Genomic DNA, 72,089 nt, shown 5'->3' with positions numbered 1-72,089 from the left:
ACAGTGGCCAATATGATATGATGGGATGCCCTCAGAGGCTGATGATGTTATAAAACATGTACCTATGCACGGCATGACATTCATACGCATATGCATGATGCTAATAGTAATTTATAATTTACAGAGTTATCGAGACTTACAGGTTGAGTCAATTACTCTATATTTCTTCCATGTCTGTTATGTACTTATTTATGTGCCTTACATACTCGGTACATTTTTTGTACTGACGTCCCTTTTGCCTGGGGACGCTGTGTTTCATGCCCGCAGGTCCCGATAGATAGGTCAAGAGCCCTCCAAGTAAGCTATCAGCTCAGCGGAAGATGTTGGTGCGCTCCATTTGCTTCGGAGTTGCTTGTTTGGTTAGTATAATTTTAGACGTGTATTGTTTGGTATGGCGGGACTCTGTCCCGACCTTTATGACATTTATGTACTCTTAGAGGCTTGTAGACATATGTCAGGTACGTGAAAGATTGTACGTCCTTGTCGGCCTATGTTTCGAGTTTATAAATGATTATGTTGGCCTATTAGGCCCATATGTCATGTGTATATGATGATATAATAAGAAAGAAACGTTGCGTTGGTACTCGGTTTAGTAAGGTACCAGCTGCCCGTCGCGGCCCATCGGTTTGGGTCGTGACAGCCGACCTCTCCCCCATGACGTCTACGGCCCTCATATTATGAGGCATCAAATCCCATCACTAGTCAAAGGCTCCTCATCCTCATCGATAAGATGGTGTAACGAAGAAGCCGAGGTTTCTATGGTCAGAGCCTCCGTGGCCAAAGAAAGGACAACCACTGGAGGGACTGAGGCACAAATAGAAGTAGCCATAGTCGAAGAAGGGGCAGGAGCCGAGGACGCAATAGCTTTCCTCTTTTGGAGCGCGTGGGCGGGAGCCTTTGACCTCCTCAAAGAACCCCTAGCCGAAGCTAAGAAAAACACAAAGAAAGGGGAAGGTCAGCAAAAGTAAACCAAAAGAAAGAAGTACTAAGACACCGGTAATGAAGGAAACTTACCAGTCGAGGGGAGAGCAGGCCCAAACCTCTTGAAGAAACCAGACCACTCACGGATCCCTACGGTGTGAGGGAGGAGCCGACCAACCCAGTCAGAAATATCTTTAACCAAAGGAGGAGGCGAGGTCTTGGCTGCATTAGAAAAAGACAAAAAGTCAAAGACCACGATCAAGCACAAAAAAAAAGACAACTACATACGAGGAAATCATGCACTTACGAGTACAATTCCACATCTTAGGAAAATCGTCGATGTTGGCCACCACGTTCTCGGTTCAGACGAAGAAGAAGTTGAACCAAAATTGTCGGTTGGCTTTGTCATCCATCTTCACCACCAAACATTTGCCTTATCGGTGGCGAAGATTCAACATCGTCCCCATATAACAGTTGGGGGTGAATAGATGTATTAAATGCCGAAGAGTCAGTTCGACCTCGGCTAGCTTGACAAATTTTGTAAGCATCCGTATAAGCTTATAAATGTACGGCGCAAGCTGAGATGGAAAATGCCGTAATAGCGACATAATTCCTCCGCCAATAGAAGGAGATGGGGAGAATAGTCGACTTAAAAGGGATAGGCGTAGAAGGCACAATACCCAGGACGGTGGACCTGCACCGTATCCCACCCAGCCGGGATTAATTCGACATCGTCGGGAAGGCCGTACTTGTCCCTAAGCTCTCCAGTTTCTTTCTACGTCATCACTGACCGAAAGGTCCCAGGGTCGGCATCATGTGATTTGGAGAAGTCAAACCTAGAATCAGGTTGCGAGGAACTATCTCTCCACCAACGGGAAACTTTCATCATCGACGGTGACAGGAAACACCGTCGCCAGAGGGATCACATCACTCCCCTCACTAGACTCAGAAGTCATGTTAGACGTGTTTTGATGAAAGAGAGAGAAGTATCGAACGACGAAAAACTGAGAATGAATAAAAGTCGCTAGGACAGAAAGAAGAGGTTTAGAGCAAGGAAAACTTCAAAACCATACCCTAATATTCCTATTTATAAGGATCGTGGCTCTAGAACCGAAATAGGTTCATCATTACCTGGCACCGGAACCGAAGGGGCAGGTTCAATCAGGGGTCACACGCGAAACGAAGCAACACATCGAGAATATGCGTCATGATGACGCATGACATCATGACGTCACCCTAATCCGAGGATAGCATAACTCCAACAAACCGACCGGGAAAATCGAAGTGTTTGAAATAAGCGGCCAACGTAGGGCCGTGTTGCCAGTTCGCCGTAATCGCCACGACCTGCATAGCTCGCTCGATCGTCTCAACCGCAATGATTATTTCGACCACAAAGAACAAAATCCACTCATCGAGTCCGCCTGAAGCCGGCCTCACTAAGCGGAGGGACTAACTGTATGTGTCAAATTTGTCTTTGAAATATTTAAGCCAAGAGAATAATAAGGGAAGAGTTCCATAGTCATCAGTTGTCGAGGTGCCCCAAAAAGCAACAAAGTCTGTAATCGAAGAGTCAACGAAAGCCGTAGTCGAGGTGTCAATAACGGTCGAGGTCGAGATCGAGTATCGTTGAGAGAGCTATAACAGCTAGTTTTCAAGATAGGATATTAAAAAGAATATTCTAGTGGATATTCTCTGCACTTGTATTATTAGGGTTTCTTAGGAATATGTCCCATATAAAGAGAAAAGGAAAAAATGATAGGTGCATGTAATACTCATTTTTGTAAAGAACACACTTTGACAAAAAAGATTCGGCTCTCACTTGCTAAGATACAAACATCACATCTTCACTGAGATTCTTGTCCACACTTTTCCATCAGATCCGAGAATAAGTCGAATATTCAAAGATTTGTCTATCACTCACTGTCGGGAGAAAAAACCACTTATTCCATCCTTTATTGGGTGAATCATTTCTCCTATTTACTTGAATGTCATTATTGTTGTTCATTATTATTGAATGCCACATTATTGCTTTTGATTTCTAGGATATTTATTGCATGTTATTGACGTTACTCGGCTAGACCTACACAACATTTATTGTCTCTTTAAAAACTCCATCTAGGAATATTATTGCTAGCTTAGATTAACCCTTATTCACATAAATTTAATTATATATATATATATATATATATATATATATATATATATTAGTCAAATAATTTGGCGCCGTCCGCAGGGATTTCTTAACTAAGTTNTATATATATATATATATATATTTTAGGTCAAATATTTCTGATTAAGGAAGGAGAAATTACATCCACAACTCAAATAACTAAACATACTACGACTTGAGAAGTTTAAAATATCAAATATGGACACTACAACAATTGGCCAACTTTTGACGGCAACAATCGCAGAAATCAGTCAAATATTTAGGATTTTTGATGGAATTTTGAAAAGAATAATTCCAGAGGAAATATTTTACATACATACTCCCTCCGTTTCATATTAGATGAGGTAGTTTGACTCGGCATAGAGTTTAACAAAAAAGAAGACTTTAGAAACTTGTGGTCTTAAAAGCTTAAGGGCAAAAGGTTTGTGGGGCCATGACATTTGTGTGGCTATAAAAGCTTCTCATTGAGGGTAATGGGTAAAATGAAAAGTTTAAAGTTGAATTATTTCCAAATTTAGAAATGTGTCATTTGTTTTGGAACAGACTAAAAAGGAAAGTACCTCATCTAATACGAAATGGAGGGAGTAAGTGATAAGTGATCACACCGACCATCTATATTTGTTTCTCCCACACAATAAAATTGCAACCAAATTTAATTTGAAGGAAATTAAAACCTGCTACCGTCCATGTAGCTTTATCTTAGGATGAATTAGGGACAAAAATAGATTGATTTTTTTATTTTATCGAAGTCCGAGAATTTATTCGATTTTCAAAAAAATGGCTTGGTAAGTTTTGAGTAATGATATTGATAGTAACTTTAGTACCAAGACGAGCAACATTAAGGAAAATTAGATATTTTCTATCTTTAACAGTAGCTTGATTCGTTACCGTAAAAAGGCTGAATTATTATTTAAACACGTTTAATGGAGAATATTCGCAGTTCAAACGATAGTATCATGAGTTGGAGTTCAATACCCTTATAGTCATTAATTATTAATGCAATAATTGTGTTTTTCCTCATTATCTATTAACTCAGCGAAAGAAAAAATATCTATTTAAAGTTATAACAGATTTAAATTTAGGTATATGTTATTGCATCAAATCAAACTTCGTATTAAAGAAAAGGTCTAAAGGAAATAAAGCATGTTGGCAGTTGTAGTGGAAATAAAGTTGGGAGATAATAGATATCATGGGTCACCATATGCAAAAAAAATCGAATAAAAATATCTGAAACTTTTGTAAGTGACACTTTTTATATTAAAAAAAAAAACTACATACTTTTCATGGCACATTCATTTAGGATCAAGTGATAAGTCAGTGCACTCAATCAGTGGCGGATCCAAAATTTTAAGTCAATGGGTGCTCGGACAATTAGGGGCGGATGTAGCCTACCAGCTAAGGGTTCATCTGAATCCATAACTTTTGAAATTTGGAAAATATGGAGAGTCACAGAATGAACATGGTGCGGAGATTGGAGGTGTTGAAAAAAGGAGAATATTGAGATATTGGAAGATTTTTTAATGAACTTTCCATGATGCAACCGAGTTGCCATATTGATACAGCACAGCTACATACAGAATATCGATATATATTAAATATTTATAAATTTCAACAAATATTAGATCAGAACTCTTTAAGAGTATAAAAGCTGAATCCATTAAATTCAAATCCTATCACCATTCTCCGTGTGAGTCTGTGAACCGCAACATGTGAAATGAGAAGAAAAAAAACCAGATTTCTAAAGAAGGGGTTGTCACTTTAATTTTAAAGGCAAATTTATCAATTTTTTTGTAATACTTTAGCCAAAAATAAATCTTGTGAATAATTGAATTTCAGTGAATAAATGTATATAAACAAATAAACCAAAAGTTCCAAATGAAATGATTATTACTAGCTATTTTATTTGGAGCTGTTTTAGCACCCATCTGTCAATCCTCTTAAGCCAATGCACTAGAAGTCTATCCAATGTTATGGGTGCTTAATGAACAACTTATATCATATAGTATTAAATATTAATATAACTATATGAACTCATAAGGATTTAATGGGTGCTTCAGCACCCACTCTTCTATACGTGGATCCGCCGTTGCACTCAATCTCAATGAAGACTAGGAAGTAAGTGTACCTAATTATTAAGCTCCATTCATCTAACAACATTTACAAGTACTAGTTCGATTATGAGTATTTCCAAATATCGAACTATTGTATATGAACTTGAAGCGATATAAGGAATGTGGTGAGATGGATAAGATTCTTACACCTTTAATTAGAGGTTTTTATTTTGAGTTGTGAGTATAGGAAAGATCCTGATAAAAATGATTCTCTCTTTAATAGACTTAGAGCTATTATTCGGCGTTTGTCCAAATTTTCTTACTATAATTGATTTTCCTATCTCATGAAGGAAAGGACAACATATTTACCATAATTGGGTTTTTCTTTTCCTAGAGAGAAAAGATAATTCTTCCATATTTGGCTAGTCTCTTTTCTTGTAGGAAAAGGTTTGGGCTTTTATAAATTGAGGATCCTTCCTTCTCATTCAGTAGCATCCACAATGTAGTTATAAATCAGGAAGTTACAATTGGTCAAATGATATGAAAGGGATTAATTATTAGAACGTCTTGTAGAAGTCTTTGCTAAGGATTTTCAGGTTACCCTATGGTTATTCAAGTATCCTTTCATGCATTATGTTAGGTATCAAGGAAAATCAATTCTGGCTTCAAAAGGGACGTTTCTTTTGATGAATAAATGAAAATTTTACCTTGTCAATTTTTGGCAATGTCATTTTTATCTGTGCTTTCACACAGGAAGGATCCATATAAACCAATTATCCAATCATTCCCGTGACTTTATGGGCTATCTTTCAAGTGTGAGACTAAATCCTTCAATGGTACGTAGTCAAATATTAGAAAATTCATTGTCTAATCAATAATGCAATTAAGAAGTTCGATACCCTTGTTCCAATTATTCCTTTGATTGGATCATTAGCAAAAGCAAACTTTTGTACCGTATTAGGGCATCCCATTAGTAAACTGGTTTGGTCCGATTTATCAGATTCTGATATTATTGACCGATTTGGGCACACACGACTTACCCAATAGCTTTTCGATTGTTGGCACCGACTCCCCCTTTCAAAGTAAGATAGTTTCAAACAATATATATGATATTGTAACTTTACTCTTTTCATCCAACTCGAAATATCGTAAGAGAAGCACTTTTACGCCCAAAAAGTCCCATGTCTTTCCGGACCAACCACCGACAATTTCCGACAAGTCTTTTCCCGGGGGAGCGGAAAAAGAAAAGAAAATGAATCAAAGCAATGGACTTGCTAATTTCAGAATACATCACATCTCTAGGGTTAACCCTGTCTATCGCCCTTCTTGTGGCTTTTAGGGCTGGACAGGCCAGAAATATAAATTCCATTAATATGGGGAATAAGCTCAATCAATTGACTATAGATACGCTAAAAGAAAGAATCGTATCCAAAGTAGAAATGCTTGTACGGGTTTATAAAGAAACTACTCCAGGTTTGGACTTTATGCTTTATCGACTTATTTCATATCATGGTTCAGGCGTTAAAAATCGGTGAGGTTTACTCTTCCTTTTCGATACCCGTGGAACTACTGTCAGTGGTTTACTCAATTACTTCTTGGGAATGTTAAAAAAAAAGATTACTACCTGATTTTTTGAATCTGCCTATATCTATCGCTTTTCCTTCATTGATTTGATTCTTTCAATAGATACCGAAATTCAGATTGGAAATCAAAAATCTAGTAATTCAAACTATAAGACATAAGAGTAATTCAGATTGATCAGAACAAATAGATATAGCAAATAAATGGAATTGGATGCTATGTCAATCCCATATATGGAATTGATATTCAAATATATCAAGATAATATTGTAGATTGATCTATAGATCCATATCAAAAGATCCATATCAAATGCAGCCTCTATCTTTATTTTATTCCAGGAGGCAGCTTTATAACTACAATCTAACTAATAAATAGTATGGTAGAAAGAAATAGATGGACAAATTAATAACTTGGGTTTGTGATAATTTGTAAAATACATATGCTTGTGACAAGTAGGATAAATCAAAAAAAATATGTGAATTTTTCTTACTAATATTATAAAGTGACTTTTTTATAGTCGAAATAAAGTGAATTTTTTTTTGATTATCAATTTTTTCTTGATTTATTTCATTATTGGAAATGTATTTATCAATCAATTTGTTTGTTGATTCAAGAAAGAGTTGTGTATTAATTCTGGGAATATTAATGATAGATACAAATAGATCGATGTATAATCTTTGAATGAATAATTTTAGAAAATAATGGAATTTCCATATTAATCGAGTATTTCTTCTTTTTAATATTTGGAAAATATTTTTTGGCGATTCGAATTTTTTAATATTATTTTTTTTATTAGGACTAATGTCTATTTCTGGAGTTACTTTCTTTTTCTCTTTTGTATTCTTTCTATTTGATACAGTAAACGCCTTTATTATGGACGCTTTATTCTGTCTCCACTTATGAAAGGCCAAGCCGACACAATAGGCATTGCGATGCGAAGAGCGTTACTTGGAGAAATAGAAGGAACATGTATCACACGTGTAAAATTTGAGAAAGTCCCACATGAATATTCTACCATAACGGGCATTCAAGAATCGGTACATGCAATTTTAATGAATTTGAAAGAAATTGTATTAAGAAGTAATCTCTATGGAACTTCTGACGCATCTATTTGTGTCAAGGGTCCTGGATATGTAACTGCTCAAGATATCATCTTACCGCCTTATGTAGAAATCGTTGATAATACACAACATATAGCCAGTTTAACGGAACCAATTGATTTTTGTATTGGATTACAAATAGAGAGAATCGTGGATATCTTATAAAAACGCCGCATAACTTTCAAGATGGAAGTTATCCTATAGATGCTGTATTCTCGCGAGGAAGGTAATCAAAAAAGAAAGAAAATGGGTTCTTCTTTCTTTTATCACTTAGGAGCCGTGTGAGATGAAAGTCTCATGCACGATTTTGAATGAGAGAAAGAAGTGAGGAATCCTCTTTTCGACTCTGACTCTCCCACTCCAGTCGTTGCTTTTCTTTCTGTTACTTCGAAAGTAGCTGCTTCTTAGGGTTTGAGAGTCGTGTTTAGGGGAGAACTTTACGGGACAAGTGTTAGTGTATCACTTGTGTTTGCCTCTTCGTGAGGTTGTTCTCTAGATATTTTGTACTCTCTTTTATTATAGTGATTGCTCATATCCGCCGTGAACGTATGTCAATCGACCGAACCACGTTAAATGTTTGAGTCTCTTTTGGTAGATTTCTCTTTTGTTGCATGATTTCTCGTCGTTCAAGGTTTACTTTACTAGCTTCCGCATGACATCTATTTTTTCAGTCCTAACAAGCAACAACGGTGACCGGCATGTCTAGTAAAGCAGAGGCACTACTAGGTGAGACTTTTTTGATCACAGCTTCTCGCTTAGCTAACTGCCAGACAAGGATGCAAATTAACTCCTTACATAAAATGCAGAATGACTCATTCAATGAAGCAACCAATGCGACAAACAAGCTACTTTCTTATTCTAGGACTGGAAGATGTGAATCCGGAAAATCGGGGGCTCAATGCTGGTATTAGACGCAGAATGAAAACTAAAAAAAGAAAAAGAAATATTTGTTTGAATTTGTATCAGTATATGTCAAGTGAAATACTGGTAAATTTCATTCATAGATTTTCAAACTTTCACAACATTCAACTGCAAGTCAAGTACACAATGCAACAGAAGGTTAAACAGTAAAGGAAAATGAGTAATGGAGGGTAGGGGGAGAAAAGCAACAAAAGGCACTTACCAATGCTTGCCACTTATAATCGCAGTGGTCAAAAGCGATTTAAGTGGCAGTGAACAAATCCGCAAGTCTATTTGATTATGCTTATTATTTTTCCTTTTGCTGAAAAAATCCCATTAACGTTTAGCGCTAGAGTCCCCAGAGTGTTCCAATTATGACATACAACTGTTCTTTAATGGTATTATTTCCATAAAAAACAAAAAAACTGATTAGCGCTGTTTTAATAATTTAATTGGTTGCGCAGCCCTTTTCTTGTCGCTACTTTGCTTTCTTTTTCCTTTATTTTATTTTTGTGAACTCTATCGCTCTAAAAGTCAATAGCATTATTGATGTGTAGGGTTTTTCTCTTACACTCATTTTTCTCTTTGTTTAGTTTTTATGGACATATAAAATCAAACCATAGACAACCTAATAGTATACTAAATATGCAGGGTCTGGGAAACGGCCGAACTACAATGGTTCGTACGCAGTAGTGAAAGCAGGATATCCACTAAGGGGTTCAAAAAAAAAGATTAAGAAATATTGCAGCTAGTGAGAATTGAACTAGTGACATTACAAAAGTTTTGAACTCCCTTGACCACAAAGCTATGTTTTTGGATTGTGCTAAGGGGATTCAAAATATAATATATAGAGGTAAAAAAAAAAACAGATTTCGCCTTATATATACAATGTAATTTTACGATGAAGGGGTTTCGGGTGAACCCCCTTCCGCCCCCTAAATCCGCCCCTGATTGTACGTAATCTTACCCTGTATTTCTGCAAGAGGCTGTTTGAACCAAGACCTCTTAGTAACATGGCAACACTCTCCAGACCAAATACTACGATTATAACCAAAAAAAAAAAAAAAAAAAAAGAGCTTGATATCAACTTGCAAAAAGGATTGTAAGTGATCATGCTAGCTAGTGCACTCATTTTCCAGTTCCTTTCTTTGCTAATAACGACCCACTAAATTCAACTGAAATAGGGATTTTTTTCGTTCCTATACAATATTTGAAATTTATTAACTAAAATTATTCTAATTTTGTATATTATCCGTTTTAAATAAGGATTACATACAAATTATATAGATTTCATCTTAAAAAGCTACCAATCTATTATTAGTATCTTCAATCAAGGATTAAGTGCCCGTTTGGACATAAAGTTTGATGGAAAATTTTTCCAAAAAAATTTCACTTTTTTTCGAAATCAGCGTTTGTTCATAAAATTTCCAATTTTCACTTGAAGATGCATTTTGGAAATTTTCGAAAATTTGAAAAACTGCAAAAAGTTGTTTTTCAAAATTTTCACTCAAATCACTCACAAAACTTCAAAAACAACCCAAACTGAAATTTATGTCCAATCACAACTCTAAATTTCAAATACTATTTTCACTTGAAAAAAAATTCACCATTTTTTTCGAATTTTACAATTCTTATGTCCAAACGCTTACTTAGTTACACACTTTTCTTTTTTTCTCTCCTCTTTCCCCTCTTCTCTCCAGAATATTTGGGAATCAAAGATACTCCAATAGTCAACATTTTTCACAAAACAAATCAAGTAATTGCATATTTTGGGACGGATTTTAGCATAAAAGGAGTAAAAACAAAATAGGATACAGGGAGTATAAAATTTTTTTATTGTGACTTATCCAAAGAAAAAAGCTCACTGTTGACAGCACATATAGTATCTTACATTATCATTGAAATAAATTTTGCTTATTATTTCATAGATATTTGTATACGGCAGAATCGGAGGGTCCGATTCCCGTCATTAAGGCGTTTCGGAAGATTACCTCGAAGCCTCGAGGCTGCAAAGATGCGCTCGAGTCTCCTTCCTCGGAGCTCGTCGACACTCGGCCTGAAGAGAATATTGGCCGAGGCTGGAGTAAAGATGGGGAGTTCCCAAGACACATGGTCAAGTCTGACAAAGTATAACCGACCTATTCTAAACCCAAATCAGGGTGTCACATCTAGTTGTCCCATCTTCATATCTTTACAATTAATGTATGTCGTACCGTATAAGATTTTCCCCCTCTATATAAAGGGGATATTTACTATTTTGTAGGAGGACGGATGTTGCTCCAACTATTCTACACGAAATATATGATAACTCTCTCTCTCTCTTTTCTCTCTAACACACTCTCTCGATATTGTTGCTCTTATTTACTATCTTCATACTTGTTCTTCATTTATTGCTTATCATTTGCCATAAGAAGCCTCTTTTAATTATTTCACGACTGTTAACCCTTCCCCGACCGCCCCTAATAGCTCGAGCCCGAGCTCGGGAATCAACCTCGAGGCCCCAAATCGACTAGCTCGAGGCCCTGAATGGCTGACTTATCGGTTCGATTATTACTCTGTTTTAGCTCGCGTTTCGTCCTTAAACTTCACACACATAGCATCAACTGCTTCACAACTAGCATAAAAATAGTTCACGTATTTTTAGAGTCCCATCAAAAAATTTAATTGTTATTACCATTGTCACGGTAAACATTTTGGCGCCCACCGTGGGGCTAAAAATAATAGTGATTATTTTCTTGCTGGTTTCGTTACACAATGCACGTTATCTTTTACACTTTTTCTTGTCCAAGATCTTCGATTTCAGGTCAATATGTCTGGTTCACTGAATAGAGTAGAGAACGACGACCTCGAAATCACGGAGAAAACGATGTGGTTGTTTCGATTGTTGGTACGCCACCACAGAACCCCGAGAACGCACCTGGGCCAATTCCAACGGACGTGGGCTCGCGCGACGCACAACGGATCGACGAAACCTCACGCACCGACAGGAGCATACAACAGGGCGACCAACAAAAAGCCCAAAAAACCCCAGCTCGGGAAGAACAGAAAGTTAGCCTTCATGTTATTTTTGAAATGTTGCAGGCGCAACAGCTAGCTATCGCTCAGCTGCAAAGCCACCCAAAAACTCCCAGCATCGTAGCACCGGGAACAACTCCCCCGGCCGAATAGGTACCGGAGAGATTGAACAATAATGGTTCGATAGCCGACCCTGCTATCGTAAAAATTTTAGAGGATCTCACCAGAAGGATCGAATCAGGCGAGAAAATGATAGTAGCCAACGACAGGAAGGTCGAAACTTATAACTCCAAGGTCAACCAAATCCCGGGCGCGCCCCCGGTCCTGAAAGGCGTAGACTTACATAAAAGGCCGCATCGGCCCGAAGCGTAAGAGCCATTATCGCCAGCTTACATAAAAGGCCGCACCGGCCCAAAGCATAAGAGCCATCATCACCAGCTCATCTAAAAACTTGAGGGTCAAATGAGCTCGAGTCGTAACCCGATTCGGAGACAGGACCCAAAAAAAGTTAACTACATAAGCCATTGTCACCAGCCTAATAAGCCTCAGGGCCATTCACATAAAAGATCGCTTCGATCAAAGGCGTAAGAGCCATCGTCGCTAGACCACGCAAACATAAAAAGCTTGAGGGCCATACGAGCTCGAGTCGAAACCCGACTCGGAGACTTTACCCGAAATAGTTGAGCAAAAGCATAAGTGCTCAGACGCCTGCTTGAACTAGAGGTCGCATCGACCGAGCGCGTAAGAGCCCCCAGTCCAGCCTAATGAGCCCCAGGGCCATATGACGAATTCAAGTATTCTCACCGACTCTGAGACCAGTTCACCTGGCCAAATGAGGGACAAAAATGGGTACAGAAGAACTAAAGCCACATAGGGTTTTCTTTTATATACAAATGCGAAAAAATACATTCTCTTTCTACAAAACATACTCTAAAGATAATACATAAGGGATGGTGAGGTCTACGCCCCACCCCTGAGAGCTACGACCTACCGGCCTCATCTTCACTCCCCTCGGCGTCGGACAGGAGTGACCGAGCATCACGCTCGTCCGCCCTCGCTCGCGCCAACTCTTCCGAGAGAACAAAACCCCTTGCGCTGATCTCCTTGAGAACCTTTCTTCGAGATTTGCAACGAGCATATTCTTCGATCCTCTCTCCACGATCAAGGACCCTCTTCAACTCGGCTTGGGCATCGGAACCGTCCTTCAAATAAATCGCCATCACGGTATCGGCCTTAGTACGGTTCAGTGCCGCTTCGGTCCGAGTATCAACGATCTCAGCCCTAACCTTCAAAAGTTCGGATTCAAGCTTCGTAATCATATTCGCTTGAACTGAAGCGTTATCGCGAGCTAAAAGGAGTTGGACCTCGAAGGCAGGAACTTTAGCCAAGGCATCTTTCTCCTCTGAAGCTTGAACCTGCGCCCGAGCTCTTAGCTCGCTACAGTCATTCCTGACTCGGTCGGCTTCACCCCTAAGACGTTCCAGGGCCTCCGTCTTTTTCTGCAGCTATGATAGGTAAAGAGTTAACCTCAGAAGTTAAAAGGCGAAACGCGTACTCGCCCGGGACGGAAACTTACCTGCTCCATCAAATAACTCTCGTAATTCGAGCTCCGGTACGCCTCATATCGCCAGTGTGCCAACTCAACTTCCCTCTCCTCGCAAAGGAGCCTAAGGGACCTACCCTCACCCAGAGCTTTCCGGAACCTAGCTCCATGGCGGAGCAGCTCGGACCTAAGCCTGTCAAAAGCCTGCAAAAGAAAAAACTCGATAAGGAAGGGAAGACGCGGATTCGGGAGGCCTATGTCAAAGCTCACCGCAAAGTGAAGTCGGCGGACTTCCTCGAAGGCCGAGCACACATCTGTTGATCTAGTCCCCTCAGCCCTGGAAGAATCGACCCCAGTCAAAGCACGATCGCTCGGTGGAGCCGTCTTTCCAGAACCAGAAACCCCCAGTGCAGCAGGCTCGGACGATGTTTCCGTCTCAGAGGCCCGACCCCGTTTTGCCTTGCTGTGAGCGTCATCGCCCTACAAGTACATCTCCGGCTTATTATGGTCGCACTCTAGCTCGGTAACTGGTAACCTCTCCTCTTCTCCGGAGGAGCACGGCCTCGCCTCTGGAGGCTCTCCGACACCTACGACAGCAGGATCAATACGTAAAAAGGGAGAAATGTCTCTCCTAATGAACAAAGGATAAGGAAAAAGTAGTACACGCACATACCGTGATGTTTTGCTTCCCATCTCCCCCGGGACACAGCTCGCCACCTACGCTCGACACAAGTCGAGTGGATCGCCAGCTCCCGGACCCAACCAGGCAGATCAGGAACGTTGCCTGGTGCCCATGAAGTTGTTGTAGAAAAGGAGGAAACACAGTTACGAAACTAGCTTTCACCATGAGCAAATTTGAGAAAGCACGGGACGCTCCACTCACACATATAGTTCCATTCTTCGGGGAATGGCATAAGTTCCACGGGGATAACGTCAGCCGTCCGGACTCGGACGAACCGACTAATCCACTCCTGATCTCCATCTTCCTCATCATCAACAACAAAGGGCGTGGACGAATGGCACCGCAAGGTTAACAGACCTCGGTGGTGAAAGGGCCGGTACAGCCTGACGAGATGGCTGAGTGTGAATTCAAGCCCTACCTTCTCTGCAAAAAACCTCATCATCAACACTATTCGCCCAAACAACGGGTGTATCTTCGCCAAGGTAACCCGATACTTCACACAAAAGTCGAGCACAACCCTGTCGAGAGGTCCCAGTGTGAAAGGATACGTATACACATTCAGGAATCCATCTGCAGGGTCCGTGATACCCTCGCCTGGCACCTATAACGCTGCCTCCTCCCCCCATCCGCAGTCTCTCCTCACCAACTCACGGTGATCCTCTCTTATCAAAGACATAGTCTTCAAGGTAAACTCCCGTGGGTCCTGAGCACTGGGAGCGGAACTCTCTCCTCTCTGCCAGGCAAACCCCGAAGTAGCAGTCATGGCTATGGCAAGACTAAAAGAGCTAAAGCGGGAACCTACACAAACACTCTGGTTCTAAGGTAACGAAAGACTCGACGCCGAAATGGAAGGGTAGCTATCTAAAACAGTGGGGTCTCCCAAGAAGCGGAAGCAACCCCATATATATGTGGGGAAACAGCAACGATCCGCCTGATCAAGATAGGCCCCAGAAGGCCAATGACTTCGATGTGAGTCCCGAGGTGGTACCCGACCTCGAGGACCTCCGTCAATAAGAAGTTAAGCTTAAAGAAGCCAATGGCATCATCTCCAGTCCCGAGGTGGTACCCAACCTCGAGGACCCCCATCAACAAGAAGTTAGGCTTAAAGAAGCCAATGGCATCATCTCCAGTCCCGAGGTGGTACCCGACCTCGAGGACCTCCATCAGCAGGAAGTTAGGCTCTAGGAAGCCTTCAACACCATTACAGAGTTCAAGATGGTATCCGATCTCAAAGGTTCCCCTCAAGAAGAAGAACGAGCACTTCGAGCTCCGCCCATAAAGGCTCGACCTCAGGACACCGCCTAAATCTGGGTAACCCCTCATCTGGGACCTGTCTACAATGCCTTAAAAGGTTATCTACGCCAAGCTCAAAGCAGGTTTTCAGATGCATAAAGATAACACTCACTCAGAGACCGCTCTCCAAGAATTCCAAGGCTCGGGGCACTATTTTTATGTGACTCGATAGTCCCGATGGCCCGAGTCAATCGGACCAATTCGGGCTTGTTCCGAGGAGAGACGGTGGGCTCAGAGAGGAACTGTTTCTATCAACCAAAGACCGAGAAAAATACTCGCACCCGAGTTAGATATTGACAATCATCAGCAGAGGCATACATGCAGAGTCCCCACAAATATAAAAGAATATGGCAAGCATCAAAGGCGGAAGTCAAGGAAATATCTTTGTATTCATAAACATTTGCTTACAACGGCCCTCGAGGGGTCCTTACATATGATTACAAAAGCCTACAAAGGGCCCTACACAGAAACAAAGAGGCAAATGGGAATACATGAAGTAAAAGCCTAAAACCTAGTCCACCCTCGAGGGTCCATCTCCGGTAGCAGCATCCCCGAAGCGTCGCCTCCTCGAACTTGCATCCTCGAAGGTGATACCTTCGACCGCCACCTCCTCTAGGTTCCCAGCTCGATCCCTCGAAATAATATCTCCGGGGGAGAAGATGAAGAAGAGGAAAGAGGGAGGACGCAGAAGAGGCAGAAAAAAGAGACATAGCCCGCCGAAGCCAAAGGTTGAAGATTCGGCGAGCCCCAGTCTCGACAGCCGATTGTGCCATTTTATCCCTTGGGAAAAAACCCAAGGAATGAAGTGCCACACCAGGACAGGGTAGGAGAGTGAGCAGCAGTGTATAGTCCGAACACTCTCCCGAGCAGCGGTATAGAGTCCGAACGCCTTTCCAGATTGGAAGAAGCCGGCCACCACTCTCTCATCGCCTCGAGCCAGTAACGACAGTAGTAGCAGTCGTAACAACAACAACAACAACAACGACAAAAAGGTGTGATCCCTCTCGACAAAGGGAAGCTCAGGCGTGAGGCCCCCACACAACTGATAAGAATACTGCCATACAACCTTAAGGCCGTGAACCCCAAACATGGTGGTTAACAATAAAGGAAGATGGTGAGAAGAAAGTGATGAACGAACGGAGAAGGGCACTTAGATGAAGAGATAGTGCCAGAATGCCCCCATTTATAGGGGAGATCACACGGCCATCAATGCCTTTGAAAGACGGATCGGCAGGCGCAATCAATGCGTTCTTGAAAACTGAATCAAAGGCGGTACTGTCACTTTAAAGAACGGGAATCAACAGTGCATTGAATGGCACCGAAAAGATAAGTCCATGGGGTGTCCCGGTTATCGTGAAGGCTCACGTCATAGGTTGCGTCACCAGTATGACATCGTCACGGGGAACCCGAAGAGTTGGGCATCAAAATCGTTTCCTATCGCTTCGTTCTAGGAAACGCGGAGACTATCTGTATACGGCAGAATCGGAGGGTCCGATTCCCGTCATTAAGGCATTTCAGAAGATTACCTCGAAGCCCCAAGGCTGCAAAGATGCGCTCGAGTCTCCTTCCTCGGAGCTCGTCGACACCCGGCCTGAAGAGAATATTGGTCGAGGCTGGAGTAAAGATGGGGAGTTCCCAAGACACACGGTCAAGTCTGACAAAGTATAGCCGGCCTATTCTGAACCCAGATCAGGGTGTCACATCTAGTTGTCCCTTCTCCATATCTTTACAATTATTGTATGTCGTACCGTATAAGATTTTCCCTCTCTATATAAAGGGGATCTTTACTATTTTGTAGGAGGACGGATGTTGCTCCAACTATTCTACACGAAATATATGATAACTCTCTCTCTCTTTTCCCTCTAACACACTCTCTTGATATTGTTACTCTTATTTACTATCTTCATACTTGTTCTTCATTTATTGCTTATCATTGGCCATAAGGAGCCTCTTTTAATTATTTCACGACTGTTAACCCTTCCCCGACTGCCCTTAATAGCTCGAGCCCGAGCTCGGGAATCAACCTCGAGGCCCCAAATCGACTAGCTCGAGGCTCTGAACGGTTGACTTATCGGTTCGATTATTACTCTATTTTAGCTCGCGTTTCGTCCTTAAAATTCACACACATAGCATCAACTGCTTCACAACTAGCATGAAAATAGATCACGTATTTTTAGAGTCCCATCAACAAATTTAATTGCTATTACCATTTTCACGGTAAACATTATTTTTGAAGAGAATCACATGCAAATTAATAAAGATTGCAAGTTTATTTATTTACTTTAAATTTTTTTATTAAAAAAATTGGATGTCACGACCCAAAATTCACTAAGGGTCGTGATGGCACTGGACACCATTGTCAGGAAAGCCAACTAAATAACTAGTAACTTCTCGTTTTAGATATTTCTGAATTTACTTCTTTTATATATTTAATCAATAAAGAATAAGTTCCACTGAATAAATAATAACATTTTTAACAATTTCAAAATACTGAATAATCCCATAGACATCCCAGAACCCGGTGTCACAAGTGCATGAGCAATTACTAAAAAAAATCGAATAAAGTACAATAACTGTCCGGAATACAAATTGGACAGAAGTAAATACAATACGCTGGAAGAGACTATACTGGCTGCGGGCCGCCTCGAGAAATGCAGCTCACCTAGTCCTCGTATCCTCCATGCTACTATGCCCAGTAGGCCGCTATAAATACATGTGCCTGTGCAACAAAAATGCACAGCAAGTGTAGCATGAGTACGAAAACAACGTGTACTCAGTAAGTATCTCGTCTAATCTCAAAGAAGTAGAGACGAGAGGTCGACTTCGACACTTACTAGTGGTCCAATAATGGTACACAATAATGTAATAAATCGAGGATTTTTATAAACATGATTGTAATTCAACAGAGTGAAGCGAGTAAACAATCCTTTCTTTTATAGGAAGTTCCCAAATTCCTTTTTCATCATTTATACATATATTCTCAAATCGAGAAGAAACAATGTCAACTTCAATAAATTTCAAGGCAAGCAATACAAGCATGCGCAAATCATGCCGAGGACGTACGGCCTGATCCAACAATATTTAAACTGTGCACTGCCAGAGGGTCGAATGGCGCGAACCATATATGCATCTATTTAATCTACCGAGGCGTTCGGCCTGTTCCACAATAAATAAACACATTCAAACAGTCAAATTAAAAATTCATCGAGGAGCAATTATTCAGGAAAAACAAGTTTCTCTTTTAAAAGTCAAGAAACGATGTCTAGTTTTTAGGAATTCTTTTACACGTTCAATATGTTTTAAGCATTTCTAATTGACAACAAGATTTGCAAATATTACCAGTAAAGCATGCTTTTGGGTCCTAGACTACCTGGGCTTAAGCATAATAGTAGCTACGCGCGGACTCTCGTCACCTCGTGCGTACGTAGCCCCCACAAAATAGAAGCACATATCCAATTAATTCACCTATGGGGATAATTTCCTCTTACAAGGTTAGAAAGGAGACTGACTGTTGATATCCAATTTTCCCTATAATAGTTAGAATGCATATATATCTTCAAAATCATACATTAGCATCAATTGGTATCTTTTTCCATAATTTTTACATTTGTTAAATTAATTTATCTCAGTATTTTATTCATATAAATAATTATAAAATTGTATCACAAATGTTTTAAAACATTTATTGATTTAATATTACTATTTATGGTCCTATTAAGTCCAAATTATTTCATAACTGCCAGATTTACATCTTTTGGTTACAATTGCAATAATTTTATAGCACATGCATACATCACTACAGTATCTTATCAGAAATTACCTCGATATATTTTTAAAATGTTTAATAATTATTTTAAAGTATCCCCCTACATGAAAATTATTTTTTCTCATTGTTAATTATTTTATAAAATAATTTTTATTCAAGTACCCGGGTATTTAACAAATAGCTCTTTATATTTCAAACTTAACCCTTTTAATACCTAAAATCTACCAGCCCAAATACCCTTATCAGGCAGCCCAAAGACCCTAGGCCCAAACCCCTTATCTACCCGATCCAACTCTTGTTAAATCCTAGCCGTTGATCATTTTTGATCAACGGCGCAGTTCCTACCATAATTAAACCCTAATGACCCCCCCCCCCCAACCTCTCATTTCCTCTCCTCTCACCGCCGTCACCCACCTCTCCTCCTCTCAAATGCTCTCCAATCTTAACCCTAATTCACCCTCCCCGTCACTCATCTACTACCGTTCATGGTGGTTTCTCACCACCACCAGGCCTCTAATGGCCTCTCCTATGATGGTACCGCCATCTCTAAGGTCCTCGAGGGACCAAGATCAGTCCGCTTACACCTGTGGCCTTTTTCTTGCCTGTTTCAGGCTGTTCCGGTTCGATTTCGAGTAAGATCTTCCTATTTCGCCTTAAACCTGTGGATTTCTAAGCCTACTTTTTCATCTCTGTGTTGTTTTTCTCGAAACCCTAATTTCGTCCTTTGAACTTTCCAGATCTGTGCAAGATCTGAGATGGATTCAACCTATTTTACATGAGTTTTACAAAAATCTTCTGATTTTCGAGTGGCTTTCCATTTTCCTAAACTAGGGTTTCCTGAAAATCTCTTTCTTCAAAACGTTTTGCTAATTTTAAGTATTTAATCTTCTATTCTTATGTGTTTTTGACCGATTTCGTAGAGTTTGCTTCAACCCTAACTAGTTTATGCTAAAACCCCAATTTTTTCGATATTTTGTTTGGATTCTGAGTTTGTCCGGGTTACTTGTGCACTGATTTCGTTCTATGCTTTGGTTCCCGTGATTTTTCTTTATCTTAATTCGATGTCTCGTGATTTTTACCCTAATGTGCCTCTATTGGGGATCCTGGTTCGACTTCTCGACTGATTCTATGTGTCTATATTTATTCTGTTTATCTATTCATGGAAAACCTATATTTTCTCCTAAAATCAGTGTTGTTTTGAATTCTTGATTTACTAATTTGTTTCGTTAAAACTTATATGTTAAGCCTCGATTATTCCTTTACTTGTAGACTTATTTAGTTTCTTGCCTTATTTGAATTATCTGCGATACTTGCAGATTCTTACTAATTAACCCCTATTATTTACCCCTAATTGCCCATTATATGCTTAAGTTTCACTCGATTCTTCTTTTCTTAAATGTATTCTGCCTTTACCGTTGGGTAATTACCCTTAATTAAGGGAAAATTATGCTAATTGGTGTGTAATGATTCTGTGGCTTCCTTAATTGCTGAATGATTGATTCTTTACCTTATTCTGTTTAACTCTTGATTAATATATATGCTCTCCTCTATTCTCACTTCTGGGACACGGACATTAGCTCACTGCTACACCTACACTCTAAAAGCTCTCTCTCTGTTCTTCTCTGTTACTTGTGATATTCCTTGGCCTGGCCGGCTGAAAGCCAAGGCTAACCATTGCACAATCCTTGCTCTACATTTTGTGTTCTTCTTCCTAGCTGGTATGCCTCTGATTAATTTTTGAAATCTAAACCCTATGTGTTTCATTACTCCCTTAGTTCATCAGTCATGAGTTCATTCCTGCTCCTGTTTACTGTTTATCCAGCATGCCTAATATTGCCTTGTTCAATATGTGATTAGCATGTCTCAACTATACTTGCCTGCCTACTGTTTGTCTAGCATGTCTAAATCTTGTTTTGCTCAGTGTGTGGTTAGCATGTCTACATTATGAATGCTTGGTGGTGTTTTGCCTAGTCTGTTCATTTAAGTCCTTTCCTACTCTGCTTTGCTAAGTCATCTAGTCTCTCAAGGCAACTCTAGTTGTGTGTTTGAGGTTTATGTGTTCTCAACATCTTTGCTCCATGTCTTAATCACCTACCCTTGTAACCAACTTAGTAATTTTGTACATCTGTTTGCTTCTGTGCTCCACTATACACTAAGGTGTATTCTATGTATCCCCAACCCCTCTCTCCCTGTGTGGAACCTACTTGCCAAGTGTTTCTGAATATGGTTGTTCTGTGATTTGTGTTTTGATTTCAAAGTGTTTTCATACTTTTCTCAAGCTGTTTTACTACCAAACTAGTACTGGTTTTCAGAAAATCTTTTCACCCCTAAGAGTCCTCTCTATACTGTTTACCAATATCTTTTCAAAATTATGCACTCTCACTTATCCTTAGCTTATTAAGTCATGCCCCCTCTGGTATGTGTACTGCTTAGAGATCCTTGATATCTCTCTGAACTCTGGCATATCAGGGCTGGCTCTTCCACACTGCACATAATCAGTCCTTACTTGAGAAAGTCTGGGTGTGAGCACTGCCCGGGATCCTTGAGGTCCTTAGGGAACTCTGACACACCTGGACATGAAATTGGCTACGAAATCTTGGGCATTTGAGACTACTGAAGGCCTGGTACACCAGGATTTGCTTTGGGCCTACTTCAGGCTCCCTACAGCTTAATTTATATTTTATTTATGTAATTTTTTATTCAATCATTGGTCTGTAATAATTAATTATAAACAGTTATTGGGGTGACTAGTGAAAAGGGAGGGTAGTTATATGGTACTGTGGGTAAAGCTGGGTAGATAATATGCCTATAGGGTTTACTTTGGCTCAAATGTGCTTTGTTAGATAACCTGTCTATAGGGTTTGCTTTGCTTGAAATAAGTTCTGCCTGCTTTGCTTTACGTGATTAGACGCCATGCCTATAGGGAATAAAATAACTAAGGTTCAACTTTCATTACAGCATATATTCAAATCTGTCTCTTTAGAAATCATGCATGTAGGTTTAATTGGTTGTCACACTTGCTCAGTCAGTATGCGTGTCTAATAAGAACTAATAGCAGTTTCACTCATTAGAGATAGAACTTATGTCCACAGGGTATTACCATGTGCATTAAGTGCTAAAACTGGAACATCATACATTGTCTTGTTAAATGCCACTAGCAAGCATGCCTATAGGATAAAGAACTTCAAAATGTTTTCCCAGAATTGTGACTGCATATACACAATTAGGCAAGCCTTAGGACGTTAAGTAACTGTGAAACCAGTTCTATTTATATGTGAAATTATCTAGGCTTAACAGGCTATAAAACCAGTAGGCAAACTGGTTAGGATCCCGCCACTTCCCTTAAAAAAAAACAAACGCTGCATGTTCTGTTTTGCGATGTTCATCTAGATATCATGTTCCTAGGCTTTCTGAACTCATTTAAAATCAGTTGTTTGAGACGTGCCGCTTATTTGTTTATGTACATGTGGAGGTAAATATGAGCCTTCTAACTGTTTGTCCCTATTTGCTTGTCCTATATGTTATTTGTTTGTCGCCTAGATTTTTACCTTTTAAAAACCTTAGATTGTCTAGAACTGTCCAGATTTAGAGGTCCTAAATTCCTCCAGGACCATAAGGAAGGGACGGGTAGCAGCACGCTTATGGGTCGTTAATTAAACACGCTTATATAACCACTATGGGGAGGGTAAAGGGTAGTAAAAGGATATGATGACATGTGCGCTAATACAACATGTAGCCCCTCTCATTGAGGAGTGATTACCGGGCATTGCATGGGTATGATCCTGCAAGCTAATCAACTTAGGACTTCCCTTTCCCAATTCCCATACGTGTTTAAATTCTCTAAACTTCCTTTTCTTTACATATACATGTATAAGCTGTCCAAACCTCTTTTACCTTCATTATCTGAACTTCCTTGATCATATATGCATTTAGATGGGGAAAGCTACTTTATTTGCAAATACTTGCTTACTTGTTAATTGACTAATTCACATAGTTTAAGTTCGGCCGGGACCCACCGTTGTGGACCGCGAGGGGTGCCTAACACCTTCCCTCAAGTTTATTTCGAGCCCTTACCCTAATCTCTGGTAATGCAAACTAGTTACATGAGTTAATCGCTCTAGGTGCCCTAACGCACCATAATCCGTTAGGTGGCGACTCTTCGAAATACCCAATTCCCAAAAGGAAACGAGTTGTTCCCCCCATGAATGTCGAAACCCCGACGCCCGCGAGGGAAAAAGTGGGCGCGACACTCACCTTGCTCTGAAGCCTATATCCCAATTCAAGAACGCGCTCAAACCTCCGAATCGGAGTCGAACGATCCAAAAACTATTCAAATGGGGTAAGAACTAGTCAATACATGCTCAAAAGTTCATATTCTAATTATTAAACTAATTTCCCAACCCTAAATGCAAAGTTCCTAAAATTCATCCCCGGGCCCACGTACTCGGATTCCGGAAATTTTTGAAGAAAGTTGTTACCCATAACCTAAGGATCAAGAATATATGATTTCTACTCCATTCCATAACCATTTTCGTGGTCGAATCTCTTTTTTATCCAAAACCTAGATTTTTCATATAAACCCTTGACTTCACCAATTTTTACATGTTAATTTAGCCATAATCTATGTATTAAACTCATGTTGTGTAGAAATTACTTACCTCAAAGTGCTAGGTGAAAACCCTCTTCCAAAAGCTCCAAAAATCGCCTAAGAGGATGAAGTGAAATGAAATAATGGCCTAAATCCCGCATTACAAGAGCTGGACACAGCCCTCTGATGTCGCATTTGCGACACCAGGTTCGCAAATGCGAGGGTCGCAAATGCGGCAAAAGCCTCGCAATTGCGAAGCCTGGGCTCAGCTGTTGGGATCGCAAATGCGACCATAAAGTCGCAAATGCGACGTCTGCTAGGATCGCAAATGCGGCCACAATGTCGCAAATGCGAACACTGCCAGGGGTCGGGCTTCATCGCAAATGCGAGGTTCACATTTGCGAATAATTTCTCGCATTTGCGAGACCTGCAACTGGTGCCAAGAACACCAGAAAATCTGGTATTCTTCCAACTCCTCCCACACGTCCGAAACACACCCGAGGCCCTCGGGACCTCATCCAATCACACAACTCAGTCCCATAACATAACACGGACCTACTCGAAGCCTCAAATCACGTCAAACAGCGCTAAAACCATAAATCGCACTCCAATTCAAGATTAATAAACTTTAAAATTTCAAACTTTTACTTTCGATGCTTAAACCTATCAAATCACGTCCGATTGACCTCAAATTTTGTACACAAGTCATATTCGACATTAAAGACATACTCCAACTTCCGGAATCGGAATCCGACCCCGATATCAAAAAGTCAACTCTCGGTCAAACTTTCCAAAAACCTTCAAATTTCTATCTTTAGCCAAATGACCCACGGACCTCCGAATTCACTTCCGATTGCGCTCCCAATACCAGAATCACCACACCGAGCTATTCCCAGACTTGTAATCCCAAACGGACTTCAATAACACTGAAATGCACTTCAACCTAGACTTATGAAATTCTTCCAAAAATGCTATCTTCCACAATAGGTGCCGAAACGTTCTTGGGCTTCCAAAACCCGATCCGGACATATGCCCAGGTCCGAAATCATCATACGAACCTGTTGGAACCTTCGAATCCCGATTCCGAGGTCGTTTACTCAAAAATACAATATCAGTCAATTCCTTCAACTTAAAGCTTCTGAAATGAGAATTCTCTCTCCAAATCAACTCCGAACTTTCTGGAATTCAATACCGACTACGGGTACAAGTCATAATACCTGAAATGAAGCTACTCAAGGCTTCAAACCGCTGAACGACACCGTTACATTAGACATTTTGCTTTTAGGTTTTGAACTGCATATTGCATAGTATGAACTGTTTTATATAGAAAGTTAAGGAGAATTTGGGATGGGTTTTAACAAGATCTAAAAGAGAACTTCTACTTAATCTATACTTCATTGCATATTTATATTCAAACTAAACACATAAAATCTCTATCTCTAAGAAAAATATATGGTACATCAACATACAAATTAAAAATAAATTTCGTACAACTTTAATGCAAATTTGAATATTTACAACAACATACGTAGTAAAAAAAAATTTTGTACAACTAATTATATATTATATAACTTATTTAAAACTTATCTACAACTTTCATATACATTATTCTACCCAATTAAATACAACTACAATATCATACAACTTAAATATAATTTTTATACAAATTTTATATAATACTCCATCCGTTTCAATTTATGTGAACTTTTTTGACAGGGCACGGAGTTTAAGAAAAGATACAAGACTTTTGAACTAGTGATGTAAAATGAGGCACATTTGTTTTGTGTGGCCATAAATCAATGCATAAAGGTAAATTATTTCCAAATATAAAAATGGGTCATTCTTTTTGGCACGGACTAAAAAGAAAATAAGTTCACATAAATTGAAACGAAGGGAGTATGTCTTTTGTATATTTTTTATCTGATTTACGCATAGTAAAAATAGATTTCATACAGCTAATTATATATTATACAGCTTATTTTCAACTTATCTACAACTTTCATACATTATTTCTACCAGTTAAATATAACTACAATATTATACAACTTAAATACAAATTTTATACAATATAAGTACAACAAAATGCAATTTACATATAATTATAATATAACTTTACTACAATATCGTAAGTATATTGTATGTCATGTTTTCTTCTTCTTCTTCTTCTTCTTCTTCTTCTTCTTCTTCTTCTTCAAGTTTCAATATGAAATTCAGCCAAAATCAAGTCTAATCTTCACCAAAACACAGATATATACTCCAAACAATATTCTCAATTGTTTGCAACAACACTCAATCCAAACAAATAAAGATATTTGAAACCCAAATTCGATTTCAAAGCATTAAAGCTTTTTAATGGCTGTCAATGGTGGAGAGTCAAACACCTTCAAAATTTATTGATTGATAATTTTAATTTTAATTTTATACAATATAAGTACAACAGAATATAATTTACATACAATTATAATACAACTTTACTACAATATCGTAAGTATGTTGTATGTCATGTCTTCTTCTTCTTCTTCTTCTTCTTCTTCTTCTTCTTCTTCTTCTTCTTCTTCTTCTTCTTCTTCTTCTTCTTCTTCTTCTTCTTCTTCTAGTTTCAATATGAAATTCAGCCAAAATCAAGTCTAATCTTCACCAAAACACCTTCAAAATTGAGATATAAACTCCAAACAATATTCCAAATTGTTTGCAACAACACCCAATCCAAACAAATAAAGATTCTAGAAACCCAAATTCAATTTCAAAGCATTAAAGCTTTTCAATGGCTGTCAACAGTGGAGAGTCAAACACCTTCAAAATTTATTGATTGACAATTTTAATTTGAACGCCAATGTGATGAAAAAAATTGCTAAGTTAAAACGATTGAAATCCATTGATAAATTCTATTAAAACTCTATACAAGATGAAAGCATAAAAAGACACAGAACATCAAATGAAGAAATATTGGGGGAAAAATAGAGAAGGAGAGTAGAGAGACGAAGAGAGAGAGAGAGAGAGAGAGAGAGAGAGAGAGAGAGAGAGAGAGAGAGAGGGCAAGTATAAAGGGATAAGGAAATAACTGATATTCCTTATTCAATTCCTAATATAAAGGGATACTCATTTAAAACTTATTTGTATATAATTGGTAAATTGTATATGATCATGTAATTAAATTGAAACTTGAGTAGGGAGGGTAATAAGTTTCAAATAATGTATACGAAGGTAAAAATCCCACTGAAATAATACTTAAAAAAAATAAGATGATACTGACCAGAACTTTACCAAATTTCACCACTTTATCATGGGTTAATTTATGACTGGCCACTCAATTTTTATATTATTGAATTATAATCACTAAATTATTTTTGTAATGAAAAAATAAAAGTTGAGTGACTTTTCGATTTAAAAAAATGATTTAGTGACTTTGCGTATATACAAAATATAATTTAGTGACTCCTATGCGATGAAATAAAAGTTGAGATTAAGATGTGTTTTAAGATTTGAATACTAAATAGTTAAGATTGTTTATTTTTTTAACATTTCAATGTATGAAATTTATCTTTATTTAAAAATTAATAAAAATAAAATTCAAATAAAATGTTAATTAATTTAATATTTTTTCAATATATATATATTAAATATGATAGTACGTTGGTGGTGGTGATGACTGACTGAGGTGCTTGTGAATGTTGATCAAAGGCGATGGTTGGTGGTGATTTTGGTTGATAGTGGTAGCTCTGGGTAGTAGATAGTGGTGATTGGTTGCGATGGCGACTATGGTTGAGGATAGTGGTGGTAGGTGGTGAGAGTTAATAATGGTAGATGGTGGTGGTGGTTGTGATTGAAGAAGGTGATGGTGGGCAATGGTAGTTTATTCTGGTGGACGGTGCCGGCCATGCTTATTGATAGTGATGGGATGATTGGTTTGTAGTTGAGGTGGGTGAGTGTGTGGTTGTGGTTGAAGATGGTGGTGATGGGGTGGTGGGTGGTGATAGTGGCAGCGGCTAAGGTTTATGATGGTGGCAGTGGTAATGGTTGAGTATGGTGGTGGTAGTAGTTGATAATAGTAGGCGATGGCGACAGTTATTAATGAATGTGAATACTAACATCTTAATAAAATTAAGTCTTTGTTATAAATCTTAATCATACAGACCACCCATAGAATTTTCATACTAGAATTTTTTTTTTTATTTTCAAGACCTGTAGGCGGAAATTAGGGGCGAAGGTAGAATCTGAGGTACGAGTTGGCCGAATTTTGTAGTTTTTACTCAAATAATATATTCATAATAAAAATTTATTATATATGTAGACATATTAATTTATAACCCAATCATTATTACTTAAAATTATCATTCTAAAATTTAAAACTCATAAAATAAAAATCCTGACTGCGCGTGTAATAGTCGACATACCATGATAGTCGACATGCTTCATTTCAAATACACCGGCCCCACGTTGGACGGTGTTTGCTCTTAGTCAAGCCACCTATATATATAATTCCTTCTACCAATATCTTCCCTCGTGGTTCAAAGTCTTCTTCTTCTCCTCTTTCTATCTTTGTATCCATTTCTTACGATAGTGTGTGTGTGTGTGTTTGTGTTTTTTTCTGGCTCACTGCTATTACTTCAACAGGCAAAACAGTTACACACACTGAAATCTACACTGATATATTACCTTAGCTTCTGCAGTTCTGATTTCAAGCTGCCATTCACAAAATACAGGTACTGTTTCTGTATATAAATTCTCATATGATTGCTTTGGCTTTAATGAGTTAATTTCCGAAAAAAAAAGATGCTGTTTTTGCTGTTAATTTTCATTTTGTGGATATTTTTCTTCCTTTTCCCAATATTTCTTCTTTTTGGAACTTCTTTTGTTTAACCTTTTCTTTGATATATTTTGGTGTTATAGTGATTCTCGTGTTCTATATACATACATACATATATATATATATATATATATATATATATATATATATATATATATATATATCTTAAATAATTTTAACTAGTACATTATAGTAATTCTTAGTACTCTCCTGGTCTCAATTTATGTGAGTTTTTTTTGTGCTGAGCATGAAGTTTAAGAAAGAAAAAGATATTCTTAAAATTTGTGATTTGAAGCAAGCTATAGACATTTCTTGAAAAATTTGAAGTTAAATTAATTCTTAAATAAGAAGAGTATTACATGAATTAGGACAGAGAGTGTAATATTTTGTATGTACTTTCTAATTATTCAAATTTTGTGCTATAAGAAATTATCAAGATTAAAGTTCATGAATTTGATAGTTTAAAGGTTTAATCGTCGTGTTTCACATTTCTTCATTCTTTCTGAGCCAAAAGGACTATTCTTTTCTTGAAATTTAAATAGCTTATGTACCTTTGTATCTGTATATTACTGCTCCCTCCTGTCCAAATAAGTGTTTTTTTGTTTTTTTTTATGGTCCAAAATAAGTAATTTTTCCAGATTTCAAGAATGAATGAATTATTTTTTTCCTACATTATCCTTGGAGTAAATAGTGTTGGAATATGTGTTAGGAGCATTTATCTGAAGAGATAGTAAAGGTTAATATGGTCAATTTCATTACTAATTAATGTTAAAAAGTACATTTCTTAATCTGTGTGAAAATAGCTAAAAAATCACTAACGGGAGAGAGTAATTCTTATTTATGAATTATGAGTTAAGTGTTAAGACTGTACGTATAAGTGATAACTTTCACACATGTATTGGTTGGTGTTTTTCTGTACGTGAGATTTTAATTACATCTATTACCACTTAAGTACCATTACAGTTAGTGCCCAACTGCCCATTAATTAATTAATTTTTTTGGGTTCATTGAATCATAAATTTGGTTTTAATAATGTGCCTTTTCTTTATTCTACTCTGTGGTGCACACTAAGTGACTATTTTGTGCACACCCTTTAATAAAACTTTTAGAAAATAAATAAGTATTTTTACTAAATTATGCTTAACTAAATTTTACATATTGTTAACGTGACATTGAGATATGTAAATAGGGGCAAATTTGAAAAAACTGTAGTTATTTCATTCTTGATATGTAACTATAAGACTTGTTTTGAACCAAAATGAAAGGGTCAAAATTCACTTATTATGGACCGGAAGGAGTACTGTTTATTTGTGCATAGCTGACAAGTTCCATGGGACCTTTGATAACAATAATATATTTTAATATACTTTATCAAAGAAAAAAAATTAAAATTAATGTACTATTTTTTGTCTTATTTCCATAGTGTTAATTAAGTGGTCCTGTGATAAAGATGTGACACTTTCCGTCCACGGGATTTGAATTTGTTACTTTCACATAGTGGAATCCTTGAAATTTTGACCTTACTTTTTAAATCCAATATCCATATCTGGGACCCTTTTTCTGAATTTTGTCCTTTATTTTGTAGTAAACTAATCTCCCATCATTATTCTTAAGCAAACACTAGATGCTATCCACTTTACAGATTGTTTTTTCTTCCCTTCTGTTTCCTTTTTTTTAATTGTACATTTTTTATAGGGTAAATGGTCAAATTTATCTCCGTAACATTTGAATTTCAGCCCGCAAGGGTTGAATGAGTTGGCTGGGTGAGTGGTTTCCCACATGGAAGATTTGTGATCGATTTCCCTCGCCAGCAGCCTCCTCAATCAGAGCTCGTCGCACCAGGCGTGCCTAGTACGATTTACATTTCTTGTGTGGTTTACGAGCTATTGCACACTGCGCATTTTTTAAGCGACATTAGGAAAAACTCTAGTTTTTGCTATTGACTTCTAATTTTATACCATAGTTGAAAGTAAGTAGACAAAATTGGACCTTTTTTCTCAAAGTATTTGGACACGTGTAAATGCGGGACAATTTACTAAAGTCAAGTGTATAAATGCACCAAAAGTGTAAAGAATGTTAAAATTGAATAATCTTTGAAAACACAGGAGCAATTTTGAACCTTTTTCAAAAAAAGCAACCCAGTGAACAAGGCGTCGCGCGTTCACGCTAGTTGAGAAAATGGGACGTACCCTAAGGGATATGATATAGACAGCTTACCCTACTTAACCCGTAACCTATAGGTCACATTGAGACAATTTTTTTAGTTTCCCACTCGATGTCCGGTATTCATATTGGGGTCGGACTAAATCCGGATTTGCGCCAAGAAGTCCACTTTGGGGGTTAAGCTCTCCTTAACAAAGGCAATTCCATACCCAGGGACTCGAACCGAGACCTTTAGTTAAGGACGAAGGATTACTTAACACCCGATCAAACCCAACCCTGGTTGGTAAATTGAGACAACTTTACTGGTGCTCCAACACTTACTTCAACTTTGAACCTTTTTCCTTTTATTTATAGTGGTCGTTGAGCTCCATGGGATAAATTTAAACTTATGATTGCTATTTGTTACAGAAAGATAATGAAAATGGTGGTAGAGAAAACTGAGAAGTTTGATCCAGAAGAAGTAATTGAGGAATTTGAGGTGTTAACAAAAGATGCTGGCAAAATTCAAGAAGAGACTCTACAGAAGATTTTGGAAGAAAATGGAGGGACAGAATATCTGCAGCAATGGGGTCTGAATGGAAAAACTGATTCACTGTCTTTCAAGAATTGTATACCCATTGTCACCCACAAGGATTTGGAGCCTTATATTCATAGAATTGCTGATGGTGATCTTTCTCCCATTCTTACTGGAAAGCCTATTACCACTATTTCCTTAAGGTACTCTAAAATTTCTTCCCCTCCTAATTGTTGCAAACCTAAAATAAGTACTTCCTTTGTTCAAATTTATGTGTCTTAGTTTGATTCGGCAAAGATTAAGAAAAAAAGAAGAGTTCTAAAACTTAAGGTCTTAAACATGACGTACACTAATGGTTTATAAGACTTTTGAAACTTGTGGTCTTAAACATGACATAACATTTATGTGGCTATCATGGACGGAGGTAGAAGTTCAGATACATGTTCAGCGGAACCTAGTAGGTTTAACTCAAACAGTATATTTGTGTTAGGAAATTTATTAAATAGGTACAATATTAATTTTAAAACAAAGTTATTAATTAAACTATTTTCAAATTTAGAAAGCTCTCATTCTTTCAGGAATATATTAAAAAGGAAGTGCTGCCACCAGTGGTTGAGGCAGGATTTTCGCTAACGGGGTTCAAAAAAGGAAAAAATTAATAAATTAAAAAATACTGTGAAAGTGGGAATTGAACGTATTATATAATATATAGAGGTACACACCGGATTTTATCTTATATGTACAGTATAATTTTCCGGCAAGGGGGGTCGGGTGAACCCCCTTCCACCCCCTAAACCCGCCCCTGGCTTCCACATAAACTAGAATATAGGGAGTAAATAAATGTGTAACTTCTATAAAAGGTTATGTTTTTAGACAAAGTGGTTACATACTTTAGCATGAGATTAAAGCAGCATATGCATTGGATTCAAGTCTCATTGTCATCCAAAGAATTTTCACATGCTCGACTTAAGGAAAAAAGAGTCGGCTCGAACTTAAGGAGCGTGATGCAGACATTAAAATAAATAAATGTGTCCTTTTTTATCATGATGAGAAGAGAAAATTAAAGAGAAATGATTTTTTCCTTTCTTCAATGGTTTTTATTGGGGTGTAGAAGAGGAGTGGTGTTGTGTAGTGTAAAGGTTATATCTTTAGAAGTTGAAGAAGAAAATTTGATGTTAATGATTTATTGCAGTTCTGGGACAACTCAGGGAAAGCCAAAGTTTGTACCTTTCAATGAAGAATTGATGGAATCCACTATGCAAATATTCAAGACATCTTTTGTCTTTAGGAACAGGTAATGTAATTTCCTGTACTATCTTATAATGCTTTACACTGTTAGCTATCTTTTTCAACTCTACTGCATTTTTGGGTAATGGCCCTTTTTATTTGTGGCAAAGTTAGTCCAATTGAGAAAGACACCATGAGTTGTTTATTTCTTTATTTTGAAAATGTTCCCATCTGTTCATGTGCAGTGGAAGATTTTGTTCTTTTGTTTCAATGAGTGGTTTTTAGTTTTTCTCTTGGTACTCTTCTCAGGGAGGGGCTATAGACTTATAGTTCACACGGTGACAAATGTGGTGACGCATCCCTAACGTTCGTCACAAGGAATTCTTTTTTATCTTTCATATTTCTTGAGATTCACCCTACAATATGTGGTAAAATTAGTGATTTTATCCCTTTTAAAAAGAAAACTGATTTTTTAACCTCCTCATGCTCACGTCACTACTGCAAGAAAAAAAAAAAGAAAAGCAAAATCCAGGGAAATTTATCGTAATTGATTAGTTAACATGTTGGCTTATTGTATTGTAAAACACGGGAAAAAATCATTGGCTTATCAAATGGTTGATGTGAAGATTTATGTTATTTTGCAGAGAATTCCCAGTTGTAAATGGGAAAGCTTTGCAGTTCATTTATGGCAGCAAGCAGTTCAAGACGAAGGGCGGTTTGGCAGCTGGAACTGCCACTACCAATGTGTATCGGAACGCACAATTCAAGAAGACAATGAAGGCAATGCAGACCCCTTGTTGTAGCCCTGATGAAGTAATATTTGGCCCTGATTTCCAACAATCTTTGTACTGTCATCTTTTGTGCGGCCTCATTTTCCGCGATGAGGTTCAAGTCGTCTCTTCTACATTTGCTCATAGTATCGTCCATGCTTTTCGAAATTTCGAACAAATATGGCAAGAACTTGTGACCAATATAAGGGAAGGTGTTCTTTCTAGCCGTGTCATTGTCCCTTCTATGAGAGCAGCAATGTCGAAATTACTCAAGCCTGATCCCGAGCTTGCTGATACTATTTTTAACAAGTGCAGCCGGTTAAGCAATTGGTATGGCTTGATTCCTGAACTCTTCCCGAACACTAGGTACATATATGGTATCATGACCGGATCCATGGAACCTTACTTGAAGAAACTGAGGCATTATGCGGGCGACTTACCTCTGCTAAGTGCTGATTATGGATCTTCTGAAGGGTGGATTGGAGCAAACGTTAACCCCGAGTTGCCTCCCGAGCTTGTTACATATGCAGTACTTCCTAATATTGGTTATTTCGAATTCATTCCTCTCATGGAAAATTTAGACGGTCTGGAGCCTATGCCAGTCGGTCTAACTGAAGTTAAACTCGGCGAAGAGTATGAAATTGTAGTCACCAATTTTGCAGGTATAATTTTCTTCTTCCCCTTTTCTTGGAAATGCTTTACATGGAAAAAGCTTATTATATCACTGGTTCAGTGCATTCTTTCTTGGTATAATGAACTTAAAACGCGAGCATAAACTCGTAATCAAGGATACTATAACTGAGACTCACTGTCTACTTGAAAATAAGGATTGAAATTCATCTCTTTTATAAATTTTGTTTATTCCTTTTTCAAGTTTTCCCCAAGAAATTGAATGAGTTTAGGCATGTATATGCAGGTCTGTATCGCTATAGGCTCGGTGATGTTGTCAAGATAAAAGGATTCCACAATGGCACTCCAGAACTCCAGTTTATTTGCCGTAGGAATCTCTTATTGAGCATCAACATCGACAAGAACACTGAGAAAGACTTACAACTAGCGGTGGAAGCAGCAGCCAAGATCTTATCAGACGAAAAGCTGGAAGTAGTCGATTTCACTAGCCACGTGAACGTCTCAGCTGATCCGGGACACTACGTGATCTTCTGGGAACTGAATGGTGAGGCTAGTGAGGAAATCTTGAAAGAATGCTGCAATTGTTTGGACAAATCTTTCGTCGATGCAGGCTATGTGGGATCTCGGAAGGTCCACGCCATAGGCGCTCTTGAGCTTCGAATTGTGAAGAGGGGAACATTTCATAAGATATTAGATCATTTTGTAGGATTAGGTGCTGCAGTAAGCCAGTTCAAGACACCAAGGTGCGTCGGCCCGACTAATCTCTCTGTGCTGCAAATACTGTCTAGCAATGTAGTTGAGAGCTATTTTAGTACTGCATTCTGTTGAATTAATGTATAATGAATGTATCTAGCCAGCCTTGTAAGTCAGCTGGTCATTCTTCATCTCAATAACATTTTGAATTGTACAAATTTGCGGTTTAGTTTAACTTCTATGTCCCCTCCAAAAAGACTAAAATAAACAATAAGATAGCTATGTTGCTCGAACTCTCCAAAAATTAAGTGTGATAATTTAAGCCAAAATCCATTTAACCCGCCCACCACGTCCAAGGTTGGGCCAGACATTGACCTGCTCATTGTTGAATTCTGCCCATCTTAACCCAACTCATCTTGCCCATTTAAAGTTAGACTAATTTTTAGTCCAAATTGATCCATGAACAACTTTGCTAAAATATCTTTAAAATAATTCCTTTTTGTTTGATATATTATTTATGACCATAACAAAAGAAAAAAGTCTTATTTGGTAATTAACAATTCATAAGAAAATAACACACATTAATTAAAGCTTGGTAAGAGTTGTGCGGGTTGACCTAAATATTAGTCCATCTTGACCCAGCTCATCTCAGCCCAAAGTAACTTTTGGATGGATCATTGACCCGCTTAATTATTGACCCAGCCCATTTTGACCCACCCAATATCAGCCTGACCCACCCCATTTGACACCCCTACTGAAAATGTTGCTGGAATGTGGTGTCAGATCCTCCAACAATAGTACTCCCTCCGTTCCAATTTATGTGAACCTATTTGACTGGTGAAATAGCACGTGCTAGCTAGTTTTCGGACTGGTCATTCAAAAATAGCCAGCATTTGCAAAGTCATTGAAAAATAGCCATTATTTTACTGCAACACGAAAAGTTTCAGCATAATATACTGGAGATCGGTGCACATGTGTATGAACTTCCAGCATATTTGCTGGAAGTGCAACACGTGGAAAGTTCCAGTATATTATGATGGACCGGTATATTATACTGGAACTCCAGTATATTATACTGGAGTTCCAGTATATCCAGTATACTTATGCTGGAACTCCAGTATAATATACTGGAATTCCAGTATATTATACTAGCGTATATTTTCGGATTTTGAACAGTATTTTCGTTCAGATTTATCTTTACATGAAAAGTAACTAAATTTCGATTACTTTTGAAACTGTGGCTATTTTTGAATGACCACTTGTAAATCTGGCTATTTTTGAATTTCTCCCGTTTTTTATTTTTTGGCGTTTCAGGGGCATAAAACTGAAATTTCGCTCGATTTTCAGATTTTCATGTGCTATAGCCCATGCCTTCTGCATGGGCCCGGGCGATCGGACCCGGATTGCCTAAAATTTTGCCGGACCATAAAAATGATCTAAGGAACAATAGTCATTGTCTCGCCATGACCGTTCCTCGTTTTTAGCGTTTTAGGGCTATAAAACATGAATTCTGCCCGTTTTCCAGATTTTTGTGTGCTATCCATGCCTTCTTCATAGGTCCAGTCGACTGGACCCGGATCGCCTAAAATTTTACCGGACCATGAAAAACGATCTAAGGAACAATAGTCACTCCCTCGCCATGATCGTTCCTCGGTTTTTGGTGTTTTAGGGCCTTAAAACTAAAATTTTGCCCGATTCCTAGATTTTCGTGTGCTATAGCTCACGCCTTCTGCATGGGCTCAGACGATCGAATCCGGATAGCCTAAAATTTTGTCGACCCATCAAAAATGATCAAAGGAATAATAGTCACCGCCTCGCCACGGCCGTTCCTCGTTTTTAGCATTTTAGGACCATAAAACTAGAATTTTGCTGATTCAGATTTTCATGTGCTACCACGCCTTCTGTGTGGACCCGTGAGATCGGACCCGAACCCCATAATATTTTGCCGGACCATCAAAAACGACCTAGGGAACAATAGTCATCTCCTCGCCATGACTGTTCCTCGTTTTTTAGCGTTTTAGGGCCATAAAACTTGAATTTTGCCCGATTCTCAAATTTTCATGTGCTATAAGCCACGCCTTCTAAATGGGCCTAGGCCACCAGACTCGGAGCGCCTAAAACCTTTCTAGACCATAAAAAAAGACCTAAGGAACAATAGTCACTGTCTCGCTATGTCCGTTCCTTATTTTTTGGCATTTTACGGCCATAAAACTGGAATTCCACTCGATTCACATATTTTCTTCTGCTATAGCTCACGCCTTCTATATGGACCCAGGAGACCGGACTTGGATCACCTAAAATTTTTTCGGATCTTAAAAACGACCTAAGGAAAATAGTCATCGCCTTGGTATGACGGTTCCTCATTTTTTGGCGTTATAGGGCCATAAAACTGGAATTCCACCGGATTCTCAGATTTTAGTGTACTGTAGCCCACACCTTCTGCATGGGTACGGGCGACCGTACCCAGATCACCTAAAGTTTTTCCGGACCATAAATATAACCTTCGGAACAATTGTCACCACCGCGCTAGGACCATTTCTTATTTTTTGGTGTTCTAGGGACATAAAATTGGAATTCCGCCCGATTCCCAGATTTTAGTGTGCTATAGCCCACGTATAGGCCCGGACGATCAGACCCAGATCGCCTATGTAATGACCCGACTGGTCGTTTTGAGCGATTGCGTCCGGTTCGGCAGTTTGAGGCCACGAGCAGCTTCATATTATGTGTATCGACTTGCCTACATGGTTGGAATCTATTTCCAGATGAATCGGAGTCGAATTGAAAGAAAGAATCTAGTTTTGGAAGCTTAAGCGGTAAGAATTTGACCAGAATTTGACTTTTGAGTAAACGGCTCCGGAATAAGTTTTGGATGACGTCAGTAGCTTCGTATGGTGATTTTGGACTTAGGCATGCATTCGGATTTCGATTTGGAGGCCCGTAAGGTAGTTTGAGGCATTTCGGCGAAAGTTGGAAAAGTTGAAGATTGAAAAATGGAGAGGTTTGACCCATAGTTGACTTTTGTGTTATCGAGGTCAGAATGCGATTCCAAAAGTTGGAACAGCTCCGTTATGTCATTTGGGACTCGCCTGCAAAATTTGGTGTCGTTTGGAGTTGATTTGATATGGTTCGGACGCTTGATTGCAATTCTAGAAGTTCTTGAAGTTCATAGTGATTTTCATGCGTTTTGGCATCCGATTCGTGGTTCTAGAAGTTATTTTGATGTTCCGATTGCACGAGCGAGTTCGTGTTATGTGTTCAGACCTGTGGGAGTGTTTGGTTTGGAGCCCCGAGGGCTCGGGTGAGTTTCGGATTAGCTTCGGAGTGTTTTGTTGATCTTTATGTGTGCTGGTTCTGGTATTCTCGCATTTGTGAGGTTTTGGTCGCAATTGCGACTACCGCAATTGCGAGGTAGTCATCGCAATTGCGAACCTGGGATGCTGGGGGCTGGGTCACATATGCGAAGAAAATCCAGCATTTGCGAAACCCTTAGAGTTCGCATTTGTGAACTCCCTGTCGCATTTGCGATGAAGACAGTATTATTCCAGGCTTCGCATTTGCGAAGCTTTCTTTGATTTTGCGACTTTGCATTTGCGAGCCCAGTGTCGCAAATGCGACATCTGCAGCCTGCTAAAAACTGGATATTCCGAGTTTTTGCTCATTTTTCATATTTTTGAACCCTAACTCCGAGGTGGGGCGATTTTGAGAGAAGATTTTCATACCAAATCATTGGGTAAGTCTCTCTAATCAATTTCCAACTATATTTTGTGATTATATCTTAGATTTAACATCAAATTCATGAGAATCTAAAGGAAAATTTGGGAAAAATTGTAGAATCTTTCAAAAATGTAAAATGATGATTTGAAGGACCAAATAGTATCGAAATTTGATAAATTTTGTATGGGTGAACTCGTAGCGTAATGGGTGTTTGGTTTTTGTAAATTTTGTCGGGTTTCGAGGTGCGGGCCTGGGGAGTTGACTTTTGTTGACCTTTTGCAAATTGTGTAAGAATCATAGTTTTGTTAATTGAAATTGTTTTCTCTTGCATTGTTTGATGTATTCAAGTCGTTTTTGGCTAGATTGAGCCGAGCGTTGGTGAATTGGTAAAGGAAAAAGCTAAATTGAGTATTAAATTGGCCGGATTGAGGTAAGTATCTTGTCTAACCTTGTGTGGGGGACTCCCTCTTAGGATTTGAGTCTTCTATGCTACTTGTAGCCCGTGCACGCGAGGTGACGAGTGTGTGCTCTGACTTATTTGTGGAAAGTTTGCCTTTAGGGTTATTAGGTCCTTATGTTCATTAAGTAGGAGGTTTTCCGATATAATTGTATTTCCTAATTGCTTGTTTTACCTCTATATGCTCCATACAATATTGTTAACTTTCCTCTAATTCTTACTTGTTACTTGGCCCTTAATTGCCTTAATTAAAGTAATTTTCCTCCTTATTGGTTGTTATTCTTAATTGTGAAATTCCTCTATGACCCCATGCCTATATGCTATGTGCCCAAATTGTTGTGGTTGCCGGTGTAACTATCACGTGCCTTATATGTCTTGTTATTTTTGTAAAGGTTGTTGTGCTTCTTGGTTTGTCCGTGATTCTCTTGTTGCCGTGTACTCATACTCTCGTTGGTAGAAATTCTTGTGATTGGTTGTTGAATTGTTGTTGCTGTTGATTTTAAACTATGTCTGGTTGTTGATATGTTGAGGAGGAATAAGGGAGACTTGATGTTGTCTGGTGGGATCGGGTTGCACGCCACAACAAGGAGTAATAAGGGCGGACAGGTGGGATCGGGATGCGGCCGCATCAATAGATATATGTGCTTATATATTCCTCTTGACTGTACAAGTTATTCGGTGGTTTTACATTTCGTTTAGGATTTGGTTATAGCTGAATACTAAGAAGACCCTGCCCATTTGTTTGAAACTTCGACGATTTGTACTTCGGATTTCACTGAGTTTTGAGGGTCGGTTATTGGCCTTGAGTTGTTGACTTGCCGTTGTTCCTTGAATTCCTTCTCTGAAACTATTATTCTAGTGAATTAGTATTTAAAGTAACTTTACTACGTTGAATCTTTTCCTCTGGACTTGTTAAGTTATTAGTAATATCGTGATAAAGTAATTAGCACTACGTTGTTATAAGTGACTTTTAAATTTGAGCTCACCGTGAATATGTATACATCTTTCAATAATTCAAATTTCTATAAATGTTATGGTCTATTTCAATTAGTTTTCTCAATTAAAATTTTCTTTACCCGATGATGTTGAATCTTACTTAAAAGGAAATTTCTACTAAGTTTTAATTTTATTTAAAATCCTATATTAAATGTAACGGTTCATTCGATGTTGTATTTTATTTAAAAAAGGTATTTTCTTTATTCAAATGATTTCTAAAAATAACTTCATCTTTTCTTGTTGATTTCCTAATTGGTTTAGAAGTCGTAATCTATTTTATGTTATATAAATGAGACTCATTGAACATCTTTATTGCATTGGTTATGGACCCTATGTACTGAGTGACATGAGGATGATGTTGCGTAAAGCGGACAGAGATATGTGGGCACAAGGTGCCATGTGTACTAAAAGGTGGAACTTGATATTATGACATGAGATACCGAGGATTGAGATGGTCGAAATTGTGTATTAGAAATGATGTGATTGATTGAGTTGGCATCGTTTTCTTTGTTTGCACATATTCTTACTTGTCATTGTCCCAGTTATGTTGGTGTTGATTTACTTGATTATCGTTCATTACTATCCGTGTTTCCCTTTATTGTCTCTGCTATTTATAGTTGGATTTCTCCCTGCTATTGCTATTACTTTGTTAACTTTATCTTGGTAGTTCATTATCATGTTAGTTCAATTTATTTGACTAGTAGGTGTCTTGACTGTTACTCGTCACTACCCCACCGAGGTTAGTCTTGATACTTACTGGGCACCGCCGTGGTCTACTCATACTACACTTCTGTACATTTTTTTGTACAGATTCAGGTATTTGATCGGTAGTAGCTGTGCGGATCGTCGAGATGGAGACTCAAGGCAAATCTACTGCAGCGTTCGCAGGCCTCGGAGTCACCTTCGTTTGCATTTGCTTTCATTTGTTCATTCTTGTTCTGGAACAGTGTCGTATTTATTTTGTATAACTACTCTTAGAAAGGCTTATGACTTGTACCACCGGTTTTGGGAATTGTAAGTGTTCAGAGTTATATAAGTTGAAGTTAATGAATATTCATATTATTTCTGTTAATGTTAGGCTTACCTAGTTTAGAGACTAGGTGCCATCACGACTCCTTCGGAGGGATTTTGGGTCGTGACAGCCTAAAAGTTTGCCGGACCATAAAAATGACCTAAGGAACAATAGTCAGCACCTCGTTATGACCGTTCCTTGTTTTTTGGCGTTTTAGGCCATAAAATTGAATTGTGCCCGATTCCTAGATTTTTGCGTGTTATTGCCCACGCCTTTTGCATGGGCCCGGCCAATCGGACCAGGATCGCCTAAAATTTTGCCGGACCATCAAAAACGACCTAAGGAACAATAGCCAGCATCTCGCCATGACCGTTCCTTGATTTTTGGCGTTTTAGGACCATAAAACTAAAATTTCGCTAGATTCCCAAATTTTTGTGTCCTATAACCCATGCCTTCTACATGGGCCCGGGTGACCGGACCTGGATTGTCTAAAAATTTTCCGGACAATACAATCGATCTAAGGAAGAATAGTCACCTCGCCATGACCATTATTCATTTTTAGTGTTTTAGGGCCATAAAATTAGAATTACGCCCGATTCCTAGATTTTCGTGTGTTATAGCCCAAACCTTCTGCATGGCTCGGGCGATCGAAACCATATCACATAAAATTTTGCCGGACATTCAAAAACAACCTAAGGAGCAATAATCACTGCCTCCCATTAGAGCCGTTAATATGGGCTTGGCCCGTTGGCCCAGCCCAACCCGTGATTTAGCGGGGCTGGGCTAGAATTTTTGGAGCCCATTTAAAAACTAGGCTTTTAAGCCCGGCTCGAGTAAGCCCGTGGCCCGTGAGGCTTGACTGAGGCTGGGCTGGACCGGCCTATGGGCCTAATAAAAATACGTATTTACAATATATAAATTATAAAAAGTATATGACACAAAATAATAAGAAGCGTATCCCAAGCTTAAAGTTTATTAAGCTCATCATATTAAAAGATAAAAGTCTTAAAACGTTAATTAATTTTAAAAATTTAATTATTCTTAATATTTAACTAATTATAATGGCAAAAAAATTATAGATGTAGATGAAAGTGAAGATGTTTAGCAACCTTCACACAAACAGTGTTTTAGAAGGCGTTTTTGGGGCGAGGAGCACCAAAAACGCCCCGGGGCGATGGTGTGGGGTGAAAGTCTCAAGAGGCGTCCGCCCTGGCGTTCGAGGCGCATTTTTTTTAGTGAGGCGTAAGTCCCAAAGACTTTTTCAAATTAAAACTAAATTTGTTGAATAAGTCCTTCATATAATACCCTAATTCTCAAAATTCAGCTTGGTAAGTACTCAAAAGTTTTAAAAAGGAACTGAAATGTATTAAATCTAAAAGTCAAGACTTTTTTTATTGATTGAACTCGTAATTCATGGTCTTTCCCAATTCTTTATCTTGTCCACTAGTCTGCTAATATTTCTCAAAAGCAGAATATTCAATTTTTTTTTACAAATACAAATTGTAGGTTAGTCATCCTTTTTGTTCCTCCATGTAGAATACTTTATTCTTTTTACTCAAGTTGCTTGAGCTTCTAAGTATCGTATAATAGATTGTTTTGACTAGTTTTTTATGGGGATGGAGAATATATATATATATATATATATATATATATATATATATATATATATATATATATATATATCACATATTTATGGCTTTCTTCAATTTTTATGCAATTTTACATGTTCATAAATATTTACTATAATTATATTATTTTATAAAATATTAAAAATTACATACCGATGAGGCTTCCGCCCCGTGCCTAATGAACAATAGTCATCGCCTTGCCACCGTTCCTCATTTTTTAGCGTTTTGGAGCCACTAAATTGGAATTCCACTCTATTTCTAAATTTTCTTGTGCTATAGCCCACGCCTTCGGCATGAGCCCGAGCGACCTGACTCGGATCGCCTAAAATTTTGCCGATCCATCAAAAACAATCTAAGGAACAATAATCATCGCCTCGACATGACCTTTACTCGTTGTTTGGCGTTTTAGGGCCATAAAACTGAATTTTGCCCAATTCTGAGATTCTTGTGTGCTATGGTCTACGCCTTCTGCATGGGCCCAGGCGACCAGACTCGGATCGCCGGACTATTAAAAATGACCTGCAAATTAGTCACCGCCTCGCCATGACTGTTCCTCGTTTTATAGCGTTTTCGGTCCATAAAACTGAAGTTCCGCCCGATTCTCATATTTTCGTGTCCTATAGCCCACGCCATCTGCATGGGCACGGGCGACTGGACCCGAATATGACCTAAGGAACCATAGTCATCGCTCCGCAATAACCGTTCCTTGTTTTTTGGCGTTTTACGGCCATAAAACTGGAATTCCACCGATTCCCATATTTTTGTGCGCCCACGCCTTCCGCCATGAGCCCAGGCCCCCCGACCTTGATCGCCTAAAATTTTTCCATGACATGAAATACGACTTAAGGAACCATAGTCACCGCCCCACCATGACCATTCCTCGTTTTTGGCGTTTTACGGCCATAAAACTGGAATTCCGCCTGATTCTCATATTTTCGTGTGATGTAGCCCACGCCTTCCGCCATGGGAACGGCCGAATTGCCTAAAACATTTTTAGCGTTGTACGGCCATAAAACTGGAATTCTGCCCAATTCTCATTATTTCGTGTGCTATTGCCCACGCCTTCCACCATGGGCCCGAGCCCCCGACTCAGATTGCTTAAATTTTTTTTGGGATATCAAATATGACCTAAGGGACCATAGTCACCGCCTGCCATGACCGTTCCACTTTTTTGGCATTTTTACGGTCATAAAACTAGAATTCCGTCCGATTTTTATATTTTCAAGTGCTATAGCCACAGCTCCACCATGGGCCCGGGCCCTTGGACCCGGAAAAAAGTGCGACTTAAGGAACCATAGTCACCGTCACGCCATAACCGTTCCTGATTTTTTGGTGTTTTACGGCCATAAAACTGAAATTCCGTCCGATTCCAATTTTTTCGTGCGCTATAGCCCACGCCTTCCGCCATGGGCCCGGGCCCCGGACCCGGATCGCCTAAAATTTGTGCGAGACATTAAATACGACCTAATGAACCATAATCACCATCCACCATGACCGTTCCTCATTTTTTGGTATTTTATGTCATAAAACTGGAATTCTGCCCGATTCTGATGTTTTCGTGTGCTATAACCCACGCCTTCCGCCATGGGCATAGGCCCTCGGACCTGGATCGCATAAAATTTGTCCGAGACATCAAATACGACCTAACGAACCATAGTCACCATCCCGCAATGATAGTTTCTCGATTTTGGCATTTTACGGCCATAAAATAGGAATTCCGCCCGATTTCCACATTTTCGTGTGCTGTAGCCCACGCCTTCCGCCATGGGCCCAGGCCCCTAGACCCGGATCGTATAAAATTTTTTCGGGATATCCAATGTGACCTAAGGAACAATGGTCACTACCGCGCCATGACGAATCCTCATTTTATGATGTTTTACGGCTATAAAACTGAAATTCCGCCTCATTCCCATATTTTCGTGTACTATAACCCACGCCTTCTACCACGGGCCCGGGCCTCCGGACTCGGATTGCCTAAAACTTTTCTGGGACATCCAATACGGCCTAAGGAACCATAGTCACCGCTCCGCCATGAGCAATCCTCATTTTTTAGCGTTTTACGGCCATAAAACTGGAATTCCGCCCGATTCCCATATTTTTGTGTGCTATAGTCCACGCCTTCTGCCATAGGGCGGGGCCCTCAGACACTGATCGCCTTAAATTTATCCGGGACATCAAATACGACCTATGGAACCGTAGTCACCGCCCCTCCATGATCGTTCCTCGTTTTTTTGCATTTTATGGCCATTAAACTAGAATTTCGCCTGATTTCCAGATTTTCGTATATAGCCCACGCCTTCTGCCATGGGCCCGTGCCCCTGGACCTGAACCGCCAAAAATATTTCTGGGACTTCCAATGCGAATGAAGGAAATATAGTCACTGCCCCTCCATGACCGTTCCGCTTTTTTTTGGAGTTTTACGGCCATATAACTAGAATTTCGCCCAATTCTCATATTTCCGTGTGCTATAGCCCACGCCTTCCGCCATGGGCCCGGGCCCCTGTACCTGGATCGCCTAAAAATTTTCCGGGACACCTCCCTGTCATGACCGTTCCTCGTATTTTGGCGTTCTACGGCCATAAAACTGGAATTTTGCTCGATTCCATATTTTCGTGAGCTATAGCCCACGCCTTGCGCCATAGGCCCGGGTACGTGGAGCCGGATCGCCTAAAGTTTTCCGGGACATCAAATACGATCTAAGGAACCATAGTCACCGCCCCGCCATGACGATTCCTCATTTTTTGGCATTTTAGGTCATAAAACTGGAATTCCGCCCGATTCCCGGATTGTCGTATGTATAGCCCACGCCTTACTCCATAGGCCAGGGCCCCCGGACCCTTCCTAAAATTCTTTTCGGGACATCAAATACTACATAAGGAACCACAGTCATCGTCCCTCCATGACCGTTACTCGTTTTTTGGTGTTTTACAGCCATAAAACTAGAATTCCGTCCGATTCCCAAGTTTTCGTGTGCTATAGCCCACGCCTTCCGCCATTGGCCCGGGCACCTAAACTTAGATCGCTTACAATTTTTCCGAGACATCAAATACGACCTAAGGGACCATAGTCACCGCCCCGCTATGACCGTTCCTCATTTTTTCGCGTTTTACGGCCATAAAACTGGAATTCTCCCCGATTCCCATATTTTCGTGTGCCAAGCCCACATGTTCTGCCATGGGACCGGGACCCCAAACCCGGACCGTCTAAAATTTTTCCGGGACATAAAGTACGACACGGGAACCATAGTCACCAACCCTTCCATGACCATTTCGCTTTTTCTTGGCGTTTTACGACTATAAAACTGGAATTCTACCCGATTCCTAGATTTTCGTGTGCTCTAGCCCACGCCTTCCGCCATGGGCCCGGGCTCCCGAATCCGGATCGCCTAAAAAATTTTCGGAACATCTAATACGACCTAAGGAATCATAGTCACCGCCTTCCATGACTGTTCCTCGTTTTTTGGCGTTTTACAACCATAAAACTGGAATTCCACCCGATTCCCATATTTTTGTGTACTATAGCCCACGCCTTCAGCCATGAGCATAGGCCCCCGGATCCGGATCGCCTAAAATTCGTCTGGGACATCAAATACGACTTAAGGAACCATAGTCACCGCCCTGCCATGAAAATTCCTCATTTTTTTCCATTTGACGCCCATAAAACTAGAATTCCGCCCGATTCCAATAGTTTCGTGTGCTATAGCCCACGCCTTCCGCCATAGGCCCGGGCCCCCGGACCCGGATCGTCTAAGATTTTTCCAGGATATCAAATACGACCTATGGAACCATAATCAAAGCCCCGCCAGACCGTTCCTCATTTTTCGGCATTTTATGGCCATAAAACTAGAATTTCGCTCGATTCCCATATTTTCGTGTGCTATAAGCCCACGCCTTCCAACATGGGTCCGGGGCCCCCGGACCTGAATCGCGTAAAATTTGTTCATGACATCGAATACGACCTAAGGAACCATAGTCACCACCCCACCATGACCGTTCCTCATTGTTGGCATTTTACGACCTTAAACTGGAATTTCGCCCGATTCGCAAATTTTCGTGTGCTATAGCCCACACCTTCCGCCATTGGCCCGAGCCTCCGGACCCAGATCGTCTAAAATTTTTTTGGAAATCTAATGCGACCCAAGGAACCATAGTCACCGCCCCTCCATGACCATTCCTCGTTTTTTTATGTTTTACGGCCATAAAATTTGAATTTTGCCCGATTCTCATATTTTCGTGTGCTATTGCCCACACCTTCCGCCATAGGTCCAGGCCCCAGACTTAGATCGCCTAAAAAATTTTTAGGACGTCCAATGAGACCTGAGGAACGATAGTCACCGCTCCACCATGACCGCTCCTTATTTTTTGGCGTTGTACGGCTATAAAACTGGAATTTTGCCCGATTCCCATATTTTCGTGTGCTATAGCCCACGCCTTCCGCAATGGGCCCAGGCTCCCGGTCTCGGATCGCCTTAGATTTTTTCGGGACATCAAATACAACCTAAGGAGCCACAGTCACTACCCCACCATAACCGTTCCTTATTTTATGGCATTTTACGGCCATAAAATTGGAATTCCGCCCGATTCCAATATTTTCGTGTGCTATAGCCCATGCCTTCCGCCATGGGTTCGGGCCCCCGGATCTGAATCGCCTAAAAACTTTTTGGGACATCCAATACGACCTAAGGAACCATAGTCACCTCCCCGCCATGTCCGTTCCTCGTTTTTCGGCATTTTACGGCCATAAAACTTGAATTATACCTAATTCCCATGTTTTCGTGCTATAGCCCACGCCTTCAGCCATGAGCCTAGGCCCCCGGACCCGGATCGCCTAAAATTTGTCTGGGACATCAAATTAGACCTAAGCAACCATAGTCACCGCCCCGCCATGAGCATTCCTCATTTTCTGGCATTTTACGGCCATAAAACTGGAATTCCGCCTGATTCCCATGTTTTCGTGTGCTATTGCCCATGCCTTCCGCCTTGGGCCCCGGCCTCAGGACCCGGATCGCCTAAAATTTTTTTGGGATATCCAATATGACCTATGAAACCATAGTCAAAGCCCTGCCATGACCGTTCCTCATTTTTCGGTGTTTTACGGCCATCAAATTAGAATTTCGCTCGATTCTCATATTTTCGTGTGTTATTAACTATGCCTTCCGCCATGGGCCCGGGCTCCGGACCCGGATTGCCTAAAATTTTTCCGTGAAATCAAATACAACCTAAGGAACCATAGACACTTCCCCACCATGACCGTTCTTCGTTTTTGGCATTTTATGGCCATAAAACTAGAATTCCGCCCGATTTCCAGATTTTCGTGTGCTATAGCTCACGCCTTCCACCATTGGCCCAGGCCCCTGGACCTGAATCGCCTAAAATATTTCCAGGACATCCGATGTGACCTAAGGAACCATAGACACTGCCCCACCGTGACCGTTTCTCATTTTTTAGCATTTTACGGCTATAAAACTGAAATTCGGCCCGATTCCCATATTTTCGTTAGCTATAGCCCACGCCTCTCGCTATGGGCCCGGGCCCCCGAGCCCGGATCGCCTAAATTTTTTTCGTGACATCCAATGTGACCAAATGAACCATGGTTACTGCTCCACCATGACCGTTCCGTTTTTTTGGCGTTTTACGGCCAAATAACTTGAATTTCACCCAATTCCCATAATTTCGTGTGCTATAGCCCACGCCTTCCGCCATGGGCCAAGGCCCCTGGACCTAGATCACCTAAAATTTTCTGCAACATTCAATGCGACCTGAGGAACCATAGTCACAGCTCTACCTTGATCGTTCCCCGTTTTTTGGCGTTTTACGGCCATAAAATTATAATTTCACCCGATTCCCATATTTTCTTGTGCTATAACCCCCGCCTTCCGCCGTGGGCCCTGACCCTGTCACGGATCGCCTTTCGGGATATCAAATATGACCTAGGGAACCATAGTCATCGCCCTGCCATTACCGTTCCTCATTTTTTGGCATTTTTGGCCATAATACTGGAATTCCACCCTATTCCCAGATTTTCGTGTGCCATAGCCCACACTTTCTGCCATGGGCCCGGGCCCCCAGACCTGGATTGCCTAAATTTTTTGTGGGACGTCCAATGCGACCGAAGGAACCATAGTCACTGCCCCGTCATGATCATTCCTCGTTTTTCGGTATTTTACGACCATAAAACTGGAATTTCGCCCAATTCCCATATTTTCATGTGCTATAGCCCACGCCTTCCGCCATGGTCCCAGGCCCGCGGACCCGGATCGGCCTAAAAATTTTCTGAGACATCAATACGACCTAAGGAACCATAGTCACTGCCCCGCCATGACCATTCCTCATTTTTTGGCATTTTAGGGCCATAAAAATAGAATTCCGCCTGATTCCTAGATTGTCGTGTGCTATAGCCCACGCCTTCCGCCATAGGCCAAGGCCCCCGGACCCGGATCGCCTAAATTTTTTTTCGGGACATCAAATACAACCTATGGAACCCTAGTCATCATCCCTCCATGTTTGCTCCTTGTTTTTTAGCGTTTTACGGCCATAAAACTAGAATTCCGCCCGATTTCCAAGTTTTCGTGCGGTATAGCCCACGTCTTCCGCCATTGTCCCGAACACCTAAACTCGGATCACTAAATTTTTTTCAGAGACATGAAATACGACTAAGGGACCAGAGTTACCTCCCCTCCATGACCGTTCCTCGTTTTTTGTCGTTTTATGGCCATAAAACTGTAATTTCGCCCGATTCCCATATCTTCGTATGCTAAGCCCACGTCTTCTGCCATGGGACCGGGCCCCCGGGCTCGGACCGTCTAAAATTTGTTCGGGACATCACGTATGACTTGAGGAACAATAGTCACCACCCTGCCATGACCGTTCCACTTTTTTTGGCATCTTACGATCATAAAACTGGAATTCTACCCGATTCCTAGATTGTCGTGTGCTATAAGCCACGCCTTCCGCCATGGGCCTGGGCTCCCGAATCCGGATCGCCTAAAATTTTTTCAGAACATCCAATACGACCTAAGGAACCATAGCCACCGCCCCGCCATGACCGTTCCTCGTTTTTCGGCGTTTTACGGCCATAAAACTGGAATTCAGCCCGATTCCCATATTTTCGTGTGCGCATAGGCCCCCGGACCCGGGTTTTGTCCGGAATACAACTTAAGGAATCATTGTCACCGCCTCGCCATGACAATTCCTCATTTTTTTTCCATTTTACGGCCATATAACTGGAATTCCGCCCGATTCCAATGTTTTCGTGTGCTATAGCCCACGCCTTACGCCATGGGCCCAGGCCCCCGAACCCGGATCGTCTAATTTTTTTCCAGGATATCCAATACGACCAATGAAACCATAATCAAAGCCCCGCCATGACCGTTCCTCGTTTTTCGGCATTTCATGGCCATTAAACTAGAATATCGCCCGATTTCCATATTTTGGTGTACTATGGCCCACGCCTTCCACCATTGGTCCAGGCCTCGAGACCCGAATCACATAAAATTTGTTCGTGACATCAAATACGACCTAAGGAACCATATTCACCACCCCGCCATGACCGTTCCTCATTTTTGGCACTTTACAGCCATAAAACTAGAATTCTGCCCGATTCCTAGATTTTCGTATGCTATAGCCCACGCTTTCCGCCATTGGCCGGACCCAGATCATCTTAAATTTATTCGGGAAATCTAATGCGACCTCAGGAACTGTAGTCACCACCCTGCCATGATCGTTCCTCGTTTATTTTTTTTTTACGTTTTACGGCCATAAAACTTGAATTTCGCCCGATTCTCATATTTTCGTGCGCTATAGCCCATGCCTTTCGCCATAGGTCTAGGACCCCAGTGTCACGACCGGGAATATATGGGAATCGGGACCATGATGGCGCCTAACATCACACTTGCTAGGCAAGCCAAGTTAGAGTATTACTAACCAATTTCCTTTACATTTCAGTGATTTAAAATCATACAAGTTAAAAATGAGTAGAAATAAATGCGAAAGTAAGTAAATAGCCTTTTGTCTATATTCTATTACCAATACTATTGCCATTACCAACCAGAATCCGGTGTCACAAATCCACGAACATACTATGATTTTCGGTCTGAAAGAAATTACAACTGTTTTGGAAATAAAGAAAATAGTAATATAGAGATGTAGAAGGGGACGCCAGGGCCTGCAAACGCCAGCAAGAGTACCTTGGGTCTCCTAGTTGAAATATCTGCAACCGACCTCTCGATCAGCCACTACCTGCTCCAAAATCTGCAGAAAGTGCAGAGTGCAGTATCAGTACAACCGACCCCATGTACTGGTAAGTGCCGAGCCTAACGTCGATGAGGTAGTGACGAAGCTATGGCAGGGCAATTACATTATAACCTGCATACAGTGTATAGTAAAAGCAGAAAGAAGAACGGAACAAAATAAATCCGTAACTTGCAAGGAACGAATACAGAACTCAATTATCTCATCGGAACCCAGCTATAACCAATCCTTAAGTAAAATGCAAAACTACAGAATAACTTCATAGTAGAAGGAAGATACATAAATACATAAACTGATGCGGCACGCATCCCGATCCCACCATATAATCAATATCAATATGAATATTCACCCTTATTACTCCATATTAATCCACCCTTATTCCTCCTGTTGCGGCGTGCAACCCGATCCCACCGTACAATAGCAATTCACCCTTATTCCTCCTCAATATATTACCTTATTCCTCCTGTTGCGGCGTGCAACCCGATCCCACCGTACAATAGCAATTCACCCTTATTCCTCCTCAATATATCACCCTTATTCCTCATGTTGCGGCGCGCAACCCTATCCCACCATATCAGTACCAATCATACAATAAGAACATGAATTTCACAATTTAACTCAAAACTCTCCACCATATTTAAACTTCAAACACAAGCAAACGGAAAGCTGTACAATTAGGAAACTTCACTCAAATAATACTACTCAGCGAAACCAATCCAAAATATACCATAAAACATCGATAAACCAATCTAAGCCAATAATATGAGACATTGAAACTAAGGGATAGCTAATACCTTCAACAATGAAAAACAATGTCCGACGAGTAGCAATTAAGCATGGAAATACCAGTGAAGCATATAGCAGTTAAGGCAGGAAACAATATATTGAGAACAGGAAGAAAACAGGCAAAACAGATAAATTGGCGGCGTATAGGTACTCGTCACCTCACCTATGCGCCACACACATGGATTTTCACATAGCAATTAAGTCAAGGGTTCCTAGTCCCTCGAGTCAAAGTTAGACACAACACTTACCTCGCTCCAAGGCCAAACTCAAAGCTCAACCATCGCTTTTCTCTTCACACAAGCCTCCGGACCAATGGAATCTATCGATTCACGAACCAAACAATTCAATTTAAGCCTTAGGAACTACCTACGATTGCAAGGAATTCAATTTAGGCCACTTGTGAAAAAGTCAACAAAAGTCAACACTCGAGCCCGCTTGGTCAAAACCCAAAATTCGGACTAAAGCCCGATTACCCATTCACCCCCGAGCCCGGATATATAATTGGTTTTGAAATCCGACCTCAATTTGAGGTCTAAATCCCTAAATTTCGAAATCCCTAATTTCTACCCTAAAATCTCCAATTTCACCATGAAAACCTTAGATTCTAGGTTGAAATCTTGTAAAATAAAGTGAAAGATTGAAAGAAACTAGTTAACAATCATTTACCTATGATTTGGGGAGGAAGAAGTCTTTGGAAAATCGCCTCTTATGTTTTAGGTTTTGAAAAATTGAAGAATGAAAAATCCCGTCCAAAATCATTTTGACCAGTTGCAGGTATCGCATTTGCGATCAGGGGTTCACAAATGCGAACCCCGCAAATGCGAACATGCCTTCGCAAATGCGAAGACTGTCCTGGGCCTGCTAACATCGCAAATGCAAACAATCATTCACAAATGTGGCCAATGCCGTTTGCAATTGCGAAGGTCCCCTCCCATCCCCACTGCTCGCAAATGCGAGGCTCGCATTTGCGAGCCAGACCTCGCAATTACGAAGTTTGCAGACCTGAAGTATACCGGCAAAACTTCCTAAGTTCAAATCACTCCGTAGCCTACCCGAAACTAACCCGAGCCCTCAGTGCTCCAAACCAAACATGCACACAAGTCTTAAAACATCATACGAACTTGCTCGTGCGATCAAATCACCAAAATAACACCTAGAACTACGAATTTAGCACCAAATCACATGAAATTCTTAAGAACACTTTGAAATTCCTATTTTCACATCCGGACGTCCTAATAACGTCAAATCAGTTCCGTTTCTCACCAAATTTCACAGATAAGGTATAAATATTATTTTGGACCTGTATTGGCTTCCGGAACCAAAATACAGGCCGGATACCAACAAGATTGAACATTAACCAAATTCTTAAAACTATTTAATTTTCAGTCTTTCAATTTTCATCAAAAATTCATTTCTCAAGCTAGGGACCTCGGAATCCGATTCCAGGCATACGCCCAGGTCCCATATTTTGATACAGACCCACCGGGACTGTCAAAACCCGAGTCCGGGTCTGTTTACTCAAAACGTTGACCGAAGTCAACTAATTAAAAGCAAAAACTATTATTTTTATCAACTTTCTACATAAAAGCTTTCTGGAAAAATGCCCGTACTGCGCACGCAAATCAAGGAGGAATAAAAATGAGGTTTTGAAGGCCTCGAAACATGGAATCGAGTTCTAAAATATAAGATGACCTTTTGGGTCATCACACCCAGACCTGGATCGCCTAAAATTTTTCTGGAACATCCAATGCGACCTGAGGAACAGTAGTCACTACTCCGCCATGACCGTTCTTCATTTTTGGCGTTTTATGGCCATAAAATTGGAATTTCGCCTGATTCCCATATTTTCGTGTGCTATAGCCCACGCCTTCCGCCATTGGCCCAGGCTCCCGGTCCCGGATCGCCTTAAATTTTTTCGGGACATCAAATACAACCTAAGGAGCCATAGTCACTGCCCTGCCATGACCGTTCCTTATTTTTTGGCGTTTTTGCTGCCATAAAATTGGAATTTCGCCCGATTCCAAGATTTTCCACGCCTTCCGCCATGGGCCCGGGCACCCGATCCGGATCGCCTAAAATTTTTCTGGGACATCCAATATGACCTAAGGAACCATAGTCACCGCCCCGCCATGATCATTCCTCATTTTTTGGCATTTTACGGCCATATAACTTGAATTCCACCCGATTCCCATATTTTCATGAGCTATAGCCCACACCTTCCGCCATGGGCTCGAGCCCCAGGACCCGGATCGCCTAAAATTTTTTTGGGATATCGAATACGACCTATGGAACGATAGTCAAAGCCTCGTATGACCGTTCTTCATTTTTTGGCATTTTACGGCCATAAAGCTGGAATTGTGCCTGAATCCCATATTTTCGTGTGCTATAGCCCACGCCTTACGCCATGGGCCCGGGCCACCGGACCCGGATCGCCTAAAATTTATCCGGGACATCAAATAAGACCTAACGATCCATAGTTACCACCCTGCCATGACCATTCTGCCTTTTTTCATTTTGCATTTTATGGCCGTATAACCCTAATTCCGCCCGACTCCTAGATTTTCGTGTGCTATAGCCCACGCATTCCGCCATGGTCCCGGGCACCCGATCCGAATCTCCTAAAAATTTTCCAGGACATCTAATACAACCAAAAGAACCATAGTCACTGCCCCGCCATGATCATTCCTCATTTTTTGGCACTTTACGACCATAAAACTTGAATTCCGCCCGATTCCCATGTTTTCGAGAGCTCTAGCCCACGCCTTCCGCCATGGGCCCGAGCCTCCGGACCCGGATCACCTAAATTTTTTCGGAATATCGAATACGACCTATGGAACCATAGTCAAATCCCCGCCATGACCGTTCGGCGTTTTACGGCCATAAAACTGGAATTCCGCCTGATTCCTAGATTCTCATGTGCTATAGCCTACGCCTTCCGCCATGGGCCCGGGCCCCCGGAGCCGGATCGCCTAAAAGTTGTTTGTGATATCAAATACGACCATAGGAACCATAGTTATCTCCCCGCATGCCCGTTCCTCGTTTTTCGCATTTTACGGCATAAAACTGGAATTCCGCTTGATTCCTAGATTTTCGTATGCTATTGCCCACGCCTTCCGCTATTGGCCCAAGCCCCAGGCTCGGATCATCTAAAATTTTTTCGAGACATCCAATGCAACCTAAGGAACCATAGTCACCGCCTCGCCATGATAGTTCCTCTTTTTTTGGCATTTTACGGCCATAAAACTAGAATTACGCCCGATTCCCATATTTTCGTGTGCTATAGCCCACGCCCCCGGACCTAGATCGCCTAAATTTTTCCAGGACATCAAATACGACCTAAGAAACCATAGTCACCAACCCACCATGACCGTTCCTCTTTTTAGCATTTTATAGTCATATAATTGGAATTCCGCTCGATTCCAATATTTTCGTGTGCTATAACCCGAGCCTTCCGCCATGGTCTCGGTCACCCGGATCCGGATCGCCTAAAATTTTTACAGGACATCCAATACGACCTAAGGAACCATAGTCACCACCCCGCCATGACCATTCCTCGTTTTTGGCGTTTTACGGCCATAAAACTGGAATTGCGGCCGATTCCTAGATTTTTGTGTGCTATAGCCCACGCATTCCACCATGGACCCGGATCACCTAATATTTTTCCAGGACATCCAATGAGACCTATGGAACCATAGTCACCACCCCGCTATGACCATTCCTCGTTTTTGGCGTTTTACGGCCATAAATTGAAATTCCGCCCGATTCCCATGTTTTCGTGTCCTATAACCCACGCCTTCCGCCATGGGCCAGGGTCCCCAGACCCGAATCACCTAAAATTTTTCGAGGACATCAANGGACATCTAATACGACCGAAGGTACCATACGTTACCGCCCCAAGACCGTTCCTCGTTTTTTGGCGTTTTACGACCATAAAACTGAAATTCCGCCCGATTCCCACATTTTCGTGTGCTATAGCCCACCTCTTACGCCATGGGCCCGGGCCCTCGGACCCGGATCGTCTAAAATTTTTTTGGGATATCAAATACGACCTAAAGAACCATAGTCACCATCCCGCCATGGTTGTTCTTGTTTTTTGGTGTTCTACGGCCATAAAATTGGAATTTCCTGATTCTTACATTTTCGTGTGCTAAAGCCCACGCCTTCCGCCAAAGGCCCGATCCCCCGGATCAGATCATCTAAAATTTTTTCGGGACATCAAATACGACCTATGAAACCATAGTCACCGTCCCTCCATGACCGTTCCTCGATTTTGGGCATTTTACGACCATAAAACTGGAATTCCGCCCAATTCGCATAGTTTCGTGTGAAATAGCCCACGCCTTCCACCATGGGCCCGGGCCGCTGGACCCGGATTGCCTAAAAATTTTTCGGGACGTCCAATACGACCTAAGGAACCATAGTCACCGCCCGACCATGACCGTTCCTCATTTTTGGCATTTTACGGACATAAAACTGGAATTCCGTACGATTCCCATATTTTCGTGTGCTATAGCCCACACCTTCCGCCACGGGCCCCCAGACCCGGATCGCCTAAACTTTGTCGGATACATCAAATACGACTTAAGGAACCATAGTTACCGCCCCAGCATGATCGCTCATCGTTTTTGGCATTTTATGGCCATAAAACTGAAATTCCGCCCTATTTCCATATTTTCGTGTGCTATAGCCCACGCCTTCTGCCATATGCCTAGGCCCCTGGGCCCCCGAACCCGGATCGCCTAATATCTTTCTGGGACATCCATTGCGATCTAAAGAACCATAGTCACTGCCCGCCATGACCGTTCCTCGTTTTTTCGATATTTTACGGCCATAAAACTGGAATTCCACCGGATTCCCAGATTTTAGTGTGCTATAGCCCTCCTTCCGGCATGGGCCCGAGCCCCTGGACCTGGATCTCCTTAAAATTTTTTAGGACATCCAATACGACCTAAGGAACGATAGTCACCTCCCCGCCATGATCGTCTCTCATTTTTTGGCGTTTTACGTTCAATAAACTGGAATTTTGCCTGATTTTCACACACGAAAATTTGGGAATCAAGCGAAATCCAGTTTTATGGCACTAAAATGCCAAAAAATGCAGAACTTTCATGGTGAGGCGATGTCTGTTGTTCCTTAGGTCTTCTTTTACGGTCCGGCAAAATTTTAGGCGATCTGGGTCCGGTCGCTTGGGCCCATGCAGAAGATATGGAGTATAGCACACGAAAATCTGAAAATCGGGCGGAATTCCAGTTTTATGGCCCTAAAACGCCAAAAAATGAGAAACAGTCATGGTGAAGCTGCGATTATTGTTCCTTAAGTCTGTTTCAATGGTCCGATAATATTTTAGGCGATCCGAGTCGGGTATTCTAGGTCCATGCAGAAGGCGTGGGCAATAGCACACGAAAATCTAGGAATCGGGCAAAATTTCTTTTTTTTAGGGCCGTGGAACGCCAAAAATGAGGAATGGTCATGGTGAGGCAGTGACTATTTCTCCTTAGGTAGTTTTGATGGTTCGGTAAAATTTTACGCGATCTGGGTCCGACCGCCCAGGCCTATGCAGAAGGTGTGGGCTATCACACACAAAAAGTTGGAATTTCAGTTTTATGGCCCTAAAACACCAAAAAATAAGGAACGGTCATGGCGAAGTGGTGACTATTGTTCTTTATCTTTAGGTCATTTTTTATTGGCTGGCAAAATTTTAGGTGATCCGGCTCCATCGCGCAGGCTCATGCAGAAGGCGTGAGCTATAGGAACGCTCATGGCGAATCGACAGTTATTGTTTACTAGGTCATTTTTTTGGCTCGCAAAAATTTTGGAGATTCGGGATCACTCCCCAAATTCTTGCAGTTAATGTGGACTATAACACATGAATATATGTGAATCGTTCTGAATTCCTGTTTTATGGCCCTAAAACATCAAAAAATGAGGAACAACCATGGCGAAGCAATGAATATTGTTCATTAGGTCATTTCTTATGGACCTGTAAAATTTTAGGATTAGGGGCCGGTCGACAGAATTCATGCAGATGGCGCGGACTATAGCACACCTAAATATAAGAATCGTCTTGAATTTCTGTTTTATAGTCCTAAAACGGCAAAAAACGAGGAAGGGTCATGACGAAGCCATAAATATTGTTTATTAGGTCTTTTTTATAGGCCCGCAAAATTTAAGGAGATTCCTGTCGTCAACCCAAATTTATGCAGATGGCGTAGACTATAGTACATGAAAATCTGGGAATCGTCCTGAATTCTTCTTTTATGGCCATAAAATGCAAAAAACGATGAACGGTCAAGGCGAAGCGATGACTATTGTTCATTAAGTATGTATTCAAATTCGGTTGAATGAGAGGAGAAAAAAAAGAGGAGATAGAATCCGACCATATTGGTCCGTTCTGCCATAAGTACCTCCATATTCCGGCGAGTAGAATTCAACAATGGGTTTGAGTCGGTGATTGTAAAACTTCCATTTATCGATCTTGATTCGCGTATAAATTCTGGAAAGATATGAATCCTCTATTCCAATTGTCCATTTTTGACAGGAATCGATAAGAAATAAGAAATACTTCAAGGCGATGGACGAATTCATGCAGATGACGTGGACTATATAGTACACAAAAATCTGAGAATCATCCTGAATTTCTATTTTATGGCCCTAAAACTCCAAAAAATGAGGAACGACCATGGTGAAGTGATGACTATTGTTCATTAGGTCAATTTTTTATGGGCCCGCAATATTTTGGTAGATTCGAAGATGGTCGCCGAATTCATGCAGATGGTGTGGACTATAGCACATGAAAATATGGGAATCGTCCTGAATTCCTATCTTATAGACCTAAAACGCCAAAAAAAATGAAATAAGGAATGGTCATGGCGAACCGATGGCTATTATTCATTAGGTCATTTTTTATGGGCTCGCAAAATTTTAGAAGATTCGAGGGCGGTCGCAAAATTCATGGAGATGGCATGGACTACAGCACACGAAAATCTAGGGATCATCTTGAATTCCTACTGTATGTCCCTAAAACGCTAAAAATGAGAAACGAATATGGCGAATCGATGACTATTGTTCATTAGATCGCTATGATGGGCCCGCAAAAGTTTAGGAGATTCGGGGCCGGTCACCCTAATTCATGCAAATAGTACGGACTATAGCACACGAAAGTCTGAGAATCGTCTTGAATTCCTATTTTATGAAAATAAAATGCAAAAAACGAGAAACAGTCATGGCGAAGCGATGACTATTGTTCATTAAGTGTATTTAGTATTCAAATTCGGTTTAATGAGAGGAGAAAAAAGAGGAGATAGAATCCGACCAGATTGGCCGGTTCTGCCATAAGTACCTCCATATTCTACTGAGTAGAATTCGACAATAGGTTTAAGTCGATGATTTTTAAGACTTCCTTTTATCGATCTTTATTCGCGTATAAATTCCAGAAAGTTATGACTCATCTATATCAGTTGTCCATTTTTGACAGGAATCAATAAGAAATAAGAAATCAACGCGATGGGCGAATTCATGTAGATGACTTGGACTATAGTACACAAAAGTTTGGGAATCGTCATGGATTCTTGCTTTATGGCCCTAAAATACCAAAAAAATGAGGAACGGTCATGGTGAAGTGATGATTATTGTTCATGAGATTATTTTTTGTAGGCCCGCAAAATTTTAGGACATTCGGAGACGGTTGCTAGAATTCATGCAGATGGAGCGGACTAACATACAAAAATCTGGGTATCGTCTTGAATTCCTATTTTATTGCTCTAAAACGCCAAAAAAATAAGGAACGGACATGATGAAGTGATGACTATTATTCATTCGGTCATTTTTAGGGGTCCACAAATCTTTAAGTGATTCTGGCCGGTTGCCGAATTCATGCAGATGGCGTGGACTATAGCACACGAAAATCTTGGAGTCGTCCTGAATTCCTATTTTATGGCCCTAAAATGCCAAAAAATAAGAAAAGGTCATAGAAAGCAATAACTATTGTCATTAAGTATTTTCTGATGGGCCTCAAAATTTTAGGAGATTCGGGGCAGATCGGCCGAATTCATGCAGATGGCATAGACATAGCACACGAAAATTTGGGAATCATCTTGAATTCCTATTTTATGGCCATAAAATATAATAAATAAGAACGGTCATGGCAAAGCAATGACTATTGTTCATTAGGTGTAGTACGTATTCAAATTTTATTGAATGAGAGGAGAAAAAAAAGGAGATAGAATCCGACCAGATTGGCCCATTCTGCCATAAGTCCTTCCATATTCTGCTGGATAGAATTCGACAATGGGTTTGAGTTGGTGATTGCAAAACTTCTTTTTATCGATCTTGATTCGCGTATAAATTCCAGAAAGATGTGAATCCTCTATTTCAATTGTCCCTTTTTGGCAGGAATCGATAAGAAATAAGAAATATTTCAAGGCGATAGGCGAATTCATGCAGATAGTGTGGACTATGGTATACGAAAATCTGGGATTCGTACTGAATTCCTCTTTTATGGTCCTAAAATGCCGAAAACGAGAAACGATTATGGCAAAGCAATGACTATTGTTCATTAGATTGTTAGAGACAGTCGCCCGAATTCATGCAGATGGCGTGTATTATAGTACACGAAAACTTGGAATCATCCTAAATACCTGTTTTATGGCCAGAAAATGCCAAAAAAATGCGAAACAGTCATGGCGAAGTGATGACTATTATTCATTAGATCATTTTTTGCGGGTCTACAAAATTTTAGGAGATTTGGGCCCGGTCGCTGAATTCATACAGACAGCATGGATTATAGCACACGAAAATCTGGGAATCGTTCTGAAGTCCTGTTTTATGGCCCTAAAACGCCAAAAAACGAAGAAAAGTCATAAATGACTATTGTTCATTAGGTGATTTTTTATGGGCTCGCAAACTTTTAGGATATTCGGGGCCGGTTGCCCGAATTCATGCAGATGACATGGATTATAGCACACGAAAATTTGAGAATCGTCTTGAATTCCTGTTTTATGGCCCTAAAACGCCACAACGTATTATAAAAATATTATAATCTGCCAGCAATTTTTATTTTAAACAATTTTGTCTTATTGACATGTTCAAATTTTGGCAAAAAGTTCTTTTCGCAACGTTAGCAGCTTTTTGAGTTGGCAGAATACATAGACGGTCCTTTGCCCTTGCCAAAAAAATTGTTTTTAGACATCTTACAACTAAGGTCTAACCTATTAAACACTTTATGTCATCGTAAATGTGTTTATTGAACTTATGAGCAGGCAAATAACTGTCCGATTAAGTACATTGTTTTATGGAGAGCATTAGGCTTAGATCAATTTTCATCGTTAAATATGACCGGGCATATAACTACGTCATAATGTGGGACTCATTATTGAATGGTTTCCCTGTTGGGAATTGCCACAGATTGTATACTATAGAATACAGTCGCCCACATATTTCAATACAACTATAGTAAAGAGTTGTTGCGAAGCATTGACACCTATTATTTTTTACAGTTTTACATATACTTAATGTTTTGTAACTCCACATGGGTCAAAAGTTATGAACACTTGACTCTCTGTTGGCAAAACTATTCCAAAAGAGCTGACTTAATGTTTATGTCATTGTCAGAGCCTCAGAGGCAGACCTACTTGTAACAACGAGGGATCATCGGAGCCCCTAAAAGAGTTATAATAAATTACTTGCCACCCTAAATACTAAAAACCTATAGAGGCACTGATAAAAAGATAATGGTACTCTCGTCGTATTAAAATCTTGGGTCCTCCTCTAATCATACATTGGCTACCACTTAACTACTCCATTGATTCTCAGTGCCCTCCACTATTTGACACGACTTTGACTTTAACACAATTTCTAGAATGTGGTCAGTTATTACAAATTAATGTAGAAAATAGTCAAATATAAATATTAGAATTATTTCATCTCGTATTTATTGAAAATTTCACGGATAACGTAAACACTCTTTAGATGATCTGATAGTGTATTGGTCAGAAATCTACCACCCCGACCGAGGCGACCACGACCCTGTTTCAGTCACCGTATGAAAGAAGTCAACGGAACCGTTTTGACTCCATCATCGCGACATTCTCCACAAGTGAAGAGGGTACGCCCCTCACCCCGACCAGTAGGCTTCCACAATTCTTACAAGACAAGTTATGTCTAAGGAAAAAACACTTTTCTTTCGACTATAAATACGAAGTGAAGGGAACCCAGAAAGGGGGACTTCAGATGGACTTCTTTTCCAACAACTCCAATAAGTGCGAGAACAGATAACAGAACTCCGGCCGGAGGAAAAGGAAGCTCCATCTAGAGAGGAAGAGAGAGAAACACAACGATTGTAACTCCTTTCCCTCCAAGGAGGGGGCAGGGCAAAGCTTCATCATGAATAAGATATTTTCGATGCTTCCTCTATTTTTGTATTTAATTTCCATTTATTTATCTTTAGATCCCCTACGAATTATGATTGATTATGATTTACCCCTTCATCTCTTTGATTGATTTGCTTAAAAAGAGTTTAACATCTTTTGAGTCAAACAATTTGGCGCCGTCTGTGGGGATTTCCTAGTAAAAACACCTAGTTCTTTTTTCGGATCGAAGCCAAAGAAACGCAAAGAAAGCATCCGGCTCACATCAGATTTGAAGGCAGCGCGTGGAGAAAAGGAAAATCGAACGAGCCAGTGAGGACTAGGATTTCCTACCCTACCAGTCCCAAATGCTCCGAACAAGGCTAAAAGGTGCCGCAATCAAAACCACCGGGCAGGGATAAGGAACATCTCATCCTCATCTCCCGTATTTCACTGAACAAACGCCGGTGCAGGGATTCCCCGGTCGAAGAACCAAAGATCACCTTAGCACAGCCGAAACTCTCCCGGTTGATGGCGTCTTCAAAATAAACAGCCAGCCATGCGAGAAGCTGTTACGCGCATACCACGCAGGTCCGAATGAAATGTCAGCACCTAGTGTCCGTAGCGCTGAAACCATCGATGCGAGCAATGCTTGCCAAACTGGGACTAAGGCTAAGGCCTCCGCCATCAAAGATCGACATGATCGACCTCGTTCGAACTCAGACAGGCTGTTATTTCGATAAGTTCGAAATAACACCCTTAAGGCTAAGGCCTTCGCCATCAAAGATTAAGATGTTCGACCTTGTTCGAACTCGAGACGGGCTGTTGTTTCGATAAGTTCGAAACACCCTTAAGGCTAAGGCCTTCGCCATCAAAGATCGACAAGTTCAACCTCGTTCGAACTGGGACTTAAGGCCAAGGGCCTTCGCCTCAAAGATCGACATGTTTGACCTCGTTCGAACTTAGACAGGCTGTTATTTCGATAAGTTCAAAATAACACCCTTAAGCCTAAGGCCTTCGCCATCAAAGATTCAGATGTTCGACCTTGCTCGAACTCGAGAGGGGCTGTTGTTTCGGTAAGTTCGAAACAACACCCTTAAGGCCAAGAGCCTTCGCCATCAAAGATTCAAAAGTTCGACTTCGCTTGAACTTCAGACAGGCTGTTATTTCGATAGGTTCGAAACACCCTTAAGGCTAAGGCCTTCGCCATCAAAGATCGACAAGTTCGATCTCGTTCGAATTGGGACTTAAGGCTAAGGGCCTTCGCCGTCAAAGATCGACATGTTCGACCTCGTTCGAACTCAGATGGGCTGATGTTTCGATAAGTTCGAAATAACACCCTTAAGGCTAAAGGCCTTCGCCGTCGAAGATCGACATGTTTGACCTCGTTCGAACTCAGACGGGCTGATGTTTTGACAAGTTCGAAATAACACCCTTAAGGCTAAGGCCTTCGTCATCAAAGATCGACAAGTTCGACCTTATTCGAACTCAGACAGGCTGTTATTTTGATAAGTTCGAAATAACACCCTTAAGGCTAAGGCCTTCGCCATCAAAGATTCAGATGTTCGACCTTGCTTGAACTCGAGACGGGCTGTTGTTTTGATAAGTTCGAAACACCCTTAAGGCTAAGGCCTTCGCCATCAAATATCGACAAGTTCGACCTCGTTCTAACTGGGACTTAAGGCTAAGGTCCTTTACCGTCAAAGATCGACATGTTCGACCTCGTTTGAACTCAAACAGGCTGTTATTTTGATAAGTTCGAAATAACACCCTTAAGGCTAAGGCCTTCGCCATCAAAGATCGACAAGTTCGACCTCGTTCGAACTGGGACTCAAGGATAAAGACCTTCGCCCTCGAAGATCGACAGGTTCGACCTCGCTCAAACTCAAACAGGCTGTAATTTTGATAAGTTCGAAATAACACCCTCAAGACTAAAGGCCTTCGTCAAAAATCAACAGGCTCGACCTCATTCGAACTCGAACGAGCTATCTTCTCGATAAATGCGTAATGAAACCCGCAAGGCCAGAGGCCTACGTTACAAAAAGAGAACCGGGACTCGCCAGACAAGCCCTCACCTCGCGATGAGATCATGAATCGACTGAAAGATGAAACACAAGACGTGGCAAAAAAGAATCCTTTATTCATGGTCATAAGTACGGGCCATCGCCGCTTACATCCGGCCGGGGCCAGTCAACTGATAACAAAAAAAAAGAGAAAAAGGGGGAGGCAGGAAGAAGCAACAACAAGAAACAAACAAACGCACACCGGCGTACGAAATAAAAAAAACAAAACACTACTTTTTCTTCACTCGACGCCAACACCGCCATTACCACCATCATCTCCATAAGGCTCATCATCGTCACCACCTGCACCCCCATCAGCTTCGGGTGTCGCCACATCATATCCACAGTTGGCACGAGCCTCGTGAGCCTTCTCACGCGCCTCCTCGAAGGTCGCCTTAGTCACGGTGCCCGCTTCCCACAAGTTCTTGAAAATGTCTCACTGGGCTTCAGCGTAGACCCAGAGCTCGTGAGTCTGGCAAGAAACAACAGCACGGGACGGTCCAGCCTGGGCCCTCAGCCGCTGATTCTCCTCCTCTAAGGCAATGACTTGATCTGCCAGAGCTACGGCCTCCTGATCAATTTTGCTAATCCGATCCTCGAGCCTCACTTCCCTGAGGATCACAGTAGCCCTCTCCAATTCTCGCTGGAACTCATGCACGCGAACGGCCTCCTCTAAGGCCGCTGCCCTTGCCGAAGCCTCTGACCAGGCCCTATCCATATGCTCTAAATCGGCAACCTTACTCTCAAGTGCACTCAACTTCCCTCTCCATTCAGCGCTCAACTCCGCAACTCTGGCCGGCTCCGCTCCATCTCCAACTGCATCGCTCCTAACTTGCCCTGCAGGTATTCGCATTCTACAATGACCCCTTTACCCACTTCGAGCTCTTCGTCCTTGAGACGAAGTTACTCTTCGAGCTCGCTCTTGCTGCAGAGCGTCTACAACAACTCCTGATCACTTTTCTCCAACTCCTCGCCCTGAGCTCGGTTGCGGGGATCCGTCCTCAACCGCTCGTGCAACTCACGACACCTGTGGCGATAGCGACAGTACTTCTCCAGCAACTACAAGAAAATCCTCGACCGAATGTTGGCCCTACGGATACTTTCCACCTCCACCAGATATGTCTAAAAATAAAAAGGAGGAAAAAGCAGTTAAATCGATACTCACTAACACAAAGGGGAAAGTCGAAATAAGAGCCGAATGCGACATACCCTCAAACCCATTATGGCCACTTCGTTCCTCAACTTGGCATCAGCAACGTTCCGCAGGGACTCATTTTCAGCTTCCGAACACAGCAAGCTAAGCTCCGACACCAAGTTATCCCCCTGTGTCAGGAGATTAACGTCAGAAGGAATATCAAGAACACAAGACGGTCCGCCCGCGTGAACCACCAAATGAGTAAGGCCCTCTTCGAACATCCTGACATCATCAGGATCCAAATCAGACTCAGATTCATATTCGTCGACCATCATACTCTTCCCCTTCTCTGCCGCCGAAAGGGAAGTACGATCCGCCGCAGATGGAGAAGGCACACTCGAAGTCACGACGGCGGCACTAAGGGTCTGGCTCTCTACTCCGGAAGGACGTTGATCATCACCGGCAGTGGAAACTCCGGGTTGGTTCGCTATAACAGCCGAATCTTCCGGGCACTGACTGACAGCACCAGCCTCAACCACTCGCTCCATCTCTAAGGGAGACGCCGCAGCAGCACCATCTCCTAGACCCGGGGGGAGGGGGGGATTCATCCAAATTGATCACAGTTGGAGGTGCCAACTCGAATGCCACCCTCCGTCTCTTCGACGTCCCTCCCTCTTCCCCGTTCGATGGTGATCCATTCGCAGGGCAGATAACATCGAATGGAGCTTCTTGAGGGGATGTCCTCGCCGGAGTGACCAGAACCGCAGATTCGACCGAAGCCGCCCTCGATGAAGGACAAGTAGCAGGTACCGCAACAAGACGAGCAGACGCGGCCGGCCGACGAAAGGCTAGCTGAGGAGCCCTTCTCCGAACTCTCCCTAGCAACAACAAACGACGTTCAAGAGATAAAACGAGAACGGAAAAAGACAGGTAGGAAATAGGGACGTTCTCAACTGCAAGGGGCCTACGTCCAAACCTCTTATGAAAGGTCGACCAAGTGCGAACCCCCGCTGTATGGGGAAGGACGGCCTCAACCCATTCGTGAATCCCCTCCAAAGGCGGCGGGGGCAGTTTCTCAGCTGCGAAACCACAGTAGGTCAGTACATACAACATAAACGGCAAAAGAAAAGAGAAAAATTGGGCAATCTACTAATCAGAGGCGTAGACTTACGGGCAAAATTCCACACTTCAGGAAATCCGGTTGGGTCCGCCACGAGATGCTCGGTCCGCACATAGAAAAAGTTCTCATAAAAGCGACGATTGGTTCTGTCGTCCATCTTTACCACTAGGCTTTTCGACCCCCGAGGACGCGCATGGATCATCGAGCCCCGAATCAATTGGAGCGCGAACAGGCTAAGGACGTGGCCCAGAGTAACCTCTCGACCGGCGAGCTCCGCATACTTGATAAACATGAGGAATAACTTGTACAAATAAGGAGAAAGCTGGGCCGGGCATACCTCATAATAGCGGCAGAAATCAACCACCAGCATAGGAAGCGGGAGCGTGTACCCTACAAGAAAGGGGTATGCATAGAACATAAAAATCCGGGACGGTCAATTTGAACCCGGTCGTCTCTCCCCGCCGGTACCATCTCGACAAAGCTAGGAATGACCCATCGCTCCCTTAAATCCGCTATCCCTACCTCCCTTATGAGGGGAGGGATATCCACCGGCTTCGCCCCACCGTCATCCGTGAAGTCGATCGCATCTCTCCCCGGGCGGGGTAAAATTTCTTCTACAGAGGGAACCTCTTCACCCTCCACCAACTCTATATCTCCGGCGGCCGGAGCAGAGTTCTCAGTCGCCGGAGGAGCAACAGGAAGACTGTCACGGGAAGAAACACCGGCCATCTTTAGCCCAAAGAAAAGAGAGAAAGAACTCGACGGGAGAAGCGAAGGAATTAAGAATTGCTACGAGCGAAGGAGTAAGATAGAGCTCGAATTAACAGAAAAGGAGATATCTTGAGAATTTTTTCAAAGATGAACAATAAAGTGCGAAAAACAAATGATGGGGTTTCCCGATTTATAAGAGGCATAAATACCCCGAGCGTAAGACCCAATGGTCGCCATTAAGATCCGATGGGACGCGAAAAGTTTCAGGTCCTCAGAAACGTGCGTCATAACGAGCTTACACGAAGCAACGATTCATTTAGCAACCGGCATTTCAGTTTCGAAACCGTCATAACCGTGCGCGAACACTGATCGACACCCCCGAACAATTTCGAAACTCACAACGCAAAAAGAAACAGTATGGGGGTCAGATTCCTTCCGATTACGCTGCGCACATAATCCGCCCGTCGGAATCATCAAAGTACGACCCTGCCGAACGGAGGGACTAACTGTATTGGTCAGAAATCTGACCACCCCGATCGAGGCGACCACGACCCTGTTTCAGTCACCGTATGAAAGAAGTCAACGGAACCGTTTTGACTCCATCACCGCGACATTCTCCACAAGTGACGAGGGTACGCCCCTCACCCCGACCAGTAGGCTTCCACAATTCTAACAAGACAAGTTATGTCTAAGGAAAAAGCAGTTTTCTTTCGACCATAAATACGAAGTGAAGGGAACCCAGAAAGAGGGACTTCAGATGGACTTCTTTTCCAACAATTCCAATAAGTGAGAGAACAGATAACAGAACTCCGGCCGGAGGAAAAGGAAGCTCCATCTAGAGAGTAAGAGAGAGAAACACAACGATTGTAACTCCTTTCCCCTCCAAGAAGGGGGCAGGGCAAAGCTTCATCATGAATAAGATATTCTCGATGCTTCCTCCATTTTTGTATTTAATTGCCATTTCTTTATCTTTAGATCCGATACGAATTATGATTGACTATGATTTACCCCTTCATCTCTTTGACTGATTTGCTTAAAAGGAGTTTAACATCTTTTGAGTCAAACAGATAGTGGTAAAAAAGAGTTACACAACTGACAATGCATATAACTTTAACTCTAAACAAATAACCGTAACATGAAAAGGATTCTTATTTCTTACATAGATATCATCGTCATACACAAATCAAATGACTAAAATTTTCACCCTTAATAAATCCCAAATACAACCAAGTTTTTAACTACAACAAGAACAAAACCCATGTGTACAGTAATTAATTTTATAACACCTTTCTCATTTTGGAAGCCAATTCAGCTAGTGCTTTTGTAGAAGAACCATTTTCACTAAGTACTTTGGCAGCTGCATCTTTTAAATCTCTCATTCTACTGCGAACTCCTTTTCCTTCTTCACCTTCCATCAATCCTCTTGCCACTTCAGCAATTTCCTCTCTCTTCACGACGCCATTCTCACTTGTTTTCGGCCTCAATGCCACTTTTAGGCCCTCGTTTAGCATTATCACGTTCATTCTTTGTTCTGCATATAACGGCCAAGCAATAAGTGGAATGCCATGGACCACACTCTCTAACGTTGAGTTCCATCCACAGTGAGTCAAGAACCCGCCCGTCGAGCCATGACTAAGGATTTGGGCTTGTGGGGCCCAATTAGGCACCATTAATCCTTGTCCTTTGGTCCTTTCCAAGAACCCTTGTGGTAAAAAATCAAAAGGGTTACTTGAACTTTGGACATTGAAATAAGTGGCATTAGCAATTGTATCATTTGGGCATCTAATAACCCATAGAAATCTTTGATCACTAATTTCTAGACCCATTGCAAGTTCAATTAGCTGCTCATGTGAGATAGTTCCACCACTCCCAAAGGAAATGTACAGGACTGAGTTACATGGCTGCTCATCTAGCCATTTCAAACATTCTAATTCCTCAGCTTTACTGCTTACATCCATATGTATAAGCGGTCCAACTGCGTAAACCGGTGGTTTATCTGCAGAAGCATATGTACCATATAATTAGTCAATAGGTTCAACTGATTTTAGTGTATTTGAAATGGACACAAGTATAGATTCCCTCTGTTTCATTTTATGTAGCGAAACTCGGAATACAAGAGTCACCATACATTCATTTTTTATGTGAACTCGAACATAAATAATTTAAATTTAAATGAGAATTAAATTTAAATGAGAATTACTTTAAAAGCGACTATCAAAGTCAAAAAAGTTAATAAATCAAGATATTTAAATATATTAAAAATAAATGGTCAATGTGTCTAAATACTCCTTTCGTTTTAATGCATGTGAAGATATATAACTGGACAGGAGGTTTAAGGAAAAATAAAGATTTTTTGAACTTGTAATTGAAATCATGTGTAAAATTTGTATACTTGTGTGGGTATAGAAAATTTTCATTAGAGGTAAAATGAAAAAGTTTAAATTAATTATTTCTATATTTAGGAAAAAATTACTTCTTTTTAGACAGATTAAAAAAGAAAATAGATTCATATAATTTGATATGGAAAGCGCAGTAATAGTGTCACATAAATGGAAGTATGAAACTGAGAGAGTATACACAAACAGAAAACAGTAAAATATTCTCAACCTATAAATCTAAAAGCATAATGAACTCTGTGTTAACAACATTAACCCACCAAATTTAAATCCTAAATTCGTCTCCTACCTGGTTCTTCCTCATGCAAAGCTTTAATGGCACCTGGTTCCAACTCCTTGAAACTATTCACCACTATTCCCTCCGCCATTTTATACCTTTTCGTATGATGAAGAAGCCATTTGTAAGCATCATTTTTCCGGTCCTGAACCGGGTCGAGAAGTTCCTTTGCTTCAATAGGATTACAACCCGGTATCCGAACCGGTTCTTTCAACTCTCCATACTCACATGACACAGCTGCATCAAGTGTAGGCAAATAAAGAAATAATGATAAACACATAGCTGTAGTAGGGTAAAATATGTAAGGAGAGACATTAAATTCTTTTGCTACATCAAATGTGTCCGTGCCAAAAAGATCGACCACTAAGGCAACTATTTTCTTCGTTTCAACTAGTAACATAAAAACTTCACGAAAAGAAGGAAGTGAACGAGTGACTGTAAGAGAGATACGTGTCTCCGCTTTAACGTCTTCGGGTAAATCGTCGAAGTTAACGGGAGGTAAAAGGAGGTAATTCATGGTAGAAGGAAGAGAGTTCAGGAATTTTTTTTGAGATTCCGAGATAGGACCGTCTGTAGGAAGGATAACTGTTATAGAGAAGTCGTGCTCGTGAATGAGTCGCTTTGCAAATTCAACGAGGGGAATTAAGTGACCCATTCCTGGAGTTGGTAGAAGAACGACATGGGGTTTTTCTGATTGTGTTGCTCTTGGAGTTTCCGCCATTTTAGTAGCTTGGTTTAAGAGAACCTTAATTTGATAAGGTTTTATAGTGGAGTTTGAAGGGATAAAATGACCAAAGAATGATGCAAGCTAAATAAGACTTTTCTTCTTGAACTTTTTTTTTCTTTTAAAAAGAAAAAATAATGGTAGACTTTAATATGCAAGACAAAAGGCTTAGGGGAAAAGATGGCTCCACTGGTACGTAAGATTAGATCACCTTGTTCTGGGGCGGAGTTAGTGCGTCGAATACTCCCTCGAATACATAGGGTAGTTAGGGTTGGGTGAGAAATGGTTCCTCTCGCTAATAAACTTTTCCCGGTCTTCGATTAACCTTACTCATAAAGGGTCTTACGGTCGGGAGAACTACCTAACTAAAGAAAATACCGGTTCACTTAAACTCAATATCTTTTGTTAAAATTCTATATTTGTCTTATAAAATTCATTAAATATATACAAATTATTAATTTAGAATTTAGTGACTTAAAAAGATTAAATTTCCGAACACATAAGCTTCAAATTCTGATCTTGTTTGCTACTCCCTCCGGCATACTTTTGTATTCACGCATAATAAAAAATTCACTTTTTAGCATTAACTAACAATGAAATTAACTATATTAACCTTAATTTATTTATTGAAAAAATAACAAATACTCCTAAACTCTTTACTCCAAAGATAAAAAGAAGTTAATTCCATCGTGATATCTGAAAAATCAAATACTATGAAAAAAAGCCAATAAAATAATTAAAGCGGACCAAAAGGAATAGTGTTTTTGGAGACTCGTATACAAAAGTAAGAATGCTACGTTTTTTACACACTGAATTAAATTTCAACTACCTGCTGTTGCCTGTCAGTATAGAAGTTATAGCTCATTAAAAGTTATGTCTATTTTTTAAGAAGGATGATCATTAACCTTGGATTAGAAATGATTGATACCTTTTAGCCTTTGTCACGCTATTATTAGGTGAATACTAGAAGTTCAAAGGGACAGTTCCTTCATACTAGAGCCATTATAATATTTTTGGAAAATTCTAAGTCGATATCTTGGATAAAGTCAAATCTCTTTGACACATTTTAATTTTACGGACGACCTTTTACACACCAAACATTTCTCCAAGGTAGAAATAGGAGCTCAAAACATAATATAAGTACTCATTAATTGAGAAAAAGAGATATTGAAACTTATTTTTCTTCATTTTTAGATGGAGGCTCGGTCATGTTTATGATATCATAAGTAGGTTGAAACAAATGCACGTGTACACCCATATGTAACCCATGGTAAATACTTTATTTTCATGATATATGTGACGACCAAAAGGGTCATCACCTGTTTTAAATGAATTCTGTGCTTTCGAGGCATTGAAAACCTCATTTAGAGTCGCCTCGATTTACGTGCGCAGTCCGGGCGCGTAGCCGGAAAGCTTAAATATGAAATTCTGTGAAAAATGCTAAGTTTTGATATTAAAATGAATAAATTTGACTGCGGTCAACATTTTGGGTAAACGGACCCGGACTCAGACCCGTGATTTGACGGTCCCAGAGGGTCCGTTGGAAAATATGGGACGTGGGCGAATGCCCGGAATCGAATTTCGAAGTCCCAAGACCGAGAAATGAATTTTTAAGAAAAATTGTTTTCTGGAAATGTTTAAGAAAAATTGAAATGATATTTAATTAGAACGTGTTGGTATCGGGCCCGTATTTTGGTTCCGGCGCCCGGTACAGGTCTTATATATGTTTTAAGTCCTTCATGTAAAGTTTGGTTAAAATCGGACGTCGTTTGACGTGTTTCGGACTTAAAGTTCTAAATTTGAAACTTGATGAAGTTTTGGAAAAATTCATGATTTTGAGGTTTGATTCCTTGTTTTGTGGTTATTTAGGCGATTTGATCGGATGGATAAGTTCGTATGATGTTGTTGATAGTTCATGTGTTTGGTTAGGAGCCCCGAGGGCTCGGGTGTGATTCGGATGTGTTTCGAAATGGTTTTGACTTAGAAAAAGTTGCAGAAAGTAGCAGTTCTGGTGTCTAATATTTAGTCCTATGCGATCGCATAGGCAGCCCCGCGATCGCATAC

At 40.7% G+C, this 72,089-nt stretch overlaps 2 protein-coding genes across 3 annotated transcripts; one reads left to right on the top strand and one right to left on the bottom strand.

Moving 5' to 3' along the window:
- Positions 1-28,091: 28,091 nt before the first annotated feature.
- On the top strand, positions 28,092-34,649 carry LOC109219431 (jasmonic acid-amido synthetase JAR1-like). 2 transcript variants are annotated; one of them, XM_019383892.1, is made up of 5 exons: positions 28,092-28,313; positions 30,989-31,297; positions 32,287-32,388; positions 32,966-33,753; positions 34,008-34,649. In XM_019383892.1, the coding sequence occupies exons 2-5, from the start codon at positions 30,996-30,998 to the stop codon at positions 34,547-34,549; spliced, it is 1,734 nt and encodes a 577-aa protein (XP_019239437.1). In that variant the 5' UTR covers positions 28,092-28,313; positions 30,989-30,995; the 3' UTR covers positions 34,550-34,649. The 2 variants fall into 2 exon arrangements, with proteins under 2 accessions (XP_019239437.1, XP_019239436.1); XM_019383891.1 differs by lacking the exon at positions 28,092-28,313 and having other exon boundaries at positions 30,954-31,297.
- A 33,110-nt stretch (positions 34,650-67,759) lies between these two features.
- Positions 67,760-70,022, bottom strand: LOC109219430 (hydroquinone glucosyltransferase-like). Its single transcript, XM_019383890.1, has 2 exons — positions 69,314-70,022; positions 67,760-68,624 (listed from the first exon to the last, which is right to left on the bottom strand). The coding sequence occupies exons 1-2, from the start codon at positions 70,020-70,022 to the stop codon at positions 67,906-67,908; spliced, it is 1,428 nt and encodes a 475-aa protein (XP_019239435.1). The 3' UTR covers positions 67,760-67,905.
- Positions 70,023-72,089: the final 2,067 nt, after the last annotated feature.

Source organism: Nicotiana attenuata, unplaced genomic scaffold, assembly GCF_001879085.1.
Source record: "Nicotiana attenuata strain UT unplaced genomic scaffold, NIATTr2, whole genome shotgun sequence".
NCBI lineage: Eukaryota > Viridiplantae > Streptophyta > Magnoliopsida > Solanales > Solanaceae > Nicotiana > Nicotiana attenuata.
Note: the sequence above shows the minus strand (reverse complement) of the source record. Positions and strands in the feature narration are given on the sequence as shown.

What these genes read in the sequence shown, in the direction of transcription:
- LOC109219431 (XM_019383891.1), top strand. Translation starts at nt 30,969, where the DNA reads ATGATTGCTATTTGTTACAGAAAGATAATGAAAATGGTGGTAGAGAAA. An exon ending in TCTTTTGTCTTTAGGAACAG is followed by an intron (nt 32,389 to 32,965) that starts GTAATGTAATTT and finishes GTTATTTTGCAG; the next exon opens with AGAATTCCCAGTTGTAAATG. An exon ending in TGTAGTCACCAATTTTGCAG is followed by an intron (nt 33,754 to 34,007) that starts GTATAATTTTCT and finishes ATGTATATGCAG; the next exon opens with GTCTGTATCGCTATAGGCTC.
- LOC109219430 (XM_019383890.1), bottom strand. Translation starts at nt 70,022, where the DNA reads ATGGCGGAAACTCCAAGAGCAACACAATCAGAAAAACCCCATGTCGTT. An exon ending in TTTGCATGAGGAAGAACCAG is followed by an intron (nt 68,625 to 69,313) that starts GTAGGAGACGAA and finishes ATGCTTCTGCAG; the next exon opens with ATAAACCACCGGTTTACGCA.